Raw genomic sequence first — 62,424 nt, 5'->3', positions numbered from 1 at the left:
TAACCTTCTTGCAATGTACACTAGACCCCGTTACTCCCTCCTTGAAACCTTCTGGTAGCTTCTCATTGTACTTGGAATATAATCCAAACTCCTTCCTATGACCATAAGATTTGAGCCTTGCCTGCCTGTCTGACATGATCTCTTACACTCCCTTCCTCATTAGGTCCAATCCCCCTGACTCCCTATCTCTAAGGCACTGAGCCCTTCCCGCCTCAAAGCTTTCACAGATGCTCTTCCCTTTGCCTGGAACACTTTCCTGCACTAGTCCCAGAGCTGGCTCCTTCTCCTTCAAGCCTCGGCTTGAATGACACCTCCTCTGGGAGGTGCCTTGCCCCTTTACCCTGTTCCTTTCCTTGTTAGCTCTTACCACCAGCTGGTATTGTATTCATTTCTCACATTTATTTACTTATTTATTCGCTATAGGGGCCCTCAGTCCTCAATAACTATTTGTTGAATGAGGGAATGAGTGAATAGAAGGCCCTTGCAAAGGGTAAGTATTACACAAAGGTAAATATCATTGACCAATTCAGACTCGCCCTGTGGGGCTGGCCTCTCACAGGTGACAGGGTCTCAAACTCCTCTCAAGGTCTTTTATTCTCCTCAGAAGCAGAAGTGCCTCTTGAATACCAGGGCTTCTCTAGAGGACCCAGCTGGGGTTCTGTGCTCCCTCTCAGCTCTGACAGCTCAGCCAGTGACAGCCCAGCATGGAGAGGGTCCAGCAAGGGCCGACAAGTGGGCAGCCAACACCAATGAAGAGGCAGCCAGCTGCTGCCATCATGGAGAATGATCTGGCCAGTTCTAGAAATAGCCCAGGGTCAAGGTGGGGTGCTTCCATTCTCTACAGATACATGAATCTGGGGAGATTCCAGTCCTGGATTCCCCTCCACCCGATACTGGGATCACTGATCCTGGTCTGGAACTCCCTATTTTCCAGCTACCCCTTCGCAGACCCCTGTGTTCATCACTGCTCACAAAGAAGCCCCAGGCTTCCAAACCCCTATCCTCCCAGCACACTTCGGAAGTGCGGAGGGTGGGCCTTCTCCCATCTCACAGATAAGGATACTGTGGCTCAGAGAAGCCAAGGTCTCTTCCAAAGTCATAGTGTGAGTTGATGGATGAACTGGAATTCAAATTCTCTCTCAGAGTCCCACCTCAGACTCCATGCCGTAGTCCACCAGAACCTTCCAAACAAGGGATGTTCTTAATAAGAGTTCCACAGCCTCTGTCCTAGGACTGATCTCAACCCCCTGTCACTTGCTCTGGAGGGCTCTTTGCCTGTGGACTCCGACCCTATTCTCTGGTCTTGGGAGCACAATTTAGCCTCTTTGGCTGCCCCATTTGGCCTGCCCCATTGGCTTCCCCAGGGCCCAGCTCTTTTCTGACTGAATCTGAGATGTCTGTTGTCACTTCTGGTCCTGGGTATTCTGCAAGCTTGCCCAGCTCACCCCCAGACCTCACAGCTGGTCTGGCCACCTAAACTGCTGCCCTCACCCCACGAACACCCCCTCCTCCTCTAATAAGGGAGGACCCTGGCGGATTCAGCTATAAGCTTCACTGGCCACTTGCTCCAAGCAGGGCTCCCAGAATCCCTTCTCTCAGAGCTTCTCAGAAGCCTAGGAGGAAGGACATAAATCAGGCACCTGGGGAGGGTGGAGAAGAGTCGACAGAGGTAAGTGGCTGTTCTTTTGAATAGGACAGGACAGGGTGGGCACCTTGTAGCTCCCCACTAATCAGATGACAGTAGGCAGAGGAGATACAGGAATTAGGAAAGAATGAAAGATGGAGTGATGATGATGATGATGATGATGATTATTTTAGAAATATGCTTTGCCTTTTTGGGACATTCAATAGCCCAAGTGAAAACTGTTGGAATGTCCTCAACCCCCTGCAGGCCCTGAACAGCCCAAATGTGGAGAGCATGTTGAGGTCCCATCCACATGGGTCCGTGAGAATAGTACACAACTCACAACACCAAATGCAGACGCATCACAGACCTCCAAGCACTCCCCTTCAGGTCATTTTCTCCCCTCATACTCCGGGGCTTCGGGCCAAAGTCTTCAAGATGCAGAATGGCTTCTGTTTCCTGACCTGCCCTGACCCTAGCTTCAGGATCTCTCTGCTGTCTGGCTCTGAGCTCCAGCCTCCTCTCACCCCCAGCCTTGTGTTCCCACTGACTCTCTTCCTACTCTCCAGCCCAGCACTGACCCACACAGAGAACTCAGCTGCTGCCTCCCCGGATTCCCCCCAAGGACAAGGCCGTAGACTTCACAGGAGGCCTAGAGGTGACCAGAGGAGTTCCACCTCACACCAACATCAGATAGGATGAAATGTCAGGCACAGGGATTCTTAAAAGTTCCTCTATTGCTCTTCCCCCACCCTTCTCAGTCCCAGCCCTGCTTTGTGAGCTCTGCTAAAATGAAGGTCATCTACTCTAGCTTGTGAGCATCAGCAGAACAAAGACCAGCCAGACACCTTGAAGTTTCCACTGTGCTTTCTCTACTTTCCATTAGCCTCTATAAATAATAAAGGATTGGTATAGAGAATGGTTTCCCTGCCACCCCTGTGTCATCCTCCCTTAGATGGAAAATTCAAGTGTACTTTGTATACCCTTAATTCTTTTCCCCCACTCTACTAGAGTTGGTGCTTGAAGTGTCTATAACTGACTCTGAACAATATTTTAGGGTGGTTGTGTGTATTTGTTATCAACTGCTGTATAACAAATTATCCCAAACTTAGCTGCTTAAAACAATAAATGTTTATTATCTCATCATCTCTATGGGTCAGGAACTGAGTGACTTAGTGGGATGGTTCTGGTTCAGGGATTCCCATGAGGTTGCAGTCAAGATGTTGGGGGGAACTATGGTCATCCAAGGACTTGCCTGGAGCTAGGAAATCTGCTTCTGAGATGGCATCCTCAGAAAGCTGCTGGCAGGAGACCACAGGCCTCAGAGTCATCACATGGCCTTTCCCTAAGGCTGCTTGAGTGTCCTCATGGATGTGTCCCCTAACTTGCCCCGGAGCAAGTGATCCAAAAGACCGAGCACTTATGATCTAGTTTCAGAAATCACAACTGTCAGTCCCTTCATATTCTACTCATTGGTAATGAATCACTAAGTCTAGTCCACACTCAAAGAGAAGGGAACTAAGCTTCCTCATTTGGAGAGAGGAATATCAAGGAATTTGTGGGTGTATTTTTAAATCGCCAAAATGTGAAAAGAATACAGGATGAAGAGTCAAAATGTTTATGCCTTAATTCTATTTCTAAAGTGCTTCAGGACAGGGCACTTGGGTGGCTCAGTGGTTGAGCATCTGCCTTTGGCTCAGGACATGATCCTGGGGTCCTGGGATTGAGTCCCACATCGGGATCCCCACAGGGAGCCTGCTTCTCCCTCTGCCCATGTTTCTGCCTCTCTCTGTGTGTCTCTCATGAATAAATAAATAAAATCCTTTAAAAAAATAAAATAAAATGCTGAGAGACTTAGGGGCACCTGGGTGGCTCAGTCAGTTAAGCATCTTACTCTTGGTTTTGGCTCAGGTCATGATCTCAGGGTTGTGAGATTGAGCCCTCTGACAGGCTCTATACTCAGAGGGGAGTCTGCTGGAGATTCTCTCCCTCTGCTCCTCTTGTCTCTCTTTATCTCTCTCTCTCTCTCACACACACACACACACACACACATACACACACACAGATAGATGATGATAGATAGATAGATAGATAGATAGATAGATAGATAGATAGATGATAGATAGATGATAGATAGATAGATAAAATAAATCTTTAAATGATGAGGGGCTTAAGCACATCCCTTCACCTTTCTGGATCTGTTTCCCCATCTGCAAAGTAAGAAGAATGACATTAATGACCATTAAGTTTTCATATTCAGTTAGTATGTGTCTCAGTGTTCCAGTACCCAGGACCCTGGGCCTTGACCCCAGAGCTCAGGCAGCCTCCATCTCCTCCCAGCAAGCTTCCATGGCCCAGGTCCTAGATGCAGCTGCCACCCATCAGCTCCCAAGTCATCCCTGAGTTCATCAGCACCTGTAGGGTGGGAACCAGGCATCAGTAGGTTTTTACAGCTCCCCAGTGATTCCACGTGTGCAGCCACAGTTGAAAACCACTGCTCTAACTGGAGGAGCTCCTCACACAGAGAATCTTTCAACAAATAAAATAACATTGAATGTGACTAATTAGTGATCTGCCCTTTCCTTTGATGTCTATGTAGTTTAAGGGTCTTACATGGCCCAGAGGACAGGTACTTCCTTTTCAGTTACTTGTATTTGGGGTCTGATTTCTCTAAGAGGCTGTTTTACTCTGTGTCACTTCAGAGAAATAGAGAAGTTTAGAAAATTAGAGAAGTTTAGAAAAATTTTTCACAGTCAGTATAGGACTCTATAGAACTATTTCCCTTGTTCAGAGTTTCTCATCATGGTATTGTTTCTGTGGGAAAATTGATCCAATTTTTATCTTTTTTACTTACACCACCTTTTCCTAGAATATAACCTGCTATAAGTTTAAACAATGCCTGCCTTTTTTTAAAACTTGTGTATGTGCATGTGTGGGTGTGAGAAAAGTCAACATTCTCCAAGACAGGGCAGAGCCCAGTGCTGAGAGACATGCAGGATTTGGAACACCCTGGTAAGAGACACCGCTAAAAGGCTGCAGGTGCAGGGCTTAGGTAGGTACGAGAAGCAGTCAGTAGGACTCTTCTGATTCCTGACTTAGTGTCTTCCCCCACATGTGCTCCACCTCAGGTAAGCTGCTGTACAACACAGCCATCTGTCCCAATTTGCCTAGGACTGAAGAGTTTCCTGGGATATAGGACTTCCAGTACTAAAATTGGGAAAGTTCCAGAAAACCAGGACAGCTGGTCACCTTCCAAGGGTTGTGTACCTATGGGCACCACTTCCATCTTTCAATACTACTAGAAGCTTCTGATACACAGGATGATCCAAAGGCCTCCCAACTTGGTGAATGCCTGCTGACAGCCTGAATGCCTAGTGGAGATGGATTCAGAGCTGCCCTGATAAGAGATTAGGTGGCTTCACTGACAGAAATAAGGGTAGAAACAGAACCCCTCTGCCCCATGAGGTCCTTAGATGCCATTTTGCAGAGCCCAAGGTCCAGGTAGTGGAGCAAGATCTGTCACATTGACTTCCATTAGCCATCCTCAAATATCTCAGTGCCTGTCATGGAGAAGGGGGGATGACCTGTTGTCTGTCCTGAGACCAGTGATTTGAAGCCCGTAGATGCACTTGGGAATCACCTGGGGAGTTTATAGCCCACCCCCAGAGATTCTGATTTCAGTGGTCTGGGTTTGGGCCCAGGTTCGCACACACATAGACATTTCTTGACCTTTCCCCACTGATTTCTTTCTGAGCAGAAAATGTATTGCTCTTAAACTTCTCTAAATCTGTCTCTGAGGTGATCTGGAGCAAAAATGCTTTTAGGTGAAATCAGAACTTTTTGCTATATCAATGGCAATCAGATTATAGATTCCCTTCAAGGGAAATTCTAACTTAACCACTCTTCATTGTGAGAAAATTGTCCAGTTCACAGGTGTAGATGCATGGTCTAGATTCCCATTTCTTCCCAGCTTTGTGTTGAGCTTCTACTCACCTGGAGCCCCAGCGGGGAGGTTTCCTTGGTGTTGCCCCCCACCCCATCCTCCACTTCCGGCTCTGCCTGACCTCCTGGCCCCCATATTTCCCTTGTTTTTGTGTTTCCCATCTGGGATGCAAGAACTCTCCCCTGCCATGGCTCCTCAGAAGTGGAGGGCTTCCACTTTGCTATTTTGAACCTCCTTCACCTGGCCAAGCCCAGTGGATGGGGTATGAATCTCTGGCCAGCCTCATCCAACAACTCCCTCTCTCTCCCTAGGATCTGGGGCTTACCCACAGGGTCTCTGAGGAGCTAACTTCGTGTACTATATCTGGAAGGTCATGAGTGTCAGAGTGAGGTTGCCAGATGGGGAAAAACCATTTGAGGCTGAAGCAGCAATGATCACAGTGGGAGACCAGGTCTGCAGACACAACAAAGACCCAGGTGACCAGACGGCCCAGGTGAGGAGGGCTGAGGCACCAACATGGAACCTGACTTCGTTCTGCAATTTTCCTGGTTCCCATTCTCATCCTCCTAGTACCCCTCACATTCTGTGAGATCTTTCCCCTAATTTCCTCTTTAGCTAAACCAGCATTAATAGATTTCTTTTTTCTAAGATTTTATTTATTTATTCATGAAAGACACACAGAGAAAGGCAGAGACACAGGCAGAAGGAGAAGCAGGCTCCCTGCAGGGAGCCCGATGCGGGACTCCATCCCGGGACCCCAGGATCATGACCGGAGATAAAGGCAGATGCTCAACCACTGAGCCACCCAGGTGCCCCAGCATTAATAGATTTCTATCACTTGTCACCAACCAACCCCTGGGAGAGTCACCAATGTCCATTGCTCCTCATAGACACTTTCTTGAAATATAAGTCTGGGCCTTTCCTGCTCCAATAAGATCCCCTGAGCCCATTACTCTTCGGGCTCCCTTTCGAGTCCACAGGGGGCTGGCTCCCACCTCCCGTGTGAGGCCTTTTCCCCAGGAGTTAGAGGAGTGATAGCCTTTTCATGAATTCAGCCTTCCTCACTGAGGCTTCTGCAGAGCCCTGGGTAGGGTCCTTGCTCATATCTCCAGTTCCCATAGTCCAGGCCTCAACTCCTCCATTGTCCTCTACCTAGACACATTTTCGAACACACTTCAGTGGAACACTTTTGAAAAGAGAGTAAACAGTGGTTTCCTCATGTTCCTGTCAGGCTTTGTTGTCCAAGATAAAGAGTCTTAAACTGGAGAGCTCCTCCACTTCCCCACACTGCCTTCCCCGGCTCTCAGTTCTACATGGCCCTGAGGGTGCGGGGGTTGCTGCTTAGGATTGCCGGCTAGGCTTTCAGCATCTGCCTCTGTTGTCTCCCTCAGCCCTACTCTAACACTGGAGTGAGAACCAAAGCTGAGTGACAGACCCCGGCAGTCAGGGTCCCCAGCAGAGCAGTCTTGATGCTAGCGGCACTCTTACCCTCTACTCCGCCCTGTGTCCTCCTGCCACAGCCCCGGTCAGACTCCCAGGGCCGCATCCTCAGCTCCGTCACCACTTTGTCCCAACTAGGTCCCAGGGACCTGGCTTCTCCTCTTCTAGGATGTAGTGTGGGCCTCAGGGGAGAGCTAGAACAATGCAGGGCCCCTTATCAACAGCTAATCCCATCCTGGCCGGCTCCTGGACTTCCCTTCTCAGAAATGCCAACTCTTATTTTAACACATGGCCTGTTCACTTCTGAGTCACCTCAGCCCTAATTGTGTGCAGCCAGAGCAGCGACAATCCCTCCCCAACACCTCAGCCAAGCTCTTCCGCAGAACTAAAAGCAAACACCTTCAAGTCCATCCGGAACAGGCCTGGCTTCCTTCTGCCTGGTCACGAGCTCCTGGCGCCACAAAATGCAAGAGCCGGAAGACACCCTAGAAATCACCAGACCCCACTCCCTTGTTCACGTCTAGGTTCACCAAAGCTGAGGGACAGAGTCCTGCTCAAGGTCACACAGCAAGGTCAAAACTCCTGGTCTATTCCTTTACTTCCATAACTTCTTAGAAGACACGAGGAAGGAAAATCTGGGGAGGCTGTGGCTAATTCAAGTTTGTTTTCTGTTTACGTTTCCATTCTATACTTGCTCAGAAGAAATGCTTGGTCCACCTCGGGGGTCAGCACTGGGGTCCCATTTGGCAGCAGAAGCAGTCTCAAGCACTCCAGGTATCAAGGATGACTTTGCCTAGAAGAGGGAATATCAGGATATCATGAGTCAGAACCTCCAAGTGTCCCAGTTGTGGCACTTAACAGGAGAAAGTGTGCAATGGCTGGATAAATGGCTAATAATAAAAGAGTTGGTATCATGGGGGAAGTCCACATGCCACTGCATGTGCCCTATCCAACCATATCTACAACCCCAGAAAAATGAGAGCCAGGTCCCCCAGGGGCCCTGCAGGTGCTTTATCATCACTGATCTTCCATCCTGAGACTCTGTGAGAAGGATTTACACCAAACCCAAAAGGTATTGGAGGCTAATCCCCAGGTAACTTTCCTATTAGCACCCCACAACTCAGCCCCTCACCCATTGTACATTCTCTTTCATCATAACATGATCTCTGGAGGCAGTCTGGCTGGGTATATGGAATAGACCCTTCCTCCAGCATTTGGAACACTGCCTGGCATGTGATCACTTAGCTACAATATGATCATCATAACTATTTCAAGCCCTCAGCAGATATGATCTGCTTCCTCTAGCCTCTTAAGTGTAACACCTATGGGCCAGCATTGTGAAAGCAGGAAGAGTAAGTCCTGTAGTCCTCAAGCTCAAGCTGGGTGCAGTTCTGGGGATGTCTGTGAAATGTCAGAACATAAACCAAGAGCTGTGGTCAGGATATTCCAGAACCGGAATGGAAGATTTGGCCAGTCTGATGAGTGTTCTATAATTTAGCTGAAACACCTAATGAATATTTACGTATGTGTTCCTCAGTATTTGCCCAAATATTTCCCTTCTTTGTACTTCTGGGTTGTAACAAATATAGAAGTCAAACAGAGATTTTCATCTGACAGAATAAGAGACCAAAAACCAGAGAATTTGGGTTCTGGCCTGGGGGTTTCAAACTTTTGGTCAGCTAAAACTTGATTCACTTTATAATGCTTTCTCAAAAGCATTTTTTAAGCTGTATGTACTCCATTGCACACTTATTTTTTATTTTTTTGTTTTGAGATCTTAGACTTTAAAACATTGCAAAAAGAGTACAAAAATTCATATATACTCTTCACCTAGCTTCCCTAATAGCATCTTATATAGTCACAGTATCATGATCAAAACCAGGATATGAACACTGATACAACAGTGTTAACTTCTTTTCAAACCTCATTCCTACTTTTTCCATTGTCCCACCAGTGTACTTCTGTTCCAAGATAGTTCAACCTAGCATCTCACACAGTGTAGATCATGTCTCCTGGGTCTCCTCCAGCCTGAGACAGTCCCTTGGTCTTTGTCTTCCATGAGTGCAACATTTTTGGCCCATTATTTTGTAGGATGTCCCTCATTTTGGGTGTACCTGGTGTTTTTCCATCATTAGACCAAGGTTATACATTTTGGGCATGGACGTCACAAAAGGAATGTTGTGCCCTCCAGTTCTTCGTGAAGCATGCCAGAGTTACATGCAGCTGATACATCTCATTCTTGGTGAGAGGAATTTTGACCGCTTGGATACAGTGGTGCCTATCAGATTCATTCACTGCAAAATCACTATTTTTCCTCTTGCAATGAAGTAAGTATCTTGTGGGGAGAGAGCTTGAAACCATGAGCATGTCTTGTTTCTTGTCACACTTTTACCCACTAATTTTAGTATTCATCGATTGTTCTTGCCTGAGACAATTATTACCATAATGTCAGCCAAATGGTGGTTTCCTATTTCCAACATTCTTCTACCTTTATTAATTGGAATTATACCATAAGGAAGAGCTTTATTTATTTATTTATGCAATTAGTTATTTCTACCAACATTATATTTGGTCATGGATATTTGCTTCATTCTATGAGTTATAATCTACTACTATCATTATTTATTTTGTCACTAAATTTGTCTCAGTTTTGGCCATTAGGAGCCCCTTCAGTGTGGCTTTTATGTCCTTTTGTAATGTATTCATTGTTTCTGAGCACTTTTTCTAGTTTTCCAAGTTCCTTTATATTATTCCTGCTCCAGCCCTAGAATTAGCCATGTCTCCAAGGACCCTTGATTCCTTGTTTCAGAGAATGGTACTTAGAAACCAAGATCAAGGAGCGAGTATGCTCATAGCTACTTCAGCAACATCATTTCCAGTTCCTCTCACAGGACAAAGCTAGGAAATACACATCCATATGCACATGTACACATACACCTGTATCTATTTCTAGTTCTGCGTCTCAGCCTCTGTGTGTATAAAGTCATGAGTTCACGCGGATTCCTCTGCCTCCAAACCAACACCACCAGACACATTCTAATCTCCTTTTCTATTTTACTTACTCCGTTTCAACAGTGAAAAACCTGGCTCTCACTATCCATCACACATTTACTTTTTTCCCTAATTGTGAAATACACTTGAAATATTTTCAGAATCCATAATGCCTTTTCTTTTGAGTTTGTGTAATTTCAGCCAAATCATGAAATGCTCATGATGCAAGTTTTGGGGAAAGGGGAAGCAATGCAGCCTAATGCTTAATTGAGTGAGCTCTGGAAGCAGGAAATTATTTATTTCTCTGAATCTCTCCTTATGTATAAACTAGAGATAATAACAGTATCTAGCTCACAGGCTTACATTGAGAATAAAAGAGTTAATGTATGTGAAGTGCTTAGTACACAGAAAGCCCTGGATAAATAGTAATTTTATTAGCTATTAATTAGGAAATAAAGAAAATTTTCCACTGATATCTAATGGTTTTTATGAAATGTTGACCCATGATGCCAGTTGATATGAGGGAAACAAGAAAGAGATTGGACACTTTCAGGTTTGTCGAAATACTTTTCATACTATTGTGGTGAAAGTTAATTTTCCTCCAGCAGATGGCAGCACTTGTACCATAGCCTGTGAGCAGGGTCTTGGTAATAAAGTCATCTCAGTAGATGACCTGAGCCTGCTGAAGACAGGAAGCAAGTTCTGAATTGACAGCTTCAGACAAAATGTGAAAAGTCATCCACAACTTTTAAAAAAGCAAATTAAAAATTCCCCAAGTCGAAGCCCACTTGTGAAGAACCGGCAGGGAATTCAAACAAGCTTGCTCAAACCTGCTACAGGCCACAGGGCACCTCCTTGCCCACATGGGTATCACCCAGACCCACCAGGCCTCCAAATGCCATCTCTGGAGTGATGTTTAGGATGGGGGGCAAACTGGACAGGACTTACTGAAGGTTCTACAGCCTGGAAAAAAGCTGGAACATATTCTTAGGACCCTGCCCCTGTCTGGGGTCCCAGGGACTTACAGAGGGATATGAACCCTCACGTGTACCCCCATCACCTGGGGCTAGAGAAATAAGAGTCTGGAACTGAGGCAAGAAACATAGACATACCTGACCTCGCCAAAGAAGAACTGGAGAGGACAGTGGGACCCCACAGTGGAATCTGGTGGCTGTCCAACCACAGAAGACATTCAGACTCAGGAAACCAAAGTGGCTACATGGAGTCACCGTCTCTTGTTGCTAACATGATCAATCCTGCTCCTTTGAGTGGCAGGAGAGGGCAAGATATGGCCTGGGCTCTAATTCTAGAGCTACCAATTCCTATCTATGGGCCTTGACCAAGTTGTTTTCCCTCTCTATGCCTTAGTTTCCTTATCTGGAAACTTTGCAGGCCTTTCAGGTTTTCACGAGGACTACATGAGAGAATACTGTAAAGCATCTAGAGTGGGGCCCAGCAGATAGATAATGTGTAACAAAAGTTAGCTTTTATTTTTATTACCACAAGTATTCTTGTTATTATTTACATTTCTGTTAACCGCTTCCTTCTGGTTTCTGGTCCTCCATAATTCCTGCTTGCTTGCTTATAGCCATCATGGCTGTCCCAGCCCCAAGACTAACTTTTGGCAGTCTCCTCCCTCTGGGTCTGTTAGGTCCAATTCCAGAGCCAGCTCTCTGATGGGTCCAGCACATTACTGTGCTCCACGTGCCAGGCTAGGCCCCACCTATGTGGGTGGACCCCTCCCTGGTCCAGTCAGATTTGGCTGAAGGGGATGGAAGTTACAAAGCCATTGAGGACAACCAGCATTGTGGCAAGGGTCTCTCTCCCCAAAGAGTAGACTACCAGAGTAAAGTCTTAACCTACTGATAAAATGTTTTCCAAGACATATACATGCCATTGTGAATAAAATATAAATTCATTTAAAGGTATTATTGAACATAGTAATTTTCTTAATTATTAATATTACTAATAATATCATTTCTATTTTATACAATATTATTTTATCAATATGTTACATATTTGCTATTGTAATACATATTAATTAATTATTATTACTAAAGATGTAAAACCTACCATGTGGTCTCCGTAAAATGTTTTAATTATAAAGAGTTCTTATCTTCAAAAATTTGAGATACAATCCCCCTATAGTGCACTGGGCTACTTCAAGTCCAGTTTCTTTCTTTCTTTTTTTTTTAAAGATTTTACTTATCTATTCATGAGAGAGAGAGAGGCAGAGACACCGGCAGAGGGAGAAGCAGGCTCCATGCAGAAAGCCCAACGTGGGACTCCATCCCAGGTCTCCAGGATCACGCCCTGGGCTGAAGGCGGCGCTAAACTGCTGAGCCACCTGGGCTGCCCTCAAGTGCACTTTCAAAGCATCTGAATGAGCCTCAGATCCCTGGAACAGTGCACACTCCCATCCTGCCCCCTCTCCTGAGGTCCCACCAGCCTGGAGTCCATACCCCTCCACCCCTGCCCATGAGCACTCAGCCTGTAGTGCCTGGGTTGAACTGAAGACAGAGTCACTGCCTGGTGCACTGATTTTTAGAGCACCTATAGGTGTTTTCCTTGAACATCATCTCCACTCTCAGAAAAAGCATTTCTTTGGGTGGATGACCTGGTGGTAGATGAGGGGCATCCAATGATTCTGAGGACACAGTAGCTGGTCCTTAGGAGGACACTCTAGCAGTCATGGCATCTAAGGCAGAAACATAAGACAAGCATGTAGGATGAATCTTGATCTGCAGGACAGGAGCCCACCTTTATGCTCGGGGTTCCAGGAATTGGGGTACAAGGTAGTAGCCCAACTATTAGAACAGGGACTGAGTCTACAGCAAGGCAAGTTGATGGCTCCAACTTCTCTCTGGGGTACAGCTTACAGAGGAAAATTGTCTTATGAATTATAGACAATTACAATTCTGTTCACCTCATCATCTGCCTAAAAATTTTTACCGGCTGCCCAGAACCTTATAGGTAATGCCTCTACCTCTCGGCACAAATCTAGGCATACATGTAAATTTTCTCAACAGAGCATCACTGGAGTCTTATAAGGCAAGATTGTTGGTTTTCTGCATCAGATAAGGAAGCCAGAGGCAGAGCAGCTGGCCAAGATGGACACTTATAACAGTAGCAGCAGAATGAAACTCATGCATGTCTGGGGGCTTGAGCTGTGCCCCAGGCCACAGGCTGAGGCTCTAGCCATTTGGATGGACCCCTTCACAGGCCAAGACTGGACCCTGAGGAGGCCTGAGAACTTCATGGGACTCTGTCCCCTGAGGGTGTTGCTAGAGAGGAACATGGGCCCCCCAGACAGTATTCCTACTGCTGGAAAAAGGTTCTTTCTGAGGCTTGGTTACTGACTAAAAGTGGCATGAGGGAACTCTCTGAAGTGATAGAATTATTTATTCTGTGCTTCACAGGGATGGTGGATACTTAGTACAGACATTGTCAAAACTCAACGTAACAGAGCACTTAGACAAGCTTTTTAAAAAATTTAATTTTTATTTAGTTGTTTATTTAAAAAGTAATCTCTGCCCCACGTGGAGCTTGAATTCACAACCCCGAGATCAAGAGTCACACCATCCACCAAATGAGCTGACCAGGCACCCCAAAGCTTTTTTTTTTTAAATAAATCACCCACAAATTCTGGGACTTCAGCTCTAAGTAGTAACACATCCTTGCAGTCCCTCAACTTAAACCTTCACTCATGTTGTGCAACAGAGCACCAAGGTTGAGAGCATTGCCCCCAGGATAGGAACCATCTCCTGCTGGTTCACAGATGGCACTCTGGATGTCTGTTGAGTAAACTCCAAGCCAGATTATATTGGAAAACACATCTTACTTAAGGGCAGTCAAACCTTAGAACCAGGAATATGTGGTTTTTTATTCCTGTTAGTGACGTGTTTTCCTATTTGGCAGTACCACAGGCATAGCACCTATCTGTCCTTATAAAGTAGGCTGGACATTTGACATGGTTTGGCCATATACCATCTACTCCTCTTTTTAACATAACTCTAATTTCCTTTAGGGTATTATCTGGCACCTACCATGTACAGTTTTGGTGGACAGTAATTCACCCAAGGATCCATTCCCCCTACTTCACTAGCCACAAAGGTCATTCAGATCTTCTGCTGCCTGACTTCTCTTTCATGACCTTAGAACAACAACCAAATGCAGATATCTGATCCAAGCTTGACCAATTGGACTCTTTCCTAGGAATTTGGCTTTGTAGCAAAAAACACAAGGGCAGAGGAATGGAAGTTCCTTTGTCCCAGTGATTGTCCTGGGCAAGACCATGGTGCTGTCCCTATTTCCAAGACCCTCTGAGCTGCATGGCTCCTGTCTTTAAGCTTGGTTCTAGGCCACTACTTCCACCCTGTGGCATCCATCGTTGTCCAATCACTTCCCAGTTCTTAAATTAGCCTGAATCAGTTTCGATTGCTTACCATCAATGAACTCATCTGCTTCACCAGTTCATCCTAAAGAATTCCCCATTTCTCCTCTGTAGGGAAGTCCAATGTGGGACCCTTCTACCCTGAGGGAATAAACTTCCCATGATTCTTAATGAAAAGAGAAGAGGAAGAAGAGGGGGAGGAGGAAGGGGGAGGGGGAAAAGTTGTTTATATAATTAGCTAAACCTAGCCATCTGCCACCTGGCAACATCTGATCAGAACATGGAAAACCAAGTTTACCTGAGAAAGTTTTGCCATCTATTATGAAAGGGATGGGAGGGGTAAAATTTCAAGTGTTTATTCAACACACAAGAAAAGCCAATGATTACCTACTCTCTATTGTATCATTCCTCGGATTTGTGTTGGCAACAGTGCAGGGTCAAGCTCACAGCATCAGAGGAGGGAAGAAATGATCAACTTGGTCCCTTTTGGTTTCCTGTCCCTAACCATTTCCAATTGTATCAGAGCCTTCCAGTCTTGCTGTCCCTGAAGGACACATGTCCTGTTTACTTACTGTGATGGACATTTATTCTAAGTTATAAGGTGTTAAAAAACAAAATTCAACCAAGTAAATTAAAAAGATCTTATTGGCTTTACCAAAATATGGAAAGATCCCAGATGTCCATCAGCAGATGAATGGATAAAGAAGATGTGGTATGTATATATAATGGAATATTACTCAGCATCAAAAAGAATGAAATCTCGCCATTTGCAATGACATGGATGGAACTAGGGGATATTATGCTAAGCGAGATAAGTCAATCAGAGAAAGATAAATACTATATGATTTCACTCATATGTGGAAATTAAGAATTAAAACAGATGAACAGAGGGGAAGGGAAGGAAAAAGAAAAGAAGATAAAAATTGAGAGGGAAGCAAACCATAAGAGGACTCTTAACTATAGCAAACAAACAGGGTTACTGGAAGGGAAGTGGGGGAGGAAGGAGTAACTGGGTGATGACATTAAGGCAGGCACTTGGTGTGATGAGCACTGAGTGTTATATGCAACTGATGAATCACTAAATTATATCTCTGAAACTAATTTTTTTTAAAAAAAGATCTTATTCAACAATTCATGAATGAGACAGCAGCAGCATCCCAGCTGGCAGACAGGAAGAACCTCCAAAGATGTGTACGAAATAAAAGATTTGTATAGGTAGAAGGGGGCAGGACAAGGAAGTTACTAGAAAAGAGTGGATTGGTTTAGGCAAGGTCACATTCCTTTGGGAGATGGCAGAGGTCTGTGAGGCAGATGCCTTCTGTAGTGCTGACCAGCTAATGCCAGATTGACTGGTTTAAGTTTCCACTCCTGGGAGAGATTGAAACTGGAATTAAGTTAGGTATTAAGTTTTGGTTTGGTGATGTGGGCCTGCTGTCTCTTTTTTAACAAATGGAACCCAAACCCCTAACCCTTGAAGAAAGGCAGGATTGTGTGGAAGTACAGACCCAACTGCCTAGGTTCAAATCTCGAATTTGTCAAGGCTATGGGACCTTCCACATGTCCTTTAATCTCTCCATGCTTTAGTCTCCACATTTGTAAAACTGGATCCTGGGTGAATATGTGGGAAGCACCTAGAGTTGGCACCTAGAATTGGAAACATTACCCTGCATTACTGTGATCCTGACCTTGCCACAGTATGGCAAAAACCAACCTCTATGCACTGCAGCAGATATATGCAACTCAAAGACAGAGATTGGGATAAAGAGGAACACTAGCTATATTGCTTTGCCAGGCAAAGGAGGCTGCAGCAGGTTATAGCCTTCAAAACTGCAAGCCTACCTGGAGAACTCAGTTGAGAGGAATTAATAGGGCAATACAGGATCTAACTGGTTTTGAAAGGAATTGTGTACATGCTGCCAGCCTCCTTAGTCATATCTTTAAGGTGGTACCAGGTTCATGAAACAAAAGGCTAATTAATAAGGGAGGAGGAGAGATTTACAGAGGAGAAAAAGAAGGTGACTTAGTTTAAAATCAAACTTCATGGGCGCCTGGGTGGCTCAATCGGTTAAGTGTCCACCTTTGGCTGAGATCACAATCGAGTCCCACATCAGGCTCCCTGCTCAGTGAGGAGTCTGCTTCTCTCTCCTCCCTGCTCATGCTCTCTGTCACTTTTGCTCTCTCTCTCTCAAATAAATAAATAAAACCTTTTTAAAAATTTAAAATCAAATCAAATCAAGCTTCACTGAAGCATTAGTGCCACTATTTTGGCTTCTGTTCAACTTTATGCTTTTAAGCGGTTTTGATAGCATCAGGCCACTTAACAGTAAGCAACCAACTGAAGCTGTATGACCTGCCTTCTATGGTTCATCTGCAGTTACACTTGTCAAAAGAAAACATTCAAGGCAGTTTCACATCTGGCATAAATAGTATGAAATGCTCCGTGGACCCATGACCCAGAGAAAACAGTGAAAATTATTTTTAAAGCAACCGTCTAGATTTTCTGGAATCTGACTAAGTGCATAGAGCAAATGAAGAAAGGTTTATTCAAGAAAATATACTAAAACTCAGGAAGAACTACATGGAGTCTGTGGTATTTGAACCAGGACCCTCACCTACTCCCTCCCCTTGCAGCTCAGCAAGATGGAAACTCCACTCTTGTCTGGTACAGACAAGAACTCAGGCTTCCCTCTCCTCCCAGATCCCAGCCATAATGCTATCTTCCCAGCAGAGACAAACTCAAGCACTTGCCATCATGCCCCCAGCTACCTGTTGCTGAGACTAAGTCTCAGGTGAGGGTAGCTAAGAGGTGGGAGCTGTCTTCTCAGACCCTACTGGTAGATGGATGCTGTGTTGAGCGTGGCAGGGCTGAGAACACGGGACCCACTTTCCTCTTGGATAGCTCATGCGCAAGGAATTCCCACCAGGACAGGCAAGCCGAGGAGGCCTGGGGTTGCAGCCTCCTGATCCATGAGCATTCAGATGCTGGAATTGGGGTGTCACTCAGAGATAAACACATCACTGTGAGACAGGAAAACTGAAGGGACCCTGTGAAAGACTCTTTTGCTACCTCTTCTTGCTAGAACCTAAACTGCCTCACTATACATGCCTTATGGGACAGGTAATGCACGTCCTCCTCATAAAGGTCAAAGATTTCATGATATCTTTGGAGTCTTCCAGCACAATAAATGACATCTAAGAAATGACCAAGTGGGGTCATCATATTCAAGGCATAAGAGACTTAGGGAGAATACCTAAACACTCCTCTTTATTTTGATGAGTTCCTAGATGCCTGAGAAGCCAGTACACCAAATCATCATCCTCCATAAAAACTCCAGACCCCAAGAAAAGACAAGGTTCATGCTCCTTTCTTTCTGAGTCTTTAAGATGCCTGTCTTCAATAAACTCTACTTTTACTTCCTCTCAGCTTGAGATTGATATCCATCCTGCATGAAGCCAAGGACTCTCTTGGCTGGTCCTGCAGGACCTGCTCTGGGGTCTCAGACCCAGCCAGCCTGCATCAATTGTCCCCACCACCAATACAGAGCCTTGACTCTAAGATTTCCTCCAGGAGGAAGAAACAACGTAAATAGAGGACTCTAAACTCCTCCCGAAAAAACAAACAAACAAACAAACAAAACAAGGTGACTTCATTTGCAACAGATTGTAGAGAGTTGCAAGCTTCAGAGCTCTTAAAAACAGTGGAGGTTACAATGAAAGACATTTGTTAGGAGATTGATGGATTTATTTAAAATACAGACTAAATGTAAGCAGGTTAATTTACTGGAGAGAAATGGGGAAAGAGGAGACTCTGAAGGGGCCTCCGAGGGTAAAAACCTCGAAAACCACAAGCACTATCCCTACAAAGAAACTTTGATTTGATTGAATATCACCACAAGGAATTTATTCCCTGAGGCATGTTGAAAACAGTAATCAGTCATGAATCTGTGGAGCTTATCAATTTGATTTTGTTAGAGAAAGAGACAGAGGGCCTTACCCCAAACATCCCTAAGCAACAGTAACTGTGGGCATCCTCAAGGCAGTCCCCCTGGAGGTGTACCATCAGAGGCCTCCTCTGAGAGGCAGTGCTGGGCTTCCACAAAAATTAATTCTGCAGGCCCTAAACAAGTAAACTGGAAAATAAGTGTGTTCTATAGTTTTTAGAGTATAGATCCTTTACCTCCTTGGTTAAGTTTATTCCTAGGTATCTTATGCTTTTGGGTGCAATTGTAAATGGGATTGACTCCTTAATTTCTCTTTCTTCAGTCTCATTGTTAGTGTATAGAAATGCCACTGACTTCTGGGCATTGATTTTGTATCCTGCCACACTGCCAAATTGCTGTATGAGTTGTAGCAATCTTGGAGTGGAGGCTTTGACCATCCACTGGAAAAAAGACAGTCTCTTCAATAAATGGTGCTGGGAAAATTGGACATCCACATGCAAAAGAATGAAACTAGACCACTCTCTTGCACCATACACAAAGATAAACTCAAAATGGAGGAAAGATCTAAATGTGAGACAAGATTCCATCAAAATCCTAGAGGAGAACACAGGCAACACCCTTTTTGAACTCGGCCACAGTAACTTCTTGGAAGATACATCCACGAAGACAAAGGAAACAAAAGCAAAAATGAACTATTGGGACTTCATCAAGATAAGAAGCTTTTCCACAGCAAAGGATACAGTCAACAAAACTCAAAGACAACCTACAGAATGGGAGAAGATATTTGCAAATGACCTATCAGATAAAGGGCTAGTTTCCAAGATCTATAAAGAACTTATTAAACTCAACAGCAAAGAAACAAACAATCCAATCATGAAATGGGCAAAAGACATGAAGAGAAATCTCACAGAGGAAGACATAGACATGGCCAACATGCACATGAGAAAATGCTCTGCATCACTTGCCCTCAGGGAAATACAAATCAAAACCACAATGAGATACCACCTCACACCAGTGAGAATGGGGAAAATTAACAAGGCAGGAAACCACAAATGTTGGAGAGGATGCGGAGAAAAGGGAACCTTCTTACACTGTTGGTGGGAATGTGAACTGGTGCAGCCACTCTGGAAAACTGTGTGGAGGTTCCTCAAAGAGTTAAAAATATACCTGCCCTACGACCCAGCAATTGCACTTTGGGGATTTACCCCAAAGATAGAGATGCAGTGAAACCCCGGGACACCTGCACCCCGATGTTTCTAGCAGCAATGTCCACAATAGCCAAACTGTGGACGGAGCCTCGGTGTCCATCGAAAGATGAATGGATAAAGAAGCTGTGGTCTATGTATACAATGGAATATTCCTCAGCCATTAGAAACGACAAATACCCACCATTTGCTTCAACATGGATGGAACTGGAGGGTAATATGCTGAGTGAAGTAAGTCAATCGGAGAAGGACAAACATTATATGTTCTCATTCATTTGGGGAATATAAATAATAGTGAAAGGGAATAGAGGGGAAAGGAGAAGAAATGGGTGGGAAGTATCAGAAAGGGAGACACAACATGGAAGACTCCTAACTCTGGGAAACGAACTAGGGGTGGTGGAGGGGAGGAGGGCGGGGGGTGGGGGTGAATGGGTGACGGGCACTGAGGGGGGCACTTGACGGGATGAAGCACTGGGTGTCATTCTGTATGTTGGCAAATTGAACACCAATAAAAAATAAATTTATTATTTAAAAAAAAAGCACAACCCTTCCTCATTCTCTCCAAGTCCAACATCTAAATATCTATTACTGTTCATGGATTCTACGTTACACAATGAGGGACAACCTACTGTTGTCCTTACCCATTTTAATACTCCACTTGCCCCAGATTTCACCATTGAGAGTCTCTTTGAACTGCTATTGGGTTGAATCTTGGTGGATGCACCATTGCTTTTGGTGATGGCCAATATTCACTCCCTCTCTAGTTACCATCCCTTTCCAGGTACCATGTCCATTCTCCCCTGAGTGACTGAGGAGGATAAACCCCGCTTCCACACCAGAGGTGTGTCCTGACTTGACTCATGCTATCCTGTCGCCCAGGCCCTGGACACCGAGGGATGGATTCCAAATAGGTTGCCTGGCCTACTCCAGTCAGTGCGAACAGAGATGTCTAATGGGGCTTCTGGAAAAGAAGCCTCCATTCTCCTCACTGGGAGCAGGTAAAACATAGAATCAGCAAACACTCTCTTTCTGTCTGGATGACACAGTATAAAATGACAAGTGTGGACCTGATGAGGCCATTGCTGCTGCCCAGATGGAAGCTAGCCTGAGATCAATCTCACTATACAGAGGTGGGAGGAATGTAGACAATAGCAGAGATAACAGGACTGAAGCCTGGTGACGCTACTCATTTCTGGATCATCCTGTGCCTGAAGCCAGCTATGGACTGCTTAATGATTTCAACCAATAAATTGTCTTATTCATTTAAGCCTGAAGGACCTAAGATTTCTCTTGCTTCCCAAGCAAAACAATCCTAAATATTAAACTTCCCAAAGCAGCAACAGAAGCAAAGAATGCATTTCAGCTCCTTAGGACCAAGAGACCTCTTAACTACAAGCCTCTTGTTCTCCCCCGCTGGTCTGAGAGCTTCTGGGGTATATTCACTGTGTCCCCGGCTCTGAGAGGAGTGTGTATCTCTACTGAGGGCATCATAAGCATCTCATGTATATGTGGAAAACCTGCAAACGTTGTCTGGTCCACCGCTACTTCCTCAGCTTCTACAACAGAGTGTGGGACATGCAATAAACATTCACTGAGGGAGTGCATAAGTCACCCAAGCCTGTCTCCGAGCCCCTCCCCTCCAATCCCCCAAAGGAACAGAAGCTGTGGCCAAAAGCTTGCAAGACATTTTATTCTCCTGCCAGGGGACGACACTGCAGGGAGCTAGCTGAGAGAAACTGGAGGGTCCGTCCTGGATTTAGGAAGGCAGGAGCTGGCGGTGCCTGCTGGAGACTCTGTGCTTCTCCCCGGGGTGGAGTAAGGTCCCAGCTCCTTGGTCACCTGGAGTGGGGAGAAGAAACAGCTGTGGCAGGTGTGGGGTCCCTGCAAATGTGCACTACAGCCACCTGCCCCTGCTGATCACACCCAGAGTTACATCCTGGAACCCAGTCAGGAGCCTGAGGGGGTTTGGGGTTCTGGAGATGGAAATCACAGGCTCCAGTGACAGGAAGTGGTGGGGACCTCGCATTACGAGGTGACCCCAGATCTGCCAGCATCAAGTCCCAAAGCTTCAGTCAAGGCAAGACTGGCTGCCAGAGCCACTCAGGGGCCCTTCTCCGCCCCCAGTCCCACCACCCTGGCCTGATCTGTGGGTGCAGCCTGGGCAGCCCTGGAGGGAGAGGCTGCAGAGCCCTCCCTGCCAGCGGGGTTCCCGAGCCCAGCTCTCGGGCCCCGGGTGTCCTGGGCTAGATGGTGCCTGGTTCCTGTTCCCAGGAACCGCTGCTGGGCTGGGGACAGGAGTCAGTCAGGGCTCTGTCGTCTATGCCTAGCCCAGTCTGAGGCCACTTCCTTGGTGGTAACCTCCTTACGCATAATCATCTCACTCAAGCCTTACTCAAAATAAGAAATCAGGATTATTATCCCCTTCACAGGTAGAGACGCTCAAGTTCACAGGCGTTAAGCTACTTGCTCAAGTGCATGGCTGACCAGAGATGGAGCCTGATGTCACCCAGGGTTGCCTGGGAGAAAACCCAAATCCCTTGGGGCACCTGGCTGGCTCAGTGACTCACCTGGGCCTCTGGCTCTCAGGATTGTGAGTTGAAACCCCACGATGGATGTAGAGATTACTTAATTTTTTTTACTAAAAATTTTAAAAGCCCAGATTCTTCATGAGTATTTCGCAACCATTCTTGTTACAGCCCACCTGCCTAACTTCTCCAGACTGCCACACAGTGGGGGGAGGAATGTGTCACAACAAGGGCGCTAGGAGGGACATGTAGGAGTTGCTTATGAACTTCTCTATGACAGATGTATTTCTATGTTTTTACACCATGTTGCATATAATTGAGGATGAGATCTGGACCTTCTAGGAAGGGGTCCCTGCTGTTACCTCTGTACTCACCTACTTAAGATTTGCACATCCTGAGTGTCACACAGATATCACTGTAGGGATAACCATTCAGGATAAACTGGGCAATGCCATTCAAAATTCCGGTGATGATTTTTTGGCAGACATTTTCCACCGCTGGAATCTTTGAGCACACCGCTGTTGCAGCCTTCTGAATGGCTTCCTGAAGCAGCAACAGCACCATGACCAGAGACAAGAATTAGCTGTGCTCTGCCCCAACCACCCCCACAGATCCCAGCAGCTACTGTCCCTGGGCACCTCAAACCGTGGGCATGCTGGGAGGAGGCCCTGGTGCCACGTGTCCATGGAAGCAGAGGCTGGAGAGAGCAGGATCGGCCCTCATTCCCAGGCCCAAAGCCCTGATGCAGGCCTGGCCAGGAGGGGCTCAGGAGACAAGGACAGTTGGCTCTGTCCTGTGTCAGTCCCTAGTGCATCATCACCCCAGGCCCACTGTCTTGTGTGTGGAGCACAGTGCCCACTGCTGCTAGACCCACAGTCAAGTTTGCCTACAGAGTCTCCTGGGTCCCAGGCCTGGCAGGGCTCAGGCTCAGGTGTGGTGAGGAAGGCTAGGAGAGAGAGCTTGAAGCCTTGGCACGTTCCATTTTGCAGTATCGTCTACTGCCATCGCAGAGTAGAAGGCTACAGCTGAGTTCCCAGGGTTGAGGGTGGGCCCTGCAGCACCCAGAAGCTGAGCAGGGTCAGGGAACAGAGGAGAAGGAGGGAGGGAGGGTGAAACGATGCTTCCTGGGAGGAACACATCCACTTGTTCAGCACTTGCTCAGGGCCAGATGGGGAACTCACCTCATCCCACCCCTCAGCTCAGGAAGTGGTTGGGGGATTAATATCTATCCCATTGCACAGAGAAGGAAACTGAGGCTCAGAAAGCATTAGCACTTGGCCCAGGCATGCAGCTAGAGGTGACACATCTGGGGTTCATCAACCCTGACCCAGATGCCCTTGGATCCAGCCTCATAGGCTCTCCCGTGGGCACATGCAGTATGACCACAGGGGAAAGGTTCCTACCTCTCCTGACTACAAGTTTCCTTTGACAATGAAAGAGAAAGCATCCTTGCCTGCTCCCAGAGCATCCCAATTTCAAATGATTCTCTGTAGTCCCTCCCCAGACACAGGAGGGGACCTCAGATACCCTGTTGAGAAGGTCTGGCCCAAACAGGGATCAGCTTCTCCCCAGGTGCCAGCCCCCAGCCCCTACTACCACCCCAGATGGACGTGCAGATGGTTCCTCAAATCTGAAGATCACCTGAATCTGGGACGGTCCCACGCAAGTCCTCAGCCAACTAATGATCTTTCGACAAAAATTACATTGGTTGAACCGCGGGTCACCCTGTCAGAAAAAGAAGATCCTCAGAGTGGTCTCTCAGAAATCCCTAGAATCCTGAGCAGAGATTCAGAAAGGAGCCCTTGCATCCTCCTAGGCCACCATGATGACCAATGATCTTTCTGTCCTTTAGGGTTAGGACCAGCTAGCTGCCTGGCCCGAGCTCACCTTCCTGGTGGGCTTAGCGGGGTGACGCACCCAGAACCTGTCCCACACCCACTGCACCTTCTCCATTCCAACACCTGCCCCCGTTGTGTTCTCTGCTCAGACCCCAGAAGGGCCTCTCAGGGGAGGGCCCAGACAGACCAAGGTAGCCCCCCTGAGCCAGGCACAAGTGCGCACAAGAGCAGCGTCTTCAGCCCACTGCTCTGTCCCCCCCACCCCCCCGAAAGAGATGTGCAGCTATCGCCTGGTGCTCCCTGGATGCAGAAAACGAGGAGGTGAGCAGGGAGCCAGCAAAGAACCTGGGCAGCCTCCTGGGCCAGTCTCCTGAAGAACTGCTCTTCCTGACAAATGTCGGCCGTGGACAGGTCATCATGGTCCTCAGGGATCAGACCAGAATAGGTCAGACCTGCAAAGACACAGCATCAGCATCTGTCCACACGTGGAAGAGGAGGGGAAGTCAGAACTCCTGGCTGCTGGGGAGCCCAGGAGGTGGCCAGTGCCCCGGACAGGAGTGGGGCTTGGAGAGGGGCCCAGGAGGCCTGTCCTCACACTGCCCTGGGGCTGCCTTGACCCAGGATCTGTGAAAAGACATGCTCTTAAGACCTTTCTGGAAACTGGAAAAGACGGTAATATCTCTCCAACATTACCATCTGTACAAAACTTTCTGTCTACCTTGCCTCTATCTCTATTCCCTCTCTCTCTGTCTCTCTCAACACGCAAAAACACACACATAGACACACACAAACACATATGCAAATTTTCAGAATGCACTAAAATGAAAAAAATCTCATCCCTTCCCAAGCTTGTCTTTCTTTCCCTCTTGCCTTCCGCAAAGACTTCATATTAGGTGATCAAGTCCAAATCACTCTCCAGAACTGTCCCAACCCTCAGCTAAAGAGGAGCTGCCAGGATCACGTAGGGAATGTCCTTACCTGGGGTGACCAGGAGCACTGAGGCGAGGAGCAGGAGGGCCCAGGAGGTCATGGTGAGGCAGCTGCTGACACACCCTCAAACCCCCTTAATGCAGGCAGGACACCTCCCATCTGAACTGCCAGCTCCTGCTCCTCTTCTAGGCTACCTCCCCAGGTCCCTGGGTTTACCACAAACACCACCAGTTTGTGTAGAAGTGGGGGGAGGAGAGGCTCCACACTATCTCTCTTCCCTCCCCCCACACAGAGCTTTCCTAGCTGAGTGCAAGGTGGCTGGAGGGCACAGCTCCCATGATGCCCCCACCCTGCCCCGGATGTGGTCATGGAAGAGCCATCCTTGCACCTGAGGGCTCAGGGAGGCACCTCGGCCATGAGCTCCCATCCTCCCCTCCCCCCCCCAATTCCAAGGCGTCTGTGCAGGTGTCCCTCCCCCAGCCATCCCCATTTCCCTGCTCTCCCCCAGCCATTTCAGCCCAGTAGCTCTAGCAGACTCCACCAGATTTAAAGACAGGTGCTCGGGGCAGATGCTGACAGCTCCTCCCAGCCCTGCCTTGTAGGGTGGGGAACACCCAGCATGAGCTCAAGGACTCCCTGTGTCCCCAGCCCCTCACCAGCCTGCTGGCCAGCATCGTGGAGGCAGGCTCTTCCCTCAGAGCCACCTTCAGCCCCACCTGTCAAGGCCCTGGGCCACAGGGAGACACAGCCCGTGGGAAGGAGGTGAGTCCTGGCCAGGGGTCGAGGCCCAGCTCCCGGGCCCCTGACTCCCCATCTGTGCACCAAGGTCACGGCCCTCATCCGTAATAACCGTGGCGGCTGCCCACTTAACAGCCAGTATCAGATAAGTAAGAGACCATCGTTTAGGGTAAGTCAGTCCCAGACATTGTGCAGAACATCCTCCTGCTACGGCGTGTGCCCTCCTTACCTGACACCCACATTCAACTGGGCATCCCCTCATTTGTCTGGTGCCTTCACCCACCTCCTTCATGCCTCAGACCAGGACACTGGGTGCAAATTGCAGGGGACCTGACCTCTGCCACCAGGCCTGCGGGGGACACTGTGGGCACCAGAACGCGCCTCCCACCTCCTATTGGGTCTTTCCCCCTCAGCTGCTTAGATGGCACAGCCACCCAGGCAGGACCAGCTGACAGGGTCCCCTCACACCCCAGCCCTGCATCCCCTTTCATGTGTCTCTGACGACTGCACCCCTGCCACTTATCCGGGAACCCCATCGTGGGCCAACAGCCTTGTTCTCTAAATCACTCTACTTTCCTGAGCCTATTCAGAGCCCTGCTTTCCACTTAGCCTCTGCTTAGAAGGGATGAGGGTGGGGTCCCAGGCAAGCAGGCCCTTGACAAGCTGGGGGCTCTAGAGCAAGGGTCTCTATCTCTTGGAGCCTTAGTTCCCTTTCTTTCAAATGCATGTAGTGTATCCTGTTCAAAGGGCTCCCATGTGGCACGTCTTTGTGCATGTGGAAGCTTTACAGCCTGTGCTGTGCTGGCAGAGGGAGGCTGGTGTTAGGGCATCCTTCCCCAAGGTGGCTTCTGTGAGTGCTGCTGCTGTGGGAGGGTAACTGGTGCTGTGCCGGGGAGTGGAAAGTGAGATTTCTGTGCTCAGGAGGAAATGCCAGGCTCAGAAAGTGCCACAGCCCTCCTCCCCATGGGACTCCTCAGCACCCTCAACATGGTACATGTCTTACCCTATTATTAGCATCAGAAACGCAAAAATAAAAAAAAATAAAAAAAAAAAGAAACGCAAAAATGAACATTATGACCACTCTTACAGGGAAGATAACTTTTATATTACGAACAATTGTATGCCAATAAATTAGAGAACTTACATTGAAATGGGCACATCCCTAGAAGGATACAAACTTTGAAACTGGATGAAAAGAATGCAAAATTCAAATAGACCTATAATAAGGAAAGAGATTGATTTGTAATGCAAACTCTACCCACAAAGAAAAGCTCCAGGCCAGATGTCTTCACAGATTAATTCTACCAGAAATTGAGCAAAGAATTAATACCAGTTCTTCCCGCACTCCTCCAAAAAGACATGCCCTATGTTAATACAAAAAAGAAAACTCAAAAACACAAAGACCAATATTTCCCAGGGTCCTGAATCGAGCCCCTCTTTGAACTCCACACTTCGGTGGGAGTCTGTTTGAAGAATCTCTCCCTCCCCCTCTACCCCTTCCCAGCTTGTTTGCTCTTTAGTGCTCTCTCTCTCTCTCTCTCTCTCAAATAAAGAAAGAAAGAAATCTTTTTAAAAAGAAAGCAATGGACTGAAGATATGAATAGACACTTTTCCAAGGAAGACATCCTTGGAAAGGATGAAAGAACACTCAACACCACTCCTATTCAGGGAGATACAAACCAAAACCACAAGGAGATATCACCTCACACCAGTCAGAATGGCTAAAATTAGCAACACAGGAAACGACAGGTGTTGGAGAGGATGCAGAGAAAGGGGAGCCCTCTTGCAAAGTAGGTAGGAATGAAAACTGGTGCAGTCACTCTGGAAAACACCATGGAGGTTCCTCAAAAGGTTCAAACTAAAACTTCCCTACAACCAGCAATTGCACTAGTAGGTGTTTACCCAAAGAATACGAAAACACAGATTGGAAGGGGTACATGCACCCCAATGTTCATAGCAGCATTATCAACAAATAGACAACCTATGGGAAGAGCCCAAATGTACATTGACAGATGAATGGATAAAGAAGATGTGGTATAGGGGCACCTGGGTGGCTACTGGTGGAGTGACCCCTTTGGTTCAGATCCTGGTCCTGGGATCCTGAGATCAAAAGTCCCATCAAGCTCCCTGCAGGGAGGTTGATTCTCCCTCTGACTGGTTTCCCTCTGCCTATGTCTCTGCCTCGTTCTGGAGTCTCTTATGAACAAATAAATAAAATCTACTAAACAACAAAAAAAGGAAGATGTCATAGATATACACGATGTAATATTACTCACTCATTAAAAATCTGAGTAATTCACAACCATGTGGATGGACTAGAGGGTATTATGCTAAGTGAAATAAGTCAGCCAGGGAAAGACAAATACCATATGATTTCAGTCATATGTGAGATTTAAGAAACAAACAGATGAACAAAAGGGGGGAAGGAAGATAAAAGAGAAATGGATAAAAACGATAGAAAAAAAAGAAATAAACCATAGGAGGCTATTACAAATAGAGATAAAAATGACAAGAGATGGAGGAAGGTGGGTGGGGGATGGGCCAGATGGGTGTTGTGTATTAAAGAGGGCACTTGTTGTGATGAGCACTGGGTATTAAATGTAAGTGATGAATCATGGAATTCTACTCCTGAAACCAGCATTGCACTGGTTCTGGTAACTAACTAGAGTTTAAATAAAAATTTTGGGGAAAGGGTATCATAAGAACACTTTCCACTCATAAGAACATCCAAACATGTGGACCACTTTGGAGAAACTTTGCCCTCCTGCTAACTGTCTTCTACAATACCATACGTAAGAAGGTGTTCACTAAAGGAATCGAGATTCTTCAACAAATGGTGCTGGGAAAACTGGAGAACCCATACTACAGATTGAAAGTAGACCATTACCTTCCACCATACATGAAAAGTCAATAGAACTGGATTAAACATTTACATGGAAGACCAAAAATTATAATATCATTAGACTAAAGCATTAGGGGAAGCCGAATGACATTGGACTTGGCAATGATTTCTTCGGTATGACTTCAAGAAATGCAGCAAAATGGACAAAACTTTCATCAAACGTAAGAATTTGAGGTATCCAGTGACATAGTCGGAGGTGAAAGGCGATTTATGGAAGGGTAAAAATATTTACAAATCATTCCCTAATAATGGGTTAATACCCAGAACACACAAGGAACTGTTAAAACTCAGCAACAAATTGCTCAAGTAAAAAGTGACAAAGGACTTTGAATAGACGCTCTCCCTGCATAATATACAAATGACTAACAAGCATATGAAAAGATGCTCCTCATCAATAATTGTTAGGGAAATGCAAGGCAAAACCACAATGAGGTAGCACCCCATTCCCTGTAACCTGGCTCTTATCAAAAAACAGAAAATTACAAGTGTTAGTGAAGATGTGGAGAAAGTGTGCACTGTTGTTGTAAAATCATGAAACCGCTATGTAAAGCAATATGGTGGTTCCTCAAAATATTAAAGGTAAAACCACCACAAGAGCCAGAAAACCCACTTAAGGCATTTATACAAAAGAATGAAAGCAGGGTCATGAAAAGGTTTTCCACGTCCATGTTCTTAGTAGCACTATCCACAATAGCCAGGAGGAGAAAGCCCCCAAATGTCCATGGACAGAGGAACGGATAAATAAAAGGCAACATAAGTATATATATGTTATTAACCTTAAAAAGATAAAATCCTGGAGATCCCTGCATGGCTCAGCGGTTTGGCACCTGCCTTAGGCCCAGGGCATGATCCTGGAGTCCCGGGATCGAGTCCCACATCGGGCTCCCTGCATGGAGCCTGCTTCTCCCTCTGCCTGTGTCTCTCCCTCTCTCTTATGAATAAATAAATAAAACATTTAAAAAAGAAAAAAAGATAAAATCCTGTTGAATGTCAGAACATGGATAGACTATGAGAGCATTAACCTGAGTGAAATTAGCCAAATACAAATAGGCAAATAGTGTATGATTTCACTTATATGAGATGTCTAGGAAATCAAATTATTAGAAACATCAAATAGAATGTTGGTTCCCAGGCTATGGGTCATAGAAATGGAGAGTCATGGCTTAACAATGAGTATGGAGCCTCAGCTCTGTGGATAAAAACTCCTAGATGTCTGTGTTACAAGAGTGAGAATATACTCAACACTGCTGAGTGGACATTTAAACATCATTAAAATTGTAAATTTTGTGTAGTGTGTTTTTTTAATGTAAAGAATAGTAATCCCTGATAAAGGAGGTAGTTGGGCTCACAACTCAGTCACCCAAGCACTTTACCTTGATGTAAGCAGCAGACCTCTCTGTGCAACACAAGTGTCTACGCATACTTCCTACCTCATCACCCAAAACACAATGAAAACATGTATTCATGAGATATCATTTAATAAAATTGATAATTTTTCCTTCTTGTACAAACAGAGGGGATTTAGGGTGCTAGACATCTTCATGTGACATAACTAGTATTTGGTAGATTGCCAGTTGCTTGAGGGAAGTGTCTCCTTCAGGTGTTCCCTAGCCTGACACCAAGATGTAACACTGAGCTGGGACTCTTTCCAGAGGCCTGTGAGAAGCCACTGGAAGGTGAGGAGATGTGGTTTGTAGTTTGGAAAGAGCCCGGGGCTGCCCTGTACAGAAGGGACCTAGGAGCAAAGGAGGAGGAAGTCTGAAGATGTCCAAAGAGATGGATGCAGAGCCTGGCCAGGGCTAAGCTGGTTTGCACTAGGATGAGGCTACTCCAAATTGCCAGGAGGGGGGGGTCATCATTCGCCCCAGCTGGGGTCAGAGAACTAGGAAGTGGCCAGGAGGGAGGGATGTCACATGACACCAGCTAGAGGCCTGGGTTGTCCAGGTGTGTCAAGAGGAAAAGTTAGAGAACTGAGAAGGGCCTGGGGGAGAGAGGGTACCCCAGAGGAGTCTGTATTAGGACTCAAGTGCACCCATGCTCCACCTGACAGGTGACCAGAGTTGGCTTGTGCCCTGCCCTTTACAAGCAGTTACCCCTAAGACTGAGGCCACCTTCTTCTGCTCCCTTCTTTAGAAGTCCCTGCTCACCCTCCATCGTGCCCTGGACCCTTCCTCTCCCTTCCCAAGGCCTCCCCTGTGGCTATTCCTTGGGTCTCTCCTACACTGTGGGCCTCGGACCTCTCCCGGGACCATTGTCATCCATGTGGACACACACCTTACACACAGACACCACCTCTACTCTCACATGGCCTGTAGCTCTGCCCCACTTGGCTCCAACTCTTGACAGGAGCCCCCTCCTAAAGCCATCCCCGCCTGCTGACATCACCCTTTCAATCCCAGTGCACATGGCTGTTGTGCACTGAAACCATCTGACTAAGATCCCCAAGGCCCAAAAGCACCCAAATCCAAGGACCGAATTTCCTCTGTCTTCTTCTTTCTTACTATCTCAGTGACCCTGGACAAGCTCAGCCATTCCCTAGAGCCTGAAACATTTGGTTCTCTTGGCTCCTTAGCCCCATGTCTGGTCTCCCCTGCGCCACTGGCTGCCTCTCCACAATCTCCTTGGTGCTTTGCTCCTCCTCCACCACCACCAGCCGCCACAGGTTGACTAGCCCCTCCTGTCCTCAGACAGGAATGTTCTCCTTCTGCACTGTCTCCCTGCCCTTCACACCCAGTTCAAGGACTTCAAATTGGGCTTGGCCCAGACACCCCCTCCCCATCCACCGACCTGCATAGGGAATAGACACAGTCTTAGGGTCAAAGAAGAACCCTTCCTCATTCTCTCCAAGTCCACCCATCTAAGTGTCTTTCCCCCTTAGTACATGTCACACCACCCATCCAGGTGCTAAGGCCAAATTACTACAAGTCTTTTCTCTTTATTTTTAAATCATGTCAGATTTCTGGAAAACTTGTAAGACTAGAACAAACAGCTCCCGTTCACCTTAACCAGATTCCCCCACTGGTAACATTTTACTACATGTATGTGCTGTGCTGTCTTGTCCTGGTGTTTCTGAGTGTACATGTTACCATTCTTCTAACTCACTGGCAGTGCTTTGCGGACGTGATGCCCCACGACCCCCTAATACTTTAGCGTGTGTTTCCTTACAAGAAGGACGCTGTCAATCATAGGGTGGCACGGCCACCCACATCAGGACGCTACCATTGGCACAATATTATCATCCCAGGCTGCAGTGAGTTTCCCAGATCACACCAGCCGTGTCTTTTGCAGTCTTGATACACGCCAGGCTCATCTGTTACAATTACATCAAGCATCTTCCTAGTTTTCTTTGAATCGGAAGAGATGCTCCATCCCTTCTCTCTTTCATGATCTTGCCATTTTGAAGAGTACAGACCAGCTGCTGTGCAGAAAGTACTGTGGGTTTGTCTGATGTTCCTCAAGATTAGTGCATGGGCAGGGGAGGGGACAGAAAACATTAATCACCTGTCTGCCATGTCTCCACTGTCACCCTAACTAATAATGCCATTTAGTAAGTAATTCCCATCTAGTAAATCTTTGTGAGAATACAGTTGCAACTTTGACTACATTTATTATGTGGTATTTTGAGGTAACACTTTCCTTTTTCCCTTATTAATTATGATTATTTATATCTATATGGTTCTTGGATTATACGTTACACAATGAGTAAAACCTACTGTTGTCCTTACCCATTTTAATACTCCACTTGCCCCAGATTTCACCATTGAGAGTCTCCTTGAACTGCTATTGGGTTGAATCTTGGTGGATGCACCATTGCTTTTGGTGATGGCCAATATTCACTCCCTCTCTAGTTACCATCCCTTTCCAGGTACCATGTCCATTCTCCCCTGAGTGACTGAGGAGGATAAACCCCGCTTCTGCACCAGAGGTGTGTCCTGACTTGGCTCATGCTATCCTGTCGCCCAGGCCCTGGACACCGAGGGATGGATTCCAAATAGGTTGCCTGGCCTACTCCAGTCAGTGCGAACAGAGATGTCTAATGGGGCTTCTGGAAAAGAAGCCTCCATTCTCCTCACTGGGAGCAGGTAAAACATAGAATCAACAAACACTCTCTTTCTGTCTGGATGACACAGTATAAAATGACAAGTGTGGACCTGATGAGGCCATTGCTGCTGCCCAGATGGAAGCTAGCCTGAGATCAATCTCACTATACAGAGGTGGGAGGAATGTAGACAATAGCAGAGATAACAGGACTGAAGCCTGGTGACGCTACTCATTTCTGGATCATCCTGTGCCTGAAGCCAGCTATGGACTGCTTAATGATTTCAACCAATAAATTGTCTTATTCATTTAAGCCTGAAGGACCTAAGATTTCTCTTGCTTCCCAAGCAAAACAATCCTAAATATTAAACTTCCCAAAGCAGCAACAGAAGCAAAGAATGCATTTCAGCTCCTTAGGACCAAGCGCCCTCTTAACTACAAGCCTCTTGTTCTCCCCCGCTGGTCTGAGAGCTTCTGGGGTATATTCACTGTGTCCCCGGCTCTGAGAGGAGTGTGTATCTCTACTGAGGGCATCATAAGCATCTCATGTATATGTGGAAAACCTGCAAACGTTGTCTGGTCCACCGCTACTTCCTCAGCTTCTACAACAGAGTGTGGGACATGCAATAAACATTCACTGAGGGAGTGCATAAGTCACCCAAGCCTGTCTCCGAGCCCCTCCCCTCCAATCCCCCAAAGGAACAGAAGCTGTGGCCAAAAGCTTGCAAGACATTTTATTCTCCTGCCAGGGGACGACACTGCAGGGAGCTAGCTGAGAGAAACTGGAGGGTCCGTCCTGGATTTAGGAAGGCAGGAGCTGGCGGTGCCTGCTGGAGACTCTGTGCTTCTCCCCGGGGTGGAGTAAGGTCCCAGCTCCTTGGTCACCTGGAGTGGGGAGAAGAAACAGCTGTGGCAGGTGTGGGGTCCCTGCAAATGTGCACTACAGCCACCTGCCCCTGCTGATCACACCCAGAGTTACATCCTGGAACCCAGTCAGGAGCCTGAGGGGGTTTGGGGTTCTGGAGATGGAATCCACAGGCTCCAGTGACAGGAAGTGGTGGGGACCTCGCATTACGAGGTGACCCCAGATCTGCCAGCATCAAGTCCCAAAGCTTCAGTCAAGGCAAGACTGGCTGCCAGAGCCACTCAGGGGCCCTTCTCCGCCCCCAGTCCCACCACCCTGGCCTGATCTGTGGGTGCAGCCTGGGCAGCCCTGGAGGGAGAGGCTGCAGAGCCCTCCCTGCCAGCGGGGTTCCCGAGCCCAGCTCTCGGGCCCCGGGTGTCCTGGGCTAGATGGTGCCTGGTTCCTGTTCCCAGGAACCGCTGCTGGGCTGGGGACAGGAGTCAGTCAGGGCTCTGTCGTCTATGCCTAGCCCAGTCTGAGGCCACTTCCTTGGTGGTAACCTCCTTACGCATAATCATCTCACTCAAGCCTTACTCAAAATAAGAAATCAGGATTATTATCCCCTTCACAGGTAGAGACGCTCAAGTTCACAGGCGTTAAGCTACTTGCTCAAGTGCATGGCTGACCAGGGATGGAGCCCTGATGTCACCCAGGGTTGCCTGGGAGAAAACCCAAATCCCTTGGGGCACCTGGCTGGCTCAGTGACTCACCTGGGCCTCTGGCTCTCAGGATTGTGAGTTGAAACCCCACGATGGATGTAGAGATTACTTAACATTTTCTTTTAAGTAAAAAATTTTAAAAGCCCAGATTCTTCATGAGTATTTCGCAACTTTTTTGTTATAGTCCACCTGCCCAACTTCTCCAGACTGCCACACAGTAGGGGGAGGAATGTGTCAAACAAGGGCGCTAGGAGGGACATGTATGAGTAGCTTATGAACTTCTCTATGACAGATGTATTTCCATGTTTTTACACCATGTTGCATATAATTGGGGATGAGATCTGGACCCTCCAGGAAGGGGTTCCTGCTGTTACCTCTGTACTCACCTACTTGATGTCTGCACAACCTGAAGGTCACACAGATATCCCTGGAGGGATCACTATTCAGGAAAAACTGGGCAACACTATACAAAAATCTGATGAGGATATCTTTGCAGACTTTTTCCACAGCTGGAAAATTTGAGCACACCGCTTTTGTAGCCTTCCGAATGGCCTCCTGAAGCAGCAACAGCACCATGACGAGAAACAAGAATTAGCTGTGCTCTGCCCCAACCACCCCCACAGATCTCAGCAGCTCCTGGCCCTGGGACCCTCTGACTGTGGGCTTGCTAGGAGGAGGCTCTGGTGCCAGGTGGCCATGGAAGCAGAGGCTGGAGAGACCGGGATGGGCCCTCATGCCCAGTCCCAAGGCCCTGATCCGAGCCTGGCCAGGAGGGGCTCAGGAGACAAGGACAGTTGGCTCTGTCCTGTGTCAGTCCCTAGTGCATCATCACCCCAGGCCCACTGTCTTGTATGTGGAGCACAGTGCCCCACTGCTGCTACCCCACAATCAGGTTCTGCCTACAGAGCCTCCTGGGTCCCAGGGCTGGCAGGGCTCAGGCTCAGGTGCGGTGGGGAAGGTTAGGAGAGAGAGCTGGGAGCCTTGGCACATTCCATTTTGCAGTATCGTCTACTGCAATCGCAGGAGAGAGGCTACAGCTGAGTGCCCAGGGCTGAGGGTGGGCCCTGCAGCACCCAGAAGCTGAGCAGGGTCAGGGTACAGAGGAGAAGGAGGGAGGGAGGGAGGGAGGGTGAAACGAGGCTTCCTGGGAGGAACACATCCACTTGTTCAGCACTTGCTCAGGGCCAGATGGGAAACTCAGCTCATCCCACCCCTCAGCTCCTTCCAAAGGATTAAGGAAGTGGTTGGGGAATTAATATCTATCCCATTGCACAGAGAAGGAAACTGAGGCTCAGAAAGCTCAGAAACTGAGGCTCAGAAACTTGGCCCAGGCATGCAGCTAGAGGTGACACATCTGGGGTTCATCAACCCTGACCCAGATGCCCTTGGATCCAGCCTCATAGGCTCTCCCGTGGGCACATGCAGTACGACCACAGGAGAAAGGTTCCTACCTCTCTTGGCTACAAGTTTTCTTTGATAATGAAAGAGAAAGCATCCTTGCCTGCTCCCAGAACATCCCAATTTCAAATGATTCTCTGTAGTCCCTCCCCAGACACAGGAGGGGACCTCAGATACCCTGTTGAGAAGGTCTGGCCCAAACAGGGATCAGCTTCTCCTCAGGGTCCTGCCCCCAGCCCCTACTTTGACCCCAGATGGACGTGCAGTTGGTTCCGCAAATCTGAAGATCACCTGAATCTGGGACGTTCCCACGCAAGTCCTCAGCCAAGTCATTATCATTCGACAAATATCACATCCATTGAACTGCGGGTCACCCTGTCAGAAAAAGATCCCCAAAGTGGTTTCTCAGAAATCCCTAGAATCCTGAGCAGAGATTCAGAAAGGAGCCCTTGCATCCTCCTAGGCCAGCACGATGACCAATGATCTTTCTGTCCTTTAGGGTTAGGACCAGCTAGCTGCCGGGCCTGAGCTCACCTTCCTGGTGGGCTTAGCGGGGTGACGCACCCAGAACCTGTCCCACACCCACTGCACCTTCTCCATTCCAACACCTGCCCACCTTGTGTTCTCTGCTCAGACCCCAGAGGTGCCTCTCAGGGGAGGGCCCAGACAGACCAAGGTAGCCCCCCTGAGCCAGGCACAAGTGCGCACAAGAGCAGCGTCTTCAGCCCACTGCTCTGACCCCCATCCCCCCGAAAGAGATGTGCAGCTATCGCCTGGTGTCCCTGGATGCAGAAAACGAGGAGGGGCTCGGGAGGTGAGCAGGGAGCCAGCAAAGAACCTGGGCAGCCTCCTGGGCCAGTCTCCTGAAGAACTGCTCTTCCTGACAAATGTCGGCCGTGGACAGGTCATCATGGTCCTCAGGGATCAGATCAGAATAGGTCAGACCTGCAAAGACACAGCATCAGCATCTGTCCACACGTGGAAGAGGAGGGGAAGTCAGAACTCCTGGCTGCTGGGGAGCCCAGGAGGTGGCCAGAGCCCCGGACAGGAGTGGGGCTTGGAGAGGGGCCCAGGAGGCCTGTCCTCACACTGCCCTGGGGCTGCCTTGACCCAGGATCTGTGAAAAGACAATGCTCTTAAGACCTTTCTGGAAACGGGAAAAGAAGATAATATCTCTCCAACGTTACCATCTGTACAAACTTTTCTGTCTACCAGTGCCTCTATCTCTATTCTCTCTGTCACTCTCTCTCTCTCAAAACACACAAACACACACAGACAAACACACACACACACAAACAAGCGTGCAAATTTTCAGAATGCACTAAAATGAAAAAAATCTCATCCCTTCCCAAGCTTGTCTTTCTTTCCGTCTTACCTTCCGTAAAGACTTCATATTAGGTGATCAAGTCCAAATCACTCTCCAGAACTGTCCCAACCCTCAGCTAAAGAGGAGCTGCAAAGATCACATGGGGAATGTCCTTACCTGGGGTGGCCAGGAGCACCGAGGCGAGGAGCAGGAGAGCCCAGGAGGTCATGGTGAGGCAGCAGCTGATACACCCTCACAACCCCTTTATGCAGGCTGGACACCTTGCATCTGACCTTGCCAGCTCCTGCTCCTCTTGTAGGCCACCTCCCAGGTCCCTGGGTTTACCACAAATGCCACCAGTTTGTGTAGAAGTGGGGGGAGGAGAGGCTCCACACTATCTCTCTTCCCTCCCCCCACACAGAGCTTTCCTAGCTGAGTGCAAGGTGGCTGGAGGGCACAGCTCCCATGATGCCCCCACCCTGCCCCGGATGTGGTCATGGAAGAGCCATCCTTGTACCTGAGGGCTCAGGGAGGCACCTCGGCCATGACCTCCCATCCCCCACCCCTTCCCCCACCTCCCAGGGGTCTGTGCAGGTGTCCCTCCCCCAGCCATCCCCATTTCCCTGCTCTCCCCCAGCCATTTCAGCCCAGTAGCTCTAGCAGACTCCACCAGATTAAAGACAGGTGCTCGGGGCAGATGCTGACAGCTCCTCCCAGCCCTGCCTTCTCCGGTGGGGGACACCCAGCATGAGCTCAAGGACTCCCTGTGTCCCCAGCCCCTCACCAGCCTGCTGGCCAGCATCGTGGAGGCAGGCTCTTCCCTCAGAGCCACCTTCAGCCCCGCCTGTCAGGGCCCTGGGCCACAGGGAGACACAGCCCGTGGGAAGGAGGTGAGTCCTGGCCAGGGGTCGAGGCCCAGCTCCCGGGCCCCTGACTCCCCATCTGTGCACCAAGGTCACGGCCCTCATCCGTAATAACCGTGGCGGCTGCCCACTTAACAGCCAGTATCAGATAAGTAAGAGACCATCGTTTAGGGTAAGTCGGTCCCAGACATTGTGCAGAACATCCTCCTGCTACGGCGTGTGCCCTCCTTACCTGACACCCACATTCAACTGGGCATCCCCTCTTTTGTGTGGCGCCTTCATCCACCTCCTTCATGCCTCAGACCAGGACACTGGGTGCAGGTAGCAGGGGACCTGACCTCTGCCACCAGGCCTGCGGGGGACACTGCGAGCACCAGAACGCGCCTCCCACCTCCTATTGGGTCTTTCCCCGCCAGCTGCTGAGATGGCACAGCCACCCAGGCAGGACCAGCTGACACCCAGCCCTGCATCCTCCTCAGTGTGTCTCTGACGACTGCACCCCCTGCCACCTGCCCGGGAATCCCATCGTGGGCCTACAGCCTTGTACTCTAAATCACTCTACTTTCCTGAACCCATTCAGAGCAATGCCCTCCACTCAGCCTCTGCTGAGAAGGGAAGAGGGTGGGGTCCCAGGCAAGCAGGCCTCTGACAAGCTGGGGGCTCTAGGGCAAGGGTCTCCATCTCTTGGAGCTTCAGTTTCTTTTCTATCAAAAGGGTAGAGTGCCATTTGTTCATAGGGCTCCCCTGTGGGGTGTCTTTGTTCATGAAGAAGCTTTACAGGCTCATGTGAGCACTGCTCCTGTGCGAGGGTAACAAGTGCTTTGGGGGGGGCGGGGAGTGAGGGGCTTCCTGTGCTCAGGAAGGTGCCAGGCTAGGAAGGTGTCCTAGATCTCCTCCCCATGGGACTCCTACGCAACCCTAACATTTGAATGTTCTTACCCAATTATTAGCATCAGAAACAACAGAATGGACATTATGACTGATCTTCCAGGAAGAATAATGGTTATACTGTGAAAATGCTAATAAATTGGACAACTAATGTTGAAATGGACATATCCCTATAAAGACACAAACTGCGAAATAGACCGAAAAGAATGGAAAATCCATACGGACCTATAATAAGTAAAGCCATGGAATTAATAATGCAAACTCTACCCACAAAGAACGGCCCAGGCCAGATATCTTCACAGATGAATTCTACCAAACATCAAAAAAAGAATTAATATCTCTTCTTCCCAAACTCTTCCAAAAACTGGAATAGGATGCCCTATAGTCAATACCAGAAAAAGGTAACCCAAGAGTACCAATATCCTATCAATGTGGTTGCAGTAATCCTCGACAAAATCCTCACCAATGTAGAACATATAAAAAGAATTGTACACCGTAACCAAGTAGAATTTTTCAGGAATGCAAGATTATTTAACACCTAAAATTCATTCATGTGATTCACTATAGCAATAGAACAAAACATAAAAACCACATGATCCTCTCCATGGACACAAAAGCATCATTTGATAAAACTCAACATCCATTCACATTAAAACACTCACCAACTAGAAATGAAAGGGAAATCCTGCAACCTAATAAATTGCATCTATGTAATCCCCCAGCTGACATCATACATCTTGATGACAAACTAAATACTTTCCAACAAAGACCAGGAGCAAGACATGGATGCCTGCTGTCTCCACACCTATTCAGTATTGCACTAATGATACTAGCCAGGAAAATTAAGAAACAAAATGACAAAATACATCCATGAGCAAGGAAGATGTATGCCTATCTCCATTGGCAGATAACATCTCCTGTGTAGGTAAATACTAAAGGATTAAACAAAAAAATGAATCCATTCTAAGGTGTATCTAGACACCATAGACCTCCATTATCAAATGATTCAAAGGTGCAATACTAGATTTTACTAGATCAAAATTCATGCATGGATGGAACTAGGTATTTACCGTTTTTTATGTGAGTAAACTTGATCAGTCTCAGTGGCAGGCTGTTTTGTGTAATTATTGTAAAATCTCTGTAAAAGCATGCTAGGAGGCTGTTCTTAAAAAGTTTCATAACATTTCCACTTGTAAGAACATCCAAACATGTGGACCACTTTTGAGAAACCGCTCTTGTGCTAACCATCTTCTATAAGATCATATGTAAGAAGGTGCTCACTAAATGGGATTAAAACTCTTAAACAAATGGTGCTGGCAAAACTGGAGAGCCCATGGAAAACACTGAAGGTAGACCTTACTTTCCACCATATACGAAAAGTCACTAGAAATGGATTCAACACCTACGTGTAAGACCCAAAACTACAATATCATTAGACTAAAACGTAAGGAAAAGCTGCATGACATTGGACTTGGCAATAATATCTTTCTGCCCGTTATAGCAAAATGAAAATGCAGCAAAATGGAAAATTTGAATTTCATCAAACATAAGAATGTATGCATCCAATGACACAGGCGGAAGTGACTAGCGATTTTTGGAAGGGTAAAAATATTTACAAATCATTCTCTAATACTGGGCTACATTCCAGGATAATCAACAACAAACATCAAATCACTCAATTTAAAAAAGTGAAAAGGACTTTCAATACACTCTCCCTTCAAGATATAGCAATGGCTAAGAAGCATATGAAAAGTTGCTCCTCATCAATAATTGTTAGGGAAACGCAAGGCAAAACCACAATGAGGTAGCACCCCATTCCTGATAACTGGGCTCTTATCAAAAACAAAAAAAAAAAACAAAAAAAAAACAGAATATTACAAGAGTTGCTGAAGATGTGGAGAAAGTGTGCACTGTTGTTGTAATATCATAAAACCACTATGTAAAGCAATATGGTGGTTCCTCAAAAAATTAATAATAGGCTACTACATGCTCCAGCAAGCCCACTTCTGGATATTTATTCACAATATGAGAAAAGAGAATCTCAAAGAGGTGTTCACACGCTCAGAATCATAGCAGTCCTATTCACAATAGCCAAGAGGTGAAAGCAACCCGAATGTGATGGACACATGATGGATAAATAAAATGCATTATAAATATATGTGCGTGCGTGTGTGTGTTATTAATCTTAAAAAGATAAAATCCTGTTGAATGTCAGAACATGCATAGACTTTGAGGACATTAAACTGAGTGAAATAAGCCAGTCACAAGTAGGCAAATACTGTATGATTCCATTTCAATGAGTAGTCTAGAGGTGTCAAATTTTGGAAACATCAAAAAGAATGGTGGTTTCCAGGCTTTGGGTCAAGGGAAAAATGAGAGTCATGGCTAAACAGTGAGTGTAGAGTCTCAGTTCTGTAGGTTAAAAGTCCTGAATGTCTGTGTCACAACAGTGAGAATATACTCAACACCGCTGAGTGGACATTTAAATATTATTAAAATTGTAAAGCATGTGTTGTGTGTATTTTACACTGTAAAGAATAGCGATCCCTGATAAAGGAGGTAGTAGAGCTCACAACTCAATCACGCAAGCGCTTTTCCTTGAGATAAGCAACAGACCTCTCTGTGCAACACAAGTGTCTAGGATACTCCTATCTCGTCACGCAGAACACCATGAAGACATGTTCTCAGGACACACAATATAATATTTATAAGTACTTTTTGTTTTATCTTCAAACAGAATTTGGGGTGCTGGACATCTTCATGTGACATTACTAGTATTTGGTAGATTGTCAGTTGCTTGAGGGAAGTGTCTTCCTTCAGGTGTTCCCTAGCCTGACACCAGGATGTAACACAGAGCTGGGACTCTGGCCAGAGGTCTGTGAGGTGCCACTGGAAGGTGAGGAGATGTGGTTTGTAGTTTGGAAAGAGCCCGGGGCTGCCCTGTACAGAAGGGACCTGGGAGCAGAGGCAGAAGGAAGTCTGAAGACGCCCAAGGAGATGGTTGCAGAGCCTGGCCAGGGCTAAGCTGGTTTGCACTAGGATGAGGCTACTCCAAATTGCCAGGAGGGGGGGGGTCATCCGCCCCAGCTGGGGTCAGGAAACTAGGAAGTGGACAGGAGGGAGGTATGTCACATGACGCCAGCTGGAAGCCTGGGCTGCCCAGGTGGTTCCCAGTGGAAATGTTAGAGAACTGAGAAAGACCTGGGGGAGAGAGGGTACCCCAGAGGAGTCTGTATTAGGACTCAAGTGCACCCATGCTCGTCCTGACAGGTGACCAGAGCTGGCTTGCGCCCTGCCCTTTACAGGCAGTTACCCCTAAGACTGAGGCCACCTTCTTCTGCTCCCACCTTTAGAAGTCCCTGCTCACCCTCCATCGTGCCCTGGACCCTTCCTCTCCCTCCCCAAGGCCTCCCCTGTGGCTGTTCCTCGGGTCTGTCCTACACTGTGGGCCTCGGACCTCTCCCGGGACCATTGTCATCCACGTGGACACACACCTTACACACAGACCCCACCTCTACTCTCACATGGCCTGCAGCTCTGCCCCACTTGGCTCCAACTCTTGACAGGAACCCCCTCCTAAAGCCAACCCCGCCTGCTGACATCACACCCTTCAATCCCAGTGCACATGGCTGTTGTGCACTGAAACCATCTGACTAAGGTCCCCGAGGCCCAAAAGCACCCAAATCCAGGGACCGAATTTCCTCTGTCTTCTTCTTTCTTACTATCCCAGTGACCCTGGACAAGCTCAGCCATTCCCTAGAGCCTGAAACATTTGGTTCTCTTGGCTCCTTAGCCCCATGTCTGGTTTCCCCTGTGCCACTGGCTGCCTCTCCACAATCTCCTTGGTGCTTTGCTCCTCCTCCACCACCACCAGCCGCCACAGGTTGACTAGCCCCTCCTGTCCTCAGACAGGAATGTTCTCCTTCTGCACTGTCTCCCTGCCCTTCACACCCAGTTCAAGGACTTCAAATTGGGCTTGGCCCAGACACCCCCTCCCCATCCACCGACCTGCATAGGGAATAGACACAGTCTTAGGGTCAAAGAAGATCCCTTCCTCATTCTCTCCAAGTCCACCCATCTAAGTGTCTTTCCCCCTTAGTACATGTCACACCACCCATCCAGGTGCTAAGGCCAAATTACTACGAGTCTTTTCTCTTTATTTTTAAATCATGTCAGATTTCCGGAAAACTTGTAAGACTAGAGCACACAGCTCCTGTTCACCTTAACCAGATTCCCCCACTGGTAACATTTTACTACACGTATGTGCTGTGCTGTCTTGTCCTGGTGTTTCTGAGTGTACATGTTACCATTCTTCTAACTCACTGGCAGTGCATTGCGGACGTGATGCCCCACGACCCCCTAATACTTTCATAAGTAAAGAAGCATGTGTTTCTTTACCCGAAGGACGCTGTCTATCTTAAGGTGGCACTGCCATACACATCAGGACACTACCATTGGCACAACATTATCATCTCAGACTGAAGAGAGAGTCCCAGATTACACCAACCATGTCCCTTGCAGTCTGGATACACACCAGGCTCATCTGTTACAATCACACCCAGTATCTCCTTAGTTTCCTTCTATCTGGAACAGATCCTTCATCTCTTCTTATCTTTCATAATCTTGCATTTTGAAGAGTACAGACCAGCTCCTGTGCTGAAAGTCAATTTGGGTTTCTCCGATGTTCCTCAGGATTTGTGTATTTGGGTCAGCAGGGGTAAAAAACACTCACCACCTATCTGCCAGGTCTCTCTACTGTCATCTTAACTAATCACTATTTTAGTAATTAATTGCAGGGTGGTATTTGTGGGAATATAGATTGCAATTGTGTCTACATTCATATTTGGCATTGTACAGTAATATAACACCTTCCCCTTTCCCTTATTTTCTTTTTAAAGTTTTATTTATTTATTCACAAGACACACAGAGAAAGAGGCAGATACATAGGCAGAGGGAGAAGCAGGCTCCATGCAGGGAGCCCGATGCAGGACTCGATCCCGGACTTCAGGATCATGCCCTGGACCAAAGGCAGATGCTCAACCGCTGAGCCACCCAGGCAACCCCCTTTCCCTCATTGATTTATTTATCTCTACATGATCACGGATTCTACTTTACACAATAGATGAGAATCTACTACTCTCTTATCCATTTTAATACTCCACTTGCCCCAGATTTCACCATTGAGCATCTCTTTGAACTGCTTATTAGGTTGAATCCTGGTGGATGCACCAGTGCTCTTGGTGATGGCGAGCATGAATTCCCCTCTTTTCAGTAACAATCTCCTCCCAGATTTTCATGTCCACTCTTACCCAAGTGACTGTAAGATATAAATTCGGCCTCAGCACCTGGGATGTGCTCTAAATGGCTCAGGCTAATCTGCGTATCTCATGCCCACAGAACAAAAGATGATTGCAGTACGGCACCTGCCTATTCAGGCCATAAAAACCCAATTAATGTTTGATGAAGTTTCTTGGGAAAGAAGTTTCCATTCATCTTCAAGGGAAGTGCTGGAAGAGAGGCCACCAAAGAACTTTCTTTCCCTCTGGATGACATAGTATAAAATGTCAAGAATGGACCTGATGGGGCCATTGCTGCTGCCCAGATGGATGCCTCAGAAGGAAGCTAGCCGGAGATCAATCTCACTATAGAGCTGTGGGAGGACCTGAGAGAATGGCAGAGAAACAGGACTGGACTCTGGTGACAGTACTCATTTCTGGATAATTCTGTGCCTGAAGCTATCTATGGACTGTTTAATGATTTCATCCAATAACTTGCCTTATTCATTTAGGCCAGAATGACCTAAAATTTCTGTTGCTTCTAAGCAAAACAATCTTAAATAATACACTCCCCAAAATACCAACAGAAGCAAAAGATCGGTTTCTGCTCCTTAGGAACAAGAGCACCCTTTTTTTTTTTAAGATTTATTTATTTATTTGAGACAGAGAGAGACGCAGAGACACAGACAGAGGGAGAAGCATGCTCCATGCGGGGATCCTGATATGGGACTCGATCCTGGGTCTCCAGGATTAGGCTGTGGACTGAAGGCAGCGCTAAACCGCTGAGCCTTCCGGGCTGCCCAACCAAGAGCCCTCTTAAGTACAACTCTGTTGTTCTTCCCCGCTGGTCTGAGAGCTTCTGGGGTATATTCACTGTGTACTCCCAGCTCTTAGAAGATTGTGTGTCTCTAGTGAGGGCTTCATAGGCATTTCATGACTTTATGTGGAAGAGCTGCTAACATCTTGTCCACCGCTACATCCTCAGCTTCTACAACAGAGTGTGGGACATGCAATAAACATTCACTGAGGGAGTGCATAAGTCACCCAAGCCTGTCTCCGAGCCCCTCCCCTCCAATCCCCCAAAGAAACAGAAGCTGTGGCCAAAAGCTTGCAAGACATTTTATTCTCCTGCCAGGGGACGACACTGCAGGGAGCTAGCTGAGAGAAACTGGAGGGTCCGTCCTGGATTTAGGAAGGCAGGAGCTGGCGGTGCCTGCTGGAGACTCTGTGCTTCTCCCCGGGGTGGAGTAAGGTCCCAGCTCCTTGGACACCTGGAGTGGGGAGAAGAAACAGCTGTGGCAGGTGTGGGGTCCCTGCAAATGTGCACTACAGCCACCTGCCCCTGCTGATCACACCCAGAGTTACATCCTGGAACCCAGTCAGGAGCCTGAGGGGGTTTGGGGTTCTGGAGATGGAAATCACAGGCTCCAATGACAGGAAGTGGTGGGGACCTCGCATTACGAGGTGACCCCAGATCTGCCAGCATCAAGTCCCAAAGCCTCAGTCAAAGCTAGACTGGCTGCCAGAGCCACTCAGGGGCCCTTCTCTGCCCCGGGTCCTGCCACCATGGCCTGATCTGTGGGGGCAGCCTGGGCAGCCCTGGAAGGAGAGGCTGCAGAGCCCTCCCTGCCAGCGGGGTTCCCAAGCCCAGCTCTTGGGCCCCGGGTGTCCTGGGCTAGATTAGATGGTGCCTGGTTCCTGTTCCCCAGGAACTGCTGCTGGGCTGGGGACGGGAGTCAGTCAGGGATCTGACGTCTATGATAACCCAGTCTGAGGCCACTTCCTTGGTGTAACCTCCTTACACATAATCATCTCACTCAAGCGTTACTCAAAGAGAAATAAGGGTTATTATCCCCTCCACAGGTAGGGACGCTCAAGTTCACAGGTGTTAAGCTACTTGCTCAAGTGCATGGCTGACCAGAGATGGAGCCTGATGTCACCCAGGGTTGCCTGGGACATAAGCCCAGGCTCTTAGTGAGTATATCTCAGCCATGTCTAGCTACAGCTCACCTGCCCAACTCCTGCTCAATTTTCATACAGTTCTGGGAGGAATGTATCTCAATAAGGGGACCTGGAGGGACAAGTATGAGGTACTGGTGACATCTCTATGACAGACGAATATCTGTGGTTTTTTTTAATGATGTTGCACCTGCTTGTGGATATGACCTGCACACTCTAGGAATGACTCTCTGCTTCACCTCTGTACTCACCTGCCTAGGGAAGCACATCCTGAGTATCACACAGATTCGCTTGGCAGGCTCAATATTCACTATGCAACGGGTGATTTTCTCAAAAAAATTGCCGAGGGTTTCTTTGCAGAGATCTTCCACCAATGGAAACTTTGAGCACACCAGTTTTGCAAACTTTTCAAAGGCTTTCTGCAAGAGCAACACCACCATAACCAGGGACAGGAATTAGCTGAGCTCTGCACCCCACAGATCCCTAAAGCCCCCAGCAGCTCCTGGCCCTGGGCTCCTCTGACTGTTGGCATGCTGGGCGGAGGCCCTGGTATCAGATGACCATGGAAGCAGAGGCTGGAGAGGCCGGGATGGGCCCTCATGCCCAGTCCCAAGGCCCTGATCCAGGCCTGGCCAGGAGGGGTTCGGGAGACAAGGACAGTTGGCTCTGTCCTGTGTTAGTCCCTGGTGCATCATCACCCCAGGCCCACACTGTCTTATGTGTGGAGCACAGTGCCTCCTGCTGCTAGACCCACAGTCAAGTTCTGCCTACCGAGCCCCCTGGGTCCCAGGCCTGGCAGGGCTCAGGCTCAGGTGGGGTGGGGAAGGTTAGGAGACAGACCTTGGAGCCTTGGCACGTTCCATTTTGCAGTATCGTCTACTGCCATCACAGGGGAGAAGGCTACAGCTGAGTGTCCAGGGCTCAGGGTGGGCCCTGCAGCACCCAGAAGCTGAGCAGCACCAGGGAAGGAGGACAGAGAGGGAGGGAGGGAGGGTGAAACGAGGCTTCCTGGGAGGAACACATCCACTTGTTCAGCACTTGCTCAGGGCCAGATGGGGAGCTCAGCACGTCCCACCCCTCAGCTCCTTCTAAAGGCTTAAGGAAGTGGTTGGGGGATTGATATCCATCCCATTGCACAGAGAAGGAAACTGAGGCTCTGAAAGCATTAGCACTTGGCCCAGCCATGCACCTAGGAATTGGCAGATCTGGGGTTGGTCAGCTCTGACCCAGGTCCGCCCAGACCCAGCCTGGAAAGCTTTGCCTAGATATACCCAGTGAGGATAGAGCGATAGATTCCCACTTTCCGGGAACAAGTTTCCTTCAACAATGTATTGGTAACCATGCACACTCTTCTTACTACTTTCGTGCTCCCGGAGCACACAATTCAGGGAATTCTCAGAAGTCAACCCCCAGATAAACCAGGGCCCCACACATCCCCTGCTGAGAAGCTCTGGCCCAACAAGGGATCATTCTCTCCCCCAGCTCCCCAAACCGGTTGAGCCCCCAACCAAACTCTATTGACCAACCAGCAAGTTGTTCCCCAAACCATAAAGTCTCACCTGAATTAGGTTACCACCTAGGCAATTCTTCAGCCAGTTAACTATCAATTTACATAAATCGCATTGGTTGAACTGAGGGTCACCCTGTAGAAAAGGAAGAACCCCAAGGGTGATCGCTCAGAAACCCCAAGAGCACCTGAGACTCCTGAAGGGACTCTTAGAGCCTCCTAGGACAACAGGAATATCTGTGGACTTCCTATTCTTTAGGATTGAAGCAGGTTGGCTGGCATCTGCCCACCCTCCTGCTAGTCCCAGAGGGCTGATGCACCCCACAACCTGCCCCATACTCACAGCACCTTACCCACCCCAGCACCTGCCCCTCTTCTGGTCTCTGGTCAGACCCCAGAGGAGCCTCTTAGAGTGGGAGAGGGGAGCTGCCACCCAGACCAAGGTACTCCCCTCCCTCAGCTAGATACAGGCCAGGCACAAGCATCTTCAGCCCACAGCCCTGCCTTCCCTCCAGCTGATGGATACGTGCAGCTCCCAGGGCAGAGAAAATGGGAAGGGGCTGTGGGAAGTAAACAGAGGGCCAACAGTGAACCTTGGCTGCCAGCTGGGCCAGGACCTCGAAGAAGTGCTCTTCCTGACACATGTCAGCGGTGAATAGGTCATCATGGTCCTCAGGAGTCAGACCAGAAAAGGTCAGACCTGGGGAAGAAACAGCTTCAGCAGCCCTCCACAGGTGGAAGAGGACGGAAAGTCAGAACTCCTGGCTGGTGGGGAGCCCAGGAGGTGGCCAGAGCCCCAGACAGGGGTGGCGCTTGGTGAGGGGTCCAGAAGGCCTGTCCTCACACTGCCCTGAGGCTGCCCTCACCCAGGCTCTGTGCAAAAGTCACGCTCTCAAGTTCTTTCTGGAAAGCAAGTGGAAAGGTTATACAGCACCACAACCATTCAAGCAACCCCTTCTCTCTCTCTGTCCCCCATGTCTCTTTCTCACACAAACGCACACACATGCACAGATTTGACCTAAAAGGAACCTTTCCTCAACTCCTCTCTTAGGTCTTTCCTGTCTCTTGTTTTCCCCTAGAGAATCAACACAGGGTCCAGCCCAACCCACTCTCCAAAACTGTCCCTACCTTCAGCTAAGGTGGAGCTGCCAGGATCACGTGGGGAATGTCCTTACCTGGGGTGGCCAGGGGCACCGAGTGAGGAGCAGGAGGGCCCAGGAGGTCATGGCGAGGCAGCTGCTGACACACCCTCACACCCCCTTTATGCAGGCTGGACACCTCGCATCTGACCTTGCCGGCTCCTACTCCTCTTCTAGGCCACCTCCCCAGGTCCCTGGGTTTACCACAAATGCCACCAGTTTGTGGAGAAGTGGGGGGAGGAGAGGCTCCACACTATCTCTCTTCCCTCCCCACACACAGAGCTTTCCTAGCTGAGTGCAAGGTGGCTGGAGGGCACAGCTGCCATGATGCCCTCACCCTGCCCCGGATGTGGTCATGGAAGAGCCATCCTTGCACCTGAGGGCTCAGGGAGGCACCTCGGCCATGAGCATCCCATCCCCCACCCCTTTCCCCACCTCCCAGGGGTCTGTGCAGGTGTCCCTCCCCCAGCCATCCCCATTTCCCTGCTCTCCCCCAGCCATTTCAGCCCAGTAGCTCTAGCAGACTCCACCAGATTTAAAGACAGGTGCTCGGGGCAGATGCTGACAGCTCCTCCCAGCCCTGCCTTCTCGGGTGGGGGACACCCAGCATGAGCTCAAGGACTCCCTGTGTCCCCAGCCCCTCACCAGCCTGCTGGCCAGCATCATGGAGGCAGGCTCTTCCCTCGGAGCCACCTTCAGCCCCGCCTGTCAGGGCCCTGGGCCACAGGGGGACACAGCCCGTGGGAAGGAGGTGAGTCCTGGCCAGGGGTCGAGGCCCAGCTCCCGGGCCCCTGACTCCCCATCTGTGCACCACGGTCACGGCCCTCATCCGTAATAACCGTGGCGGCTGCCCACTTAACAGCCAGTATCAGATAAGTAAGAGACCATCGTTTAGGGTAAGTCGGTCCCAGACATTGTGCAGAACATCCTCCCGCTACGGCGTGTGCCCTCCTTACCTGACACCCACATTCAACTGGGCATCCCCTCATTTGTCGGTACCTTCACCCACCTCCTTCCTGCCTCAGACCAGGACACTGGGTGCAGATAGCAGGGGACCTGACCTCTGCCACCAGGCCTGCGGGGGACACTGCGGGCACCAGAACGCGCCTCCCACCTCCTATTGGGTCTTTCCCCGCCAGCTGCTGAGATGGCACAGCCACCCAGGCAGGACGAGCTGACAGGGTCCCCTCACTCCCCCAGCCCTGCATCCTCCTCAGTGTGTCTCCGACGCACCCCTGCCACCTGCCCGGGAATTCCATCATGGGCCTACAGCCTTGTTCTCTAAATCACTCTACTTTCCTGAACCTATTCAGAGCCCTGCTCTCCACCAGCCTCTGCTGAGAAGGGAAGAGGGTGGGGTCTCAAGTAAGCAGGCCTCTGTAAAACTGGGGGCCCTATAGCAATGGTCTCTGTTCTTGAAACCTCATTTCCCTTTCTAGCAAATGGATAATAGTGTCTCCTTCATATAGGGCTCCCATGTGGCATGTCTTTGTGCATGAAGAGCCCATAAGCTTGTGCTGTGCTAGCAGAGGGGAGCTGCTGGCTGGGACAGCCAAGGTGGCTTCTGTGAGTGCTGCTCCTGTGGGAGGGTAACTGTGCCAGGGTGAGTGGAGGGAGCGGGTTATGTGCTCAGGAGGAAATGCCAGGCTCAGAAGGTGCCAAAGGCCTCCTCCCCATGGGACTCCTCAGCACCGTTAACATGGTAACGTGTTTTACCCTATTATTAGCTTCAGAAACACAAAAATGAACATTATGACCATTCTTATGGGGAAGATAACTCTTTTATTACGGATAATTGTATGCCAATAAATCAAAGAATTTCCATTGAAATGGACACATCCCTAGAAGGATACAAACTACTGAAACAGAAGGAAAAGAATGCAAAATTCAAATGGACCAATAATAAGGAAAGAGATGGAACTTGTTTTGTTTTGTTTTTTTAAAGATTTTATTTATTTATTCATGAGAGACAAAGAGAGAGAGAGAGGCAGAGACACAGGCAAAGGGAGAAGCAGGCTCCATGTAGGGAGCCCGATGTGGGACTTATTCCCAGGTCTCCAGGATCATGCCCTGGGCTAAAGGCGGTGCTAAACCCCTGAGCCTCCAAGGCTGCCCAAGAGATGGAATTTGTAATGCAAACTCTACCCGCAAAGAAAAGCTCAAGGCCAGATACCTTCACAGATTAATTCTACCAAAAATTGAGCAAAGAATTAATACCAGTTCTTCCCACAATCTTCCAAAAAGACATGCCCTATATTAATACAAAAAAGAAAACTCAAAAACACAAAGACCAATATTTCCCAGGGTCCTGAATCGAGCCCCTCTTTGAACTCCACACTTCGGTGGGAGTCTGTTTGAAGAATCTCTCCCTCCCCCTCTACCCCTTCCCAGCTTGTTTGCTCTTTAGTGCTCTCTCTCTCTCTCTCTCTCTCTCACTCTCAAATAAAGAAAGAAAGAAATCTTTTTAAAAAGAAAGCAATGGACTGAAGATATGAATAGACACTTTTCCAAGGAAGACATCCTTGGAAAAGATGAAAGAACACTCAACACCACTCCTATTCAGGGAGATACAAACCAAAACCACAAGGAGATATCACCTCACACCAGTCAGAATGGCTAAAATTAGCAACACAGGAAACGACAGGTGTTGGAGAGGATGCAGAGAAAGGGGAGCCCTCTTACAAAGTAGGTGGGAATGAAAACTGGTGCAGTCACTCTGGAAAACACCATGGAGGTTCCTCAAAAGGTTCAAACTAGAACTTCCCTACAACCAGCAATTGCACTAGTAGGTGTTTACCCAAAGAATACGAAAACACAGATTGGAAGGGGTACATGCACCCCAATGTTCATAGCAGCATTATCAACAAATAGACAACCTATGGGAAGAGCCCAAATGTACATTGACAGATGAATGGATAAAGAAGATGTGGTATAGGGGCACCTGGGTGGCTACTGGTGGAGTGACCCCTTTGGTTCAGATCCTGGTCCTGGGATCCTGAGATCAAAAGTCCCATCAAGCTCCCTGCAGGGAGGTTGATTCTCCCTCTGACTGGTTTCCCTCTGCCTATGTCTCTGCCTCGTTCTGGAGTCTCTTATGAACAAATAAATAAAATCTACTAAACAACAAAAAAAGGAAGATGTCATAGATATACACGATGTAATATTACTCACTCATTAAAAATCTGAGTAATTCACAACCATGTGGATGGACTAGAGGGTATTATGCTAAGTGAAATAAGTCAGTCAAGGAAAGACAAATACCATATGATTTCAGTCATATGTGAGATTTAAGAAACAAACAGATGAACAAAGGGCGGGAGAAGGAAGATAAAAGAGAAATGGAAACAAACTAAAGGGAAAAAAGGAAACAAACCACAGGAGACTATTAAATGCAGATATCTCTATTTATCTCTATTAAATAGAGATAAAAATGACAAGAGATGGAGGAAGGTGGGTGGGGGATGGGCCAGATGGGTGTTGTGTATTAAAGAGGGCACTTGTTGTGATGAGCACTGGGTATTAAATGTAAGTGATGAATCTCGGAATTCTACTCCTGAAACCAGCATTGCACTGGTTCTGGTAACTAACTAGAGTTTAAATAAAAATTTTGGGGAAAGGGTATCATACCCTTTCCACTCACAAGAACATCCAAACACGTGGACCACTTTGGAGAATTTTGCCCTCCTGCTAACTGTCTTCTACAATACCATACGTAAGAAGGTGTTCACTAAAGGAATCGAGATTCTTCAACAAATGGTGCTGGGAAAACTGGAGAACCCATACTACAGTTTGAAAGTAGACCATTACCTTCCACCATACATGAAAAGTCAATAGAACTGGATTAAACTTTTACATGGAAGACCAAAAATTATAATATCATTAGACTAAAGCATTAGGGGAAGCCGAATGACATTGGACTTGGCAATGATTTCTTCGGTATGACTTCAAGAAATGCAGCAAAATGGACAAAACTTTCATCAAACGTAAGAATTTGAGGTATCCAGTGACATAGTCGGAGGTGAAAGGCGATTTATGGAAGGGTAAAAATATTTACAAATCATTCCCTAATAATGGGTTAATACCCAGAACACACAAGGAACTGTTAAAACTCAGCAACAAATTGCTCAAGTAAAAAGTGACAAAGGACTTTGAATAGACGCTCTCCCTACATAATATACAAATGACTAACAAGCATATGAAAAGATGCTCCTCATCAATAATTGTTAGGGAAATGCAAGGCAAAACCACAATGAGGTAGCACCCCATTCCCTGTAACCTGGCTCTTATCAAAAAACAGAAAATTACAAGTGTTAGTGAAGATGTGGAGAAAGTGTGCACTGTTGTTGTAAAATCATGAAACCGCTATGTAAAGCAATATGGTGGTTCCTCAAAATATTAAAGGTAAAACCACCACAAGAGCCAGAAAACCCACTTAAGGCGTTTATACAAAAGAATGAAAGCAGGGTCATGAAAAGGTTTTCCACGTCCATGTTCTTAGTAGCACTATCCACAATAGCCAGGAGGAGAAAGCCCCCAAATGTCCATGGACAGAGGAACGGATAAATAAAAGGCAACATAAGTATATATATGTTATTAACCTTAAAAAGATAAAATCCTGGGGATCCCTGCATGGCTCAGCGGTTTGGCACCTGCCTTAGGCCCAGGGCATGATCCTGGAGTCCCGGGATCGAGTCCCACATCGGGCTCCCTGCATGGAGCCTGCTTCTCCCTCTGCCTGTGTCTCTCCCTCTCTCTTATGAATAAATAAATAAAACATTTAAAAAAGAAAAAAAGATAAAATCCTGTTGAATGTCAGAACATGGATAGACTATGAGAGCATTAACCTGAGTGAAATTAGCCAAATACAAATAGGCAAATAGTGTATGATTTCACTTATATGAGATGTCTAGGAAATCAAATTATTAGAAACATCAAACAGAATGTTGGTTCCCAGGCTATGGGTCATGGAAACGGACAGTCATGGCTTAACAATGAGTATGGAGCCTCAGCTCTGTGGATAAAAACTCCTAGATGTCTGTGTTACAAGAGTGAGAATATACTCAACACTGCTGAGTGGACATTTAAACATCATTAAAATTGTAAATTTTGTGTAGTGTGTTTTTTTAATGTAAAGAATAGTAATCCCTGATAAAGGAGGTAGTTGGGCTCACAACTCAGTCACCCAAGCACTTTACCTTGATGTAAGCAGCAGACCGCTCTGTGCAACACAAGTGTCTACGCATACTTCCTACCTCATCACCCAAAACACAATGAAGACATGTATTCATGCGATATCATTTAATAAAATTGATAATTTTTCCTTCTTGTACAAACAGAGGGGATTTAGGGTGCTAGACATCTTCATGTGACATTACTAGTATTAGGTAGATTGCCAGTTGCTTGAGGGAAGTGTCTCCTTCAGGTGTTCCCTATCCTGACACCAGGATGTAACACAGAGCTGGGACTCTGGCCAGATGCCGGTGAGAAGCCACTGGAAGGTGAGGAGATGTGGTTTGTAGTTTGGAAAGAGCCCGGGGCTGCCCTGTACAGAAGGGACCTAGGAGCAAAGGCAGAAGGAAGTCTGAAGACGCCCAAGGAGATGGATGCAGAGCCTGGCCAGGGCTAAGCTGGTTTGCACTAGGATGAGGCTACTCCAAATTGCCAGGAGGGGGGGGTCATCGGCCCCAGCTGGGGTCAGAGAACTAGGAAGTGGCCAGGAGGGAGGGATGTCACATGACGCCAGCTAGAGGCCTGGGTTGCCCAGGTGTGTCACAGAGGAAAAGTTAGAGAACTGAGAAGGGCCTGGGGGAGAGAGGGTACACCAGAGGAGTCTGTTTTAGGACTCAAGTGCACGCATGCTCGTCCTGACAGGTGACCAGAGCTGGCTTGTGCCCTGCCCTTTACTAGCTGTTACCCCTAAGACTGAGGCCACCTTCTTCTGCTCCCTTCTTTAGAAGTCCCTGCTCACCCTCCATCGTGCCCTGGACCCTTCCTCTCCCTCCCCAAGGCCTCCCCTGTGGCTGTTCCTCGGGTCTGTCCTACACTGTGGGCCTCGGACCTCTCCCGGGACCATTGTCATCCACGTGGACACACACCTTACACACAGACTCCACCTCTACTCTCACATGGCCTGCAGCTCTGCCCCACTTGGCTCCAACTCTTGACAGGAGCCCCCTCCTAAAGCCATCCCCGCCTGCTGACATCACCCTTTCAATCCCAGTGCACATGGCTGTTGTGCACTGAAACCATCTGACTAAGGTCCCCAAGGCCCAAAAGCACCCAAATCCAGGGACCGAATTTCCTCTGTCTTCTTCTTTCTTACTATCCCAGTGACCCTGGACAAGCTCAGCCATTCCCTAGAGCCTGAAACATTGGGTTCTTTTGGCTCCTTAGCCCCATGTCTGGTTTCCCCTGTGCCACTGGCTGCCTCTCCACAATCTCCTGCTGCTCCTCCTCCACCACCACCAGCCGCCACAGGTTGACTAGCCCCTCCTGTCCTCAGACAGGAATGTTCTCCTTCTGCACTGTCTCCCTGCCCTTCACACCCAGTTCAAGGACTTCAAATTGGGCTTGGCCCAGACACCCCCTCCCCATCCACCGACCTGCATAGGGAATAGACATAGTCTTAGGGTCAAAGAAGAACCCTTCCTCATTCTCTCCAAGTCCACCCATCTAAGTGTCTTTCCCCCTTAGTACATGTCACACCACCCATCCAGGTGCTAAGGCCAAATTACTACGAGTCTTTTCTCTTTATTTTTAAATCATGTCAGATTTCCGGAAAACTTGTAAGACTAGAACAAACAGCTCCCGTTCACCTTAACCAGATTCCCCCACTGGTAACATTTTACTACACGTATGTGCTGTGCTGTCCTGTCCTGGTGTTTCTGAGTGTACATGTTACCATTCTTCTAACTCACTGGCAGTGCATTGCGGACGTGATGCCCCACGACCCCCTAATACTTTAGCGTGTGTTTCCTTACAAGAAGGACGCTGTCAATCATAGGGTGGCACGGCCATCCACATCAGGACGCTACCATTGGCACAATATTATCATCCCAGGCTGCAGTGAGTTTCCCAGATCACACCAGCCGTGTCTTTTGCAGTCTTGATACACGCCAGGCTCATCTGTTACAATTACATCAAGCATCTTCCTAGTTTTCTTTGAATCGGAAGAGATGCTCCATCCCTTCTCCTCTTTCATGGTCTTGGCATTTTAAAGACTACAGACCAGCTGCTGTGAGGAAAGTCACTGTGGGTTTGTCTGATGTTCCTCAAGATTAGTGCATGGGCAGGGGAGGGGACAGAAAACATTAATCACCTGTCTGCCATGTCTCCACTGTCACCCTAACTAATAATGCCATTTAGTAAGTAATTCCCATCTAGTAAATCTTTGTGAGAATACAGTTGCAACTTTGACTACATTTATTATGTGGTATTTTGAGGTAACACTTTCCTTTTTCCCTTATTAATTATGATTATTTATATCTATATGGTTCTTGGATTATACGTTACACAATGAGTAAAACCTACTGTTGTCCTTACCCATTTTAATACTCCACTTGCCCCAGATTTCACCATTGAGAGTCTCCTTGAACTGCTATTGGGTTGAATCTTGGTGGATGCACCATTGCTTTTGGTGATGGCCAATATTCACTCCCTCTCTAGTTACCATCCCTTTCCAGGTACCATGTCCATTCTCCCCTGAGTGACTGAGGAGGATAAACCCCGCTTCTGCACCAGAGGTGTGTCCTGACTTGGCTCATGCTATCCTGTCGCCCAGGCCCTGGACACCGAGGGATGGATTCCAAATAGGTTGCCTGGCCTACTCCAGTCAGTGCGAACAGAGATGTCTAATGGGGCTTCTGGAAAAGAAGCCTCCATTCTCCTCACTGGGAGCAGGTAAAACATAGAATCAACAAACACTCTCTTTCTGTCTGGATGACACAGTATAAAATGACAAGTGTGGACCTGATGAGGCCATTGCTGCTGCCCAGATGGAAGCTAGCCTGAGATCAATCTCACTATACAGAGGTGGGAGGAATGTAGACAATAGCAGAGATAACAGGACTGAAGCCTGGTGACGCTACTCATTTCTGGATCATCCTGTGCCTGAAGCCAGCTATGGACTGCTTAATGATTTCAACCAATAAATTGTCTTATTCATTTAAGCCTGAAGGACCTAAGATTTCTCTTGCTTCCCAAGCAAAACAATCCTAAATATTAAACTTCCCAAAGCAGCAACAGAAGCAAAGAATGCATTTCAGCTCCTTAGGACCAAGCGCCCTCTTAACTACAAGCCTCTTGTTCTCCCCCGCTGGTCTGAGAGCTTCTGGGGTATATTCACTGTGTCCCCGGCTCTGAGAGGAGTGTGTATCTCTACTGAGGGCATCATAAGCATCTCATGTATATGTGGAAAACCTGCAAACGTTGTCTGGTCCACCGCTACTTCCTCAGCTCCTACAACAGAGTGTGGGACATGCAATAAACATTCACTGAGGGAGTGCATAAGTCACCCAAGCCTGTCTCCGAGCCCCTCCCCTCCAATCCCCCAAAGGAACAGAAGCTGTGGCCAAAAGCTTGCAAGACATTTTATTCTCCTGCCAGGGGACGACACTGCAGGGAGCTAGCTGAGAGAAACTGGAGGGTCCGTCCTGGATTTAGGAAGGCAGGAGCTGGCGGTGCCTGCTGGAGACTCTGTGCTTCTCCCCGGGGTGGAGTAAGGTCCCAGCTCCTTGGTCACCTGGAGTGGGGAGAAGAAACAGCTGTGGCAGGTGTGGGGTCCCTGCAAATGTGCACTACAGCCACCTGCCCCTGCTGATCACACCCAGAGTTACATCCTGGAACCCAGTCAGGAGCCTGAGGGGGTTTGGGGTTCTGGAGATGGAATCCACAGGCTCCAGTGACAGGAAGTGGTGGGGACCTCGCATTACGAGGTGACCCCAGATCTGCCAGCATCAAGTCCCAAAGCTTCAGTCAAGGCAAGACTGGCTGCCAGAGCCACTCAGGGGCCCTTCTCCGCCCCCAGTCCCACCACCCTGGCCTGATCTGTGGGTGCAGCCTGGGCAGCCCTGGAGGGAGAGGCTGCAGAGCCCTCCCTGCCAGCGGGGTTCCCGAGCCCAGCTCTCGGGCCCCGGGTGTCCTGGGCTAGATGGTGCCTGGTTCCTGTTCCCAGGAACCGCTGCTGGGCTGGGGACAGGAGTCAGTCAGGGCTCTGTCGTCTATGCCTAGCCCAGTCTGAGGCCACTTCCTTGGTGGTAACCTCCTTACGCATAATCATCTCACTCAAGCCTTACTCAAAATAAGAAATCAGGATTATTATCCCCTTCACAGGTAGAGACGCTCAAGTTCACAGGCGTTAAGCTACTTGCTCAAGTGCATGGCTGACCAGGGATGGAGCCCTGATGTCACCCAGGGTTGCCTGGGAGAAAACCCAAATCCCTTGGGGCACCTGGCTGGCTCAGTGACTCACCTGGGCCTCTGGCTCTCAGGATTGTGAGTTGAAACCCCACGATGGATGTAGAGATTACTTAACATTTTCTTTTAAGTAAAAAATTTTAAAAGCCCAGATTCTTCATGAGTATTTCGCAACTTTTTTGTTATAGTCCACCTGCCCAACTTCTCCAGACTGCCACACAGTAGGGGGAGGAATGTGTCAAACAAGGGCGCTAGGAGGGACATGTATGAGTAGCTTATGAACTTCTCTATGACAGATGTATTTCCATGTTTTTACACCATGTTGCATATAATTGGGGATGAGATCTGGACCCTCCAGAAAGGGGTTCCTGCTGTTACCTCTGTACTCACCTACTTGATGTCTGCACAACCTGAAGGTCACACAGATATCCCTGGAGGGATCACTATTCAGGAAAAACTGGGCAACACTATACAAAAATCTGATGAGGATATCTTTGCAGACATTTTCCACTGCTGGAAAATTTGAGCACACCGCTTTTGTAGCCTTCCGAATGGCCTCCTGAAGCAGCAACAGCACCATGACGAGAAACAAGAATTAGCTGTGCTCTGCCCCAACCACCCCCACAAATCTCAGCAGCTCCTGGCCCTGGGACCCTCTGACTGTGGGCTTGCTAGGAGGAGGCTCTGGTGCCAGGTGGCCATGGAAGCAGAGGCTGGAGAGACCGGGATGGGCCCTCATGCCCAGTCCCAAGGCCCTGATCCGAGCCTGGCCAGGAGGGGCTCAGGAGACAAGGACAGTTGGCTCTGTCCTGTGTCAGTCCCTAGTGCATCAACACCCCAGGCCCACTGTCTTGTATGTGGAGCACAGTGCCCTCTGCTGCTACCCCACAATCAGGTTCTGCCTACAGAGCCTCCTGGGTCCCAGGGCTGGCAGGGCTCAGGCTCAGGTGCGGCGGGGAAGGTTAGGAGAGAGAGCTGGGAGCCTTGGCACATTCCATTTTGCAGTATCCTCTACTGCAATCGCAGGAGAGAGGCTACAGCTGAGTGCCCAGGGCTGAGGGTGGGCCCTGCAGCACCCAGAAGCTGAGCAGGGTCAGGGAACAGAGGAGAGGGAGGGAGGGAGGGAGGGTGAAACCAGGCTTCCTGGGAGGAACACATCCACTTGTTCAGCACTTGCTCAGGACCATATGGGAAACTCAGCTCATCCCACCCCTCAGCTCCTTCCAAAGGATTAAGGAAGTGGTTGGGGGATTAATATCTATCCCATTGCACAGAGAAGGCAACTGAGGCTCAGAAAGCTCAGAAACTGAGGCTCAAAAACTTGGCCCAGGCATGCAGCTAGAGGTGACACATCTGGGGTTCATCAACCCTGACCCAGATGCCCTTGGATCCAGCCTCATAGGCTCTCCCGTGGGCACATGCAGTACGACCACAGGAGAAAGGTTCCTACCTCTCTTGGCTACAAGTTTTCTTTGACAATGAAAGAGAAAGCATCCTTGCCTGCTCCCAGAACATCCCAATTTCAAATGATTCTCTGTAGTCCCTCCCCAGACACAGGAGGGGACCTCAGATACCCTGTTGAGAAGGTCTGGCCCAAACAGGGATCAGCTTCTCCTCAGGGTCCTGCCCCCAGCCCCTACTTTGACCCCAGATGGACGTGCAGTTGGTTCCGCAAATCTGAAGATCACCTGAATCTGGGACGGTCCCACGCAAGTCCTCAGCCAAGTCATTATCATTCGACAAATATCACATCCATTGAACTGCAGGTCACCCTGTCAGAAAAAGATCCCCAAAGTGGTTTCTCAGAAATCCCTAGAATCCTGAGCAGAGATTCAGAAAGGAGCCCTTGCATCCTCCTAGGCCAGCACGATGACCAATGATCTTTCTGTCCTTTAGGGTTAGGACCAGCTAGCTGCCGGGCCTGAGCTCACCTTCCTGGTGGGCTTAGCGGGGTGACGCACCCAGAACCTGTCCCACACCCACTGCACCTTCTCCATTCCAACACCTGCCCACCTTGTGTTCTCTGCTCAGACCCCAGAGGTGCCTCTCAGGGGAGGGCCCAGACAGACCAAGGTAGCCCCCCTGAGCCAGGCACAAGTGCGCACAAGAGCAGCGTCTTCAGCCCACTGCTCTGACCCCCATCCCCCCGAAAGAGATGTGCAGCTATCGCCTGGTGTCCCTGGATGCAGAAAACGAGGAGGGGCTCGGGAGGTGAGCAGGGAGCCAGCAAAGAACCTGGGCAGCCTCCTGGGCCAGTCTCCTGAAGAACTGCTCTTCCTGACAAATGTCGGCCGTGGACAGGTCATCATGGTCCTCAGGGATCAGACCAGAATAGGTCAGACCTGCAAAGACACAGCATCAGCATCTGTCCACACGTGGAAGAGGAGGGGAAGTCAGAACTCCTGGCTGCTGGGGAGCCCAGGAGGTGGCCAGAGCCTCGGACAGGAGTGGGGCTTGGAGAGGGGCCCAGGAGGCCTGTCCTCACACTGCCCTGGGGCTGCCTTGACCCAGGATCTGTGAAAAGACAATGCTCTTAAGACCTTTCTGGAAACGGGAAAAGAAGATAATATCTCTCCAACGTTACCATCTGTACAAACTTTTCTGTCTACCAGTGCCTCTATCTCTATTCTCTCTGTCACTCTCTCTCAAAACACACAAACACACACAGACAAACACACACACACACAAACAAGCGTGCAAATTTTCAGAATGCACTAAAATGAAAAAAATCTCATCCCTTCCCAAGCTTGTCTTTCTTTCCGTCTTACCTTCCGTAAAGACTTCATATTAGGTGATCAAGTCCAAATCACTCTCCAGAACTGTCCCAACCCTCAGCTAAAGAGGAGCTGCAAAGATCACATGGGGAATGTCCTTACCAGGGGTGGCCAGGAGCACCGAGGCGAGGAGCAGGAGAGCCCAGGAGGTCATGGCGAGGCAGCAGCTGATACACCCTCACAACCCCTTTATGCAGGCTGGACACCTTGCATCTGACCTTGCCAGCTCCTGCTCCTCTTGTAGGCCACCTCCCAGGTCCCTGGGTTTACCACAAATGCCACCAGTTTGTGGAGAAGTGGGGGGAGGAGAGGCTCCACACTCTCTCTCTTCCCTCCCCCCACACAGAGCTTTCCTAGCTGAGTGCAAGGTGGCTGGAGGGCACAGCTCCCATGATGCCCCCACCCTGCCCCGGATGTGGTCATGGAAGAGCCATCCTTGCACCTGAGGGCTCAGGGAGGCACCTCGGCCATGACCTCCCATTCCCCACCCCTTCCCCCACCTCCCAGGGGTCTGTGCAGGTTTCCCTCCCCCAACCATCCCCATTTCCCTGCTCTCCCCCAGCCATTTCAGCCCAGTAGCTCTAGCAGACTCCACCAGATTTAAAGACAGGTGCTCGGGGCAGATGCTGACAGCTCCTCCCAGCCCTGCCTTCTCCGGTGGGGGACACCCAGCATGAGCTCAAGGACTCCCTGTGTCCCCAGCCCCTCACCAGCCTGCTGGCCAGCATTGTGGAGGCAGGCTCTTCCCTCAGAGCCACCTTCAGCCCCACCTGTCAGGGCCCTGGGCCACAGGGGGACACAGCCCGTGGGAAGGAGGTGAGTCCTGGCCAGGGGTCGAGGCCCAGCTCCCGGGCCCCTGACTCCACTGTGCACCACGGTCACGGCCCTCATCCGTAATAACCGTGGCGGCTGCCCACTTAACAGCCAGTATCAGATAAGTAAGAGACCATCGTTTAGGGTAAGTCGGTCCCAGACATTGTGCAGAACATCCTCCTGCTACGGCGTGTGCCCTCCTTACCTGACACCCACATTCAACTGGGCATCCCCTCTTTTGTGTGGCGCCTTCATCCACCTCCTTCATGCCTCAGACCAGGACACTGGGTGCAGGTAGCAGGGGACCTGACCTCTGCCACCAGGCCTGCGGGGGACACTGCGAGCACCAGAACGCGCCTCCCACCTCCTATTGGGTCTTTCCCCGCCAGCTGCTGAGATGGCACAGCCACCCAGGCAGGACCAGCTGACACCCAGCCCTGCATCCTCCTCAGTGTGTCTCTGACGACTGCACCCCCTGCCACCTGCCCGGGAATCCCATCGTGGGCCTACAGCCTTGTACTCTAAATCACTCTACTTTCCTGAACCCATTCAGAGCAATGCCCTCCACTCAGCCTCTGCTGAGAAGGGAAGAGGGTGGGGTCCCAGGCAAGCAGGCCTCTGACAAGCTGGGGGCTCTAGGGCAAGGGTCTCCATCTCTTGGAGCTTCAGTTTCTTTTCTATCAAAAGGGTAGAGTGCCATTTGTTCATAGGGCTCCCCTGTGGGGTGTCTTTGTTCATGAAGAAGCTTTACAGGCTCATGTGAGCACTGCTCCTGTGCGAGGGTAACAAGTGCTTTGGGGGGGGCGGGGAGTGAGGGGCTTCCTGTGCTCAGGAAGGTGCCAGGCTAGGAAGGTGTCCTAGATCTCCTCCCCATGGGACTCCTACGCAACCCTAACATTTGAATGTTCTTACCCAATTATTAGCATCAGAAACAACAGAATGGACATTATGACTGATCTTCCAGGAAGAATAATGGTTATACTGTGAAAATGCTAATAAATTGGACAACTAATGTT

The 62,424-nt window shown here is 48.5% G+C and overlaps 3 protein-coding genes across 4 annotated transcripts; all 3 read right to left on the bottom strand.

The window, feature by feature from the left end:
- Positions 1-21,206: 21,206 nt before the first annotated feature.
- LOC144280774 (antimicrobial peptide NK-lysin-like) lies at positions 21,207-25,038 on the bottom strand. Its single transcript, XM_077843141.1, has 5 exons — positions 24,879-25,038; positions 24,246-24,352; positions 23,704-23,787; positions 22,437-22,605; positions 21,207-21,376 (listed from the first exon to the last, which is right to left on the bottom strand). Exons 1-4 carry the CDS (start codon positions 24,928-24,930, stop codon positions 22,441-22,443), a joined length of 408 nt encoding a protein of 135 aa, XP_077699267.1. The 5' UTR covers positions 24,931-25,038; the 3' UTR covers positions 21,207-21,376; positions 22,437-22,440.
- An 8,185-nt stretch (positions 25,039-33,223) lies between these two features.
- LOC144280773 (antimicrobial peptide NK-lysin-like) lies at positions 33,224-37,151 on the bottom strand. 2 transcript variants are annotated; one of them, XM_077843138.1, is made up of 5 exons: positions 36,953-37,151; positions 36,308-36,414; positions 35,761-35,844; positions 34,458-34,626; positions 33,224-33,393 (listed from the first exon to the last, which is right to left on the bottom strand). In XM_077843138.1, the coding sequence occupies exons 1-5, from the start codon at positions 37,002-37,004 to the stop codon at positions 33,311-33,313; spliced, it is 495 nt and encodes a 164-aa protein (XP_077699264.1). In that variant the 5' UTR covers positions 37,005-37,151; the 3' UTR covers positions 33,224-33,310. The 2 variants fall into 2 exon arrangements, with proteins under 2 accessions (XP_077699264.1, XP_077699266.1); XM_077843140.1 differs by having other exon boundaries at positions 35,761-35,838; positions 36,305-36,414; positions 36,953-37,150.
- A 7,752-nt stretch (positions 37,152-44,903) lies between these two features.
- On the bottom strand, positions 44,904-60,868 carry LOC144280772 (antimicrobial peptide NK-lysin-like). Its single transcript, XM_077843137.1, has 5 exons — positions 60,698-60,868; positions 60,057-60,163; positions 59,510-59,593; positions 58,212-58,380; positions 44,904-45,073 (listed from the first exon to the last, which is right to left on the bottom strand). The coding sequence occupies exons 1-5, from the start codon at positions 60,747-60,749 to the stop codon at positions 44,991-44,993; spliced, it is 495 nt and encodes a 164-aa protein (XP_077699263.1). The 5' UTR covers positions 60,750-60,868; the 3' UTR covers positions 44,904-44,990.
- Between the last annotated feature and the right edge of the window lie 1,556 nt (positions 60,869-62,424).

The sequence above is a fragment of the Canis aureus genome, chromosome 12 (genome assembly GCF_053574225.1).
Source record: "Canis aureus isolate CA01 chromosome 12, VMU_Caureus_v.1.0, whole genome shotgun sequence".
Classification (NCBI taxonomy): Eukaryota; Metazoa; Chordata; class Mammalia; order Carnivora; family Canidae; genus Canis; species Canis aureus.
This window is presented reverse-complemented; position numbering and strand designations above follow the sequence as displayed.

Coding starts and splice junctions, on each gene's coding strand:
- LOC144280774 (XM_077843141.1), bottom strand. CDS start 24,930: ATGACCTCCTGGGCCCTCCTGCTCCTCGCCTCAGTGCTCCTGGTCACC. Junction 24,353..24,878: donor AGTGCTCCTGGTCACCCCAG/GTAAGGACATTC, acceptor GTGTCTTTGCAG/GTCTGACCTATTCTGGTCTG. Junction 22,606..23,703: donor TGGGACCGTCCCAGATTCAG/GTGATCTTCAGA, acceptor TTGCTGCTTCAG/GAAGCCATTCAGAAGGCTGC.
- LOC144280773 (XM_077843138.1), bottom strand. CDS start 37,004: ATGACCTCCTGGGCTCTCCTGCTCCTCGCCTCGGTGCTCCTGGCCACC. Junction 36,415..36,952: donor GGTGCTCCTGGCCACCCCAG/GTAAGGACATTC, acceptor GTGTCTTTGCAG/GTCTGACCTATTCTGATCTG. Junction 34,627..35,760: donor TGGGAACGTCCCAGATTCAG/GTGATCTTCAGA, acceptor TTGCTGCTTCAG/GAGGCCATTCGGAAGGCTAC.
- LOC144280772 (XM_077843137.1), bottom strand. CDS start 60,749: ATGACCTCCTGGGCTCTCCTGCTCCTCGCCTCGGTGCTCCTGGCCACC. Junction 60,164..60,697: donor GGTGCTCCTGGCCACCCCTG/GTAAGGACATTC, acceptor GTGTCTTTGCAG/GTCTGACCTATTCTGGTCTG. Junction 58,381..59,509: donor TGGGACCGTCCCAGATTCAG/GTGATCTTCAGA, acceptor TTGCTGCTTCAG/GAGGCCATTCGGAAGGCTAC.